We start from the raw sequence: 72,089 nt of genomic DNA, 5'->3' as shown, positions 1-72,089 counted from the left end.
ATGGGCAACATCTAGCTCTTCTGGCCTCAGGTCAATGCAGTCTCTGGTTTATGTGGCCCTTTCTGTCTTTTGGGCTCGTAATTACTTTGTGTCCTTGGTGTTCTTCATTCTCCTTTGATCCAGGTGGGCTGAGACCAATTGATGCATCTTCGATGGCTGCTTGCTAGCGTTTAAGATCCCAGATGCCTCTCTCCAAGGTAGGATGCAGAATGTTTTCTTAATAGATTTTATTATGCCAATTGACTTAGATATCCCCTGAAACCATGTTCCCCAAACCCCCACCCCTGCTGTGCTGGCCTTTGAAGCATTCAGTTTATTCCAGAAACTTCTTTGCTTTTGGTTTACTCTAGTTGTGCTGACCTAACCTGTATTGTTTGTTGTCTTTCTCATCACCAAAACCCTGGTGGTGCAGTGGCTAAGTGCTATGGCTGTTAACCAAAGGGTCAGCAGTCCGAATCCACCAGGTGCTCCTTGGAAACTCTGTGGAGCAGTTCTACCCTGTCCTATAGGGTTGCTATGAGTCGGAATCGACTTGACAGCACTGGGTTTGGTTTTTTGTTTTTTGGAAAGTAGTTCTTATCTACTATCTAATTAGTGAATATCCCTCTCCTACCCTCTTGTAACCATCAAAGAATATTTTCTTCTCTGTTTAAACTATTTCTTGAGTTCTTTACCCTCTTGTAACCATCAAAGAATATTTTCTTCTCTGTTTAAACTATTTCTTGAGTTCTTATAATAGTGGTCTTCTACAATATTTGTCCTTTTGCAACTGACTAATTTCACTCAGCCTGATGCCTTCCAGATTCCTCCACATTATGAAATGTTTCACAGGTTCATCACTGTTCTTTATTGATGCGTAGTATTCCATTGTGTGAATATACCATAATTTATTTATCCATTCACCCGTTGATGGGCACCTTGGTTGCTTCCATCTCTTTGCTATTGTAAACAGTGATGCAATGAACATGAGTGTGCATATATCTGTTTGTGTAAAGACTCTCATTTCTCTAGGATATATTCCAAGGAGTGGGATTGCTAGACCATATGGTAATTTTATTTCTAGCTTTTAAAGGATGCACCAAATCGACTTCCAAAGTGGTTGTACCATTTGACATTCCCACCAGCAGTGTAGAAGTGTTCAAATCTCTCCACAGCCTCTCCAACATTTATTATTTTGTGTTTTTTGGATTAATGCCAGCCTTGTTGGATGGAGATGGAATCTCATTTAGTTTTGATTTGCATTTCTCTAATGGCTAATGATCTCGAGCATTTCCTCATACATCTGTTAGCTACCCAAATGTCTTCTTTAGTGAAGTGCCTGTTCATATCCTTTGCCCATTTTTTAACTGGGTTATTTGTCTTTTTGTAGTTGAGTTTTTGCAGTATCATGTAGATTTTAGAGATCAGGTGCTGATTGGAAATGTCATAGCTAAAAACTTTTTCCCAGTCTGTAGGTAATCTTTTTACTCTTTTGTTGAAGTCTTTGGATGAGCATAGGTGTTTGATTTTTAGGAGCTCCCAGTTATCTAGTTTTTCTTCTGTATTGTTAGTAATGTTTTGTATACTGTTTATGCCATGTATTAGGGCTCCTAGCATTGTCCCTATTTTTTCTTCCAATATCTTTATCATTTTATATTTTATATTTAGGTCTCTGATCCATTTTGAGCTCTTTATCACAACTTTTTATCTATCCAATAAATACCAAAACTCTTTAGCACTTTTGCAAAGGAATCCATCAATTCTTGGCTAGACATTTTTTTTTTCTAGGCTTGTTGTATGCCTCCTTTTTCCCATTCTGGAATTACTAGTTTTATTTTAAGTCAAAATTATACTTTTTCCTTAAATAAAACACATTTCATATAATATCTAGCTTAAGTTACTTAGAAAGATTTTGCTTTTAAGATTGACATACTACAGAACATAAAAATCTTTGTCAGAACAAATTCACTCTAAATCCTGGAAATATTTAGACTATTAAGTTTATATAAATCCTTATTTATCATTAAATTGATTCTAATTTAATAGTGTCATCCAGAGGTAGGAAATTATTGAATTTTCATAACTCTATTTCTTGCATGCTTCATAGGATCCTTTAGAGAAGAAATTTAGAATAATTTTTATTTTTGAGGCCTCATTATGCCAATCAAAATAAGCAATCCACCCTCTTTTATTTTTAGTGCACTTTTCCATGAACTGATTTGTATCAAAGTTTCTCAGAGTAGCTATCATGAGCCCAGGTATAAGAAGCAATTTTTCTTGGAAGAGTAAAGAATTGAGATTTTAGAAAACTTTTTGAAAAACACCAGCCATGGTCTTCAAGCTGATAGAAGACGGAAACTCAGACACTACTCTCTAGACTGGAGGTGAACTCTCAGAATAAAAAGAGACAGAAAACCACATAAACTCACTGATCTGTGAAGCCAGCTCAAACACAATACCACATAACATAAACAACCCAGTTTCTTAAAATGTATGCAGAAATTCTTTGGTAAGATTGACCCAATTCAACAGAAAATAGGTTCTAGATAAAACTTATTAACTTTCCAGAGTCTCAGATGGAGGGATCTCAGGTCCTCCAACAACCCTGAGCACCAAACAAAAATTTCACAAAGAGGAAAGAAAGACAACACAAATGGTAGCCCCTTTTCCCAAAGTGGAAGGAAAAAAAGAGCAGAAGGGAACTCAGGTTCCCAAAGTGATCACTGGAATTCCAAAAATCTTCAGTTTATAGTGTTTTGGAACATGAACCCTAAACCAGTAGGGGGAATACCCAGGCTCGTTTATCAAGGATGTAAGAATAAGTTGAAACTTTGTTCTCCCAGAGTCAAATAAAATTCCTAATAAGGCTGGGAACTGCTTCCCAGTCCAGTCTGTGATGTTTGACTATCTCAGATAACTCAGGGTGAAGTCCACTTAGGAATATGGGGTTGAAAGCTATTTTAGCTCCATCTTGTTTTTCTGTTAGATTTAAGCTCAAGTGTTCAGCAAAAAGTTTTTTCAAGTGGTCCCTATAATTATCCTTTTCTTGTTTACTACCTTGAACTTTTTCCCAGTCTATTTTCCTGGGGAAAACTTTCGGAATAGAGTGAGTAATTTAACGATGGTTTTGGTTTGGCCTAATAATTCTGTATCAGGAAGATTGGGTCTTATAGTTAAAGGTCTTTCTGGATTTTTCCATTTGGTTTTGTCCGTCCACCTTTGAGCTTCCTCTTATCCTACGAACATATTTATTAATTGATACAGATTGGATAGGCCAGGTTCATAAGTTTCTACTAAAATCCTGAATTACTGGGTGACTTTTTCATGCTCTGCATGAGGATTAGGAAAGTCCTTTACAATTGTGTGAAGTTCTGCTCTATACCATGGGGCAAAGGTAACCTGGGGATGTTTATTTGCTTCTACTGAATACCTTATCTTAAAAAGCATATCAGGGACTGTAACAGAAACTGGTTTCTCTAATTTTTCTATAGTAGGTTTTGTAGGGTAGAAATGGAGTTTGGCGTGGATGTTAGTAGTGGAATAAGGGGCAGAGAGGGATACAAAGAGGAACTAGCCAACGAAGGAGCAAAGGGAACGGGGGCAGACACATGACATTGCATCTCCTTTTGTTGCCTGGTCAGTTTAGAGAAACTGTCTTGTATGGAAGGAGCCCCCCATATCTTTTGGAGTCTTCAAGTACCAATCAAACTAGGCATCCCATTTTAAGTGCCAAATTTGGGAGCCTTTCTTTTCTAATTTATTGCACAGAAAAACTAGCTTACCCAGGTCAAAAAGAGCCCCACAGTAGCCACTGATTTTCTAAACTGCCTTTAGTAAAAGCATACCAGTGATCTAAAAACAAGCAAGTATGAAGACCAAATGTTTGTTCCTATAAGCAGCCTGGGTGCCCAAAGGTGGCCCTACCAAGTCCCTGGTACTGACGTTCCCTGTTCTGCTAAAACAGTAACCAGCATGTGCTGTAAGACTTAATGTGCATTCCAAAACCTAATGGTGCACTGAGACCTGGATGTGTGCCTTAAAAAGAAAAAAAAAAAAAAAGATGGGTTCAAATTTAATAGACTAAAACCTTGATTCTCACAAAGCCAGCTAAAGTCCTATCAGGGGTTCTTGCTGTAGGGTAGGACTGGCTTTTGCTTAAACCAATGTGTGCCTTCTGCTGAGCAAGAATTTGCTTGTGGCCAGCAGGCAGCCTACCACTCTGGCCTATCTCATGACTCGGCTTATTCTGTCATGGGAGACTTTAACCACCTCGTAGGAGAACCGTTCAGTGGCAGTCAACTGCCCTATCGGCTTTTAAGGTCAACCCGTGCCCTGGGTTTTTGTGACTTATTTAACCTCGGAGAACTCTGACAGCCTCACAAAACTTAATTTGGCAATGAATTTGTCAAAACATTTAGAACATAAACTGAAAATGAAAGTAAAAGAAGAAGTTCAACAATAAGTCTTGAAGAGTGTCACACAGAGAGTGGGGCTCGGATTCGAGATGCTTTTTACCTGAGATGAATCACAGGAATCCAGGGAGATGGTATGCCCAAGAGGCTCTGCTTGGTAGCAGAAGACCAAGTCCTCAATGTCCTGGGGATCACTGAAAGCAATGCATTGTTGAAATACCACTTTGGACATCAAGAAATGCCAAACAGTAATAACGGTCCCTCCATTAAAGTAAAAGCAAAGAGATTTATTGAGAATAATACAATTCATGAATTGGGGAAACTCAGGGCAGAGAGGAAACTACCAAGTGCTCCCACCTTCCAAGGGAGAGGTGAGCCTTTTATATGGTAAAATGGGGAAGGTAAACATGTGATAGCACATGACTAAGTAAGATGGAGAGGAACAGTGAGAGACCACCAACATCATAATCTCCTTTAACCCAGTGCCATCGAGTAATCTCCTTTATCATCAGGAAATCCTTCCTGGAATGACCACATTCTCACCCCTACCTTTATTTACTAAGAGTGATTAAAACTTTGGGAAGTCGATGGCTACATTCTCAGGAATGTGGAGGCAGAGGCTTTGGTCAAGCTAAAGCCTAATTTAAAATGGAGTTTAGTTAACAGTATGGAGTTTGGTTCCAGTGGGGGTTACCTATCCTGTTCCAGCCAGGTGCCTCAATTTGGAGTATTCCTACGGACTTCCTTAACCTCTCATTAATGCACCTTTTAGCGGCTCTCCTCTCCTCCCTTTCCTGCCTCACTTCCAAACCCCCTTATCATGCTTCCTAAGATCATTTCCAAAATAAACTCTTAAGCCCAAATCCTTTTCTCAGTGTCTAAGAACTTAATCTATTTTGGGTGTTTTAAGCAATATTAAGGGGAAAAACCTATAAGCCTCATTTCATATTCAAAGGAGCTATATTTTTCCCTTTTCACACATCATAAGATTACAGAAGAGTATAAGAGTTAAGAATCCCTATTCACATATAAATAAAATGGAAGTATACATTTCCATATGTGAATAGGTGCTCCTTCGAAACTCTATGGGGCAGTTCTACTCTGTTCTATAGGGTCGCTATGAGCCGGAATCTACTCGACGGCAGTGGGTTTTGGTTTTTTATTCACATATGAGTAGAAAACTGCAGTAGAATTATCAAAGCATATGTTTCTCATCCACCAACACCTTATTGTTCTTTAGGTACAATTGTTTACTGCTCTCACAGAACTTACTTCCACACTCCCAAAGTATTGCACTTTCAGGAAACTCATGATCTTTCTTTTATGCTGTCTTGATGCTATTGTCACAGCAAGCTCTCCCCCAATCTACACTGAATTACATGACCTTCTCAGCTCCACATTCTCTCGGATACACCCCATTTTTGTTGTCGTTAGGTGCCATGGAGTCAGTTCCAACTCATAGCAACCCTATGTACAACAGAACGAAGCACAGCTGAGTTTAGTGCCTTCCTCACAATCCTTGTTATGCTTAAACCCATTGTTGCAGCCACTATGTCAATTCATCTTGTTGTGGGTCTTCCTCTTTTCTGCTGACGCTCTACTTTATCAAGCATGAAGTCCTTCTCCAGGGACTGGTCCCTCCTGATAATATGTCCAAAGTATGTGAGACGAGGTCTCCCCATCCTTGTTTTTAATGAGCATTCTGGTTGTACTTCTTCCAAGAGAGATTTGTTCATTCTTCTGGCAGTCCATGGGATATTCAATATTCTTCACCAACACCATAATTAAAAGAAAGGCATCGATTCTTCTTCAGTCTTCCTTATTCATTGTCCAGCTTTCATAAGCATATGAGATGATTGAAAATGGATCCCATTTTGTAGTCTCAATTGTAGCAAAAAGAGATTTTACACATTGATCAAAGTTTTATGCATTGATGTATGAAGGATTAGTGGTCACAAGGGTACCAATACGTGCCAGTTATTATCAATGAGGAGTTCTTGAATGGTTTTTTAGTGTCTTAATTATCTAATGCTGCTATAAGAGAAATATCACAAGTGGGTGGCTTTAACAAGCAAAAATTTATTTCCTCACAGCTCAGGAGGTTAGAAGTCCAAATTCAGAACACTGGCTCTAGGGGAGGGCTTTCTGTCTCTTTTGGCTCTGAAGGAAGGTCCTTTCCTCTTCAGCTTTTGTTTCCCCGTTCCTTGGAGATCTCCATGTGTCTTGACATCTATCTTACCTCATCTCCCACTCTGTTCCTTTGTTTAATCTCTTTTATATCTCAAAAGAGATTGACTCAAGATACACTCTACACTAATTCTGCCTCATTAACATAACAAAGACAACTCATTCCCAAATGGGATTATAACCATGGACATAGAAGTTAGGATTTATAGCACGTATTTTGGGAAGACACAATTCAACCCATAATGGCAAGGGAATGGCATCTGAATTTTATTATTCAAAGATCACTCTGGAAGCCAGAGTAAAACATGAAATAAAGGAGGATAAGAATCAGGATAATAAGCTCGGAGGACATTTGTAATAAGCCAGGTCAGTAATAATTAAGGCCTGAATTCAGACAATGGGATTGTATACCAAGAAATAGATTTGAGAGAAATCATAATACTGTATTTTCATAGCAGTAGCAGCAAACACAAATGCCTATGGGTACTGTAGACATCTGGTTACACAAGTCTTTGTTTTGTATTTGGCATGAAATGAGTCTTACAGGGTCTGGAAATCATTGAAAGTGTATATGTAATTGTGTGGACTTTTGTAGAGAGTCCATAGCTTTTCAAGTATTCAAAAGGATCCAAGACCCAAAAGAGAAAACTTTAGCCTAAGAAATGCAAAAATACCACCCTCTCAAGGCAGCCCGTAAGCCACCTGGGGGTTAATGTTGCACAGAGCTTGTTGAGAACTAAAAGTGACTGAGGCCTGGACTGTGAAGATTCAAGTCTGTGGAGAAGTCAAGGCCATCTCCTAAAGATGTTAAAGCAGAAAAAGTATTCAGCCACTGATAGGGGAGTTTGAGCTAGAGATACAGTGTAAGAGCTTTTCTCAAGCTTGTGTCAAATACCTCCGTCAGAGTTGGCTGGGGATATCAGCAGAGGATCCTGGCTTCACAGAATGGGTGTGGTGAAAGGGAGATGTTTCCAAATGTCTTAGTCATCTGGTGCTGCTATAACAGAAATACCATAAGTGAATGGCTTTAACAAAGAGAAATTTATTTTCTCACAGTCAAGTAGGCTACAAGTCCAAATTCAGCTCATCAGCTCTAGGGGAAGACTTTCTCTCTCTCTTGACTCTGAAGGAATGTCCTTGTCATCAATCTTCCCTTGGTCTGGAAGCATAACAGCACAGAAACCTCAGGTCCAAAGGATGCGCTCTGCTCCTGGCACTGCTTTCTTGGTGGTATGAGGTCCCCATGTCTCTCTGCTGGCTTCTCTCTTTTATATCTCAAAAGAGATTTGTTTAGGACACTACCTAATCTTGTAGACCTCATCAATGTAACTGCTGCAAATCCATCTTATTACATCACAGTGATAGGATTTACAAAACATAGGGAAATCACATCAGACGATAAAATGGTAGACAATTATACAATCATACAAGGGAATCACGACCTAGCCAACTGGACAGATAATTTGGGAGGACACAATTCAATCCATGACACCAAATATAGAGGGAAAGAAGGAACAGTTTTAGTTACTCAGGTGCCAAAAATGACCAGAGAAAGGGCTACTGGCCAAGGCAACCACTAGCCCACACAGTGCTTTGTGAATTTAAAAAAGCTCCCTCCTTCCTCCAAGAGAATATCCTCTTGAGATAGGGCCCACAGCTTATTGTGGGTTTACACACTGGATTCCAGCCCCACACACCCTCAGCCAGGAGCCCCTGTGCAGGGCACAACTTACACAACTATGTACAGCAGCCCTGTCTCTGGCACAGGCAGACATTCTGGTCAGCATGTCAGCCTCCCTCCTGCCACTCTAAGGATAAATACAAATTGAAAAAGGAAACAATTCTCCCTAGTACAAAAAGCATTTATTTTGGAAAACTTGCGATTATGAATTCTTTCTTTGCCCCAGGGATGTATGTAAATATTTTTAAAAACTAAATAAGCCTCTTGCCAGTTTTACAACCCAAGAGTATTTTTCTCAAGGACCTGAGAGCCATCTCTTTGAAATATAATCATGAAGGAAGAGTGTCCCTATCTACCAGTTTCTGTAAGAGGGTAGGATCCTAACTTCAGCTGGCACCTGCATCTAAGTTGCAAACTTACCTCCTGTCATAAAGATATGAGAAATTATTTTTCCTTTGGATAAAGGCAATTAACAAACACAGGGGGCTACCCCAATTACCAGGTGAATTCAGGAGGAAATGTATGAGACAGCTGGTACTGTCAAGTCCTCTTACTTGAGGACTAGTTATCGTTTATCTTGAGAACGTGTATAAAATGGATTGTATCTACTTGGCTATATAAAAAGATCAGATTTCTTTCTGTCCTTGCAACCTCTTTAGCAGATTTCCTGTGATGTACATCACTTTCTGGTTTAATGTTTATTCAGTAATACAACTGTTTTCTTTCTCTTCTATCTTCGTGGAGAGGTTTTCTGGGTTGGCAGGAGATTTTGTGTTTAATTAGGTTTCCCAACACCAATCTTCCCTAACCGCCCCCTTCCCCTCCCCCACACACCACCCCCAACCCTTTTCCCAGCTCCCCCACCATCTCTAGCCACACTGGGAATTGTAGTGATACAGAATGCTTTATATATTCCCCCACACTCTTCCCATCTCCTAGACCAAAACTGTATTCACCAATCTTCACCCTCTCGCTGGCATACTTCTTAGAGACAGAGAGCCTTAAGCCATCTTCCCAACCCCTTTCTCAAGACCATTCCAATTACATTTGTACACCTCTCTTTTTTGGATCTTCCTGATTAATCACTAGGCCTTCTGATTTACTTGGGAACTTATCTTCCCTTTTCTCATTCTATCTTCTTCTTCCCTTCACATTAGCTTTCTCTTGCCTTCTTGTTGTTCCCTTTTATGCCCCCTCAGGCTCCTGGTTGATCTTTGTTACTTGTTTTCTACATGGATTCATGAACTTAAAGCCAGACAAGTCTGGAAGTAAAACCTGGTCACCGTGAATGTCACCACTCAGGAGTTACCTGGCTCAACCTCACAGTGTTCTGCCAAAACTCCTGAATGCCCATTTCATCTAATTACTCCCAAATGGTGCTAGAGCTGGAAAAGGGCATCTGATGTGTGTCATGTCAAGGCCTTTTTGCTACCTATTAGTGTCTGCCATTTTCTTCTTAGCTGTCCTAGATTACCATGGTGCTGTTTTCTACCATTGCTAGGAGCCCTATGGCAGATACGCTGCAGGGGTCTGTAAGATATTCCCACCATTGCTCCTACCCAGGGCAAGACTCCCAATGGCCAATGTCAGTGGTGCTGATGTCTGCCCAGGGGTGCCACCTGACATGATCCCCACTTTCCAGGAACTCACATTCCAGTTCTTTCACCTTTTGTCTCTAATACTGGCACCCATGCTACTAACATCTTAGGCTTTCAACATCTCAGTGCCCTTTTCAGTATATTCCCATGCTATCCTGAAGAATTAATTAACCTGCTATCTTCAAGAGCTCAGCTGCTAACCAAAACATCGCCAGTTTGAATTCACCAGCCACTCCTTGGAAACCCTAAGGGGCAGTTCTACTCTGTTAGGTTGCTATGAGTCGGAATCTACTCGACAACAATGGGTTTGGTTTTGGTTTGGTTTGGCTTTCTTCAAGAATTAATTCACCTACTTTTCTCTTGCTATTTACTAAAATTATTAGAATGTAATCTGCCAACAGTTTGGTAAATTGTCAAATAAATTTTGGTTAACTTGGTATAATACTGAATATTTATAATTTTAATATCTTTGTCAGACTTATATAAAGAGTATATGGTATTTAGTTCTTAGTTATATAGCACTGCTGTAACAGAAATTCCATAAGTGAATGGCTTTAACAAAGAGAAAATTATTCTCTCACAGTCTAGGAGGCTAGAAGACAAAATTCAGGGTGCCGGTTCCAGGGGAAGGCTTTCTCTCTCTGTTGGTTCTGAGAGAAAGATTGTCATCAATCTTCCCGTGGTCTAGGAGCTTTTCAGCACAGGGGCCTTGGGTCCAAAGGATGCACTGTTCCCCTTGCTCTTTTTCTTGGTGGCATGAGGTCCCCCGTCTCTCTGCTCGCTTCTTTCTTTTATATCTCAAAAAAGATTGACTTAAGATAAAACCTAATCTTGTAGATTGAGTCCTGCCTCATTAACTTAACTGCCTCTAATCCTGCCTCATTAACATCATAGAGGTAGGATCTACAACACATAGGAAAATCACATTACATGACAAAATGATAGACAATCACTCAACACTGGGAATCATGGCCTAGCCAAGTTGACACACATTTTTGGGGAACACAGTTCAACCCATAACACATTCCATTGACAATTATAAAGAACTTTGTTTGATTAATTTTCATTTATTTAAGATATTTTAGAGAGAGAGCTCTGGTGAGAAATAATTTTATACCACTTGAGAGATTAATGTGTTTCCTGCTGCATTTCTTTTACCTGTTGTCCTTAATGTTTAATTTTGGGTTGTCATTTTTTAAAGCTGCCTGTGTTGTTCATTCTAAATCAGAATTCATTTGTACAAAACTAGAGTACAAGGCACAAACTATGCTCACTGTAGGATTTCCCCTAAGGCCCTTACCATCCAAGTAATAACTTGGCCACTAATTCACTTAGTCAACAACCACTCAGTGTCCACTAGCTGTCTCTCTAGGTTCAGTGCCAGCAATACAAAGATGAATGGCATAATCTCCACTTCCCAGTGACTCACAACACTGGGTCAGCAGGGTGGAGGAAGGCAGACACGCCAGCAACCTATAATAACCAGAGAGATACATGGCATAAGCCAGAAAAAGAAGTTGCCAACGAGTTAACATTTGACTCACAATAACCCTGCATGTGTCAGAGTAGAACTGTGGCTCCATAGGGTTTTTAATGGAGGAAGCAGGTCATCAAGTCTTTCTTTCAAGGTACCTTTGAATCTGCAACTTCTTGGTTAGTAGCTACACACGTTAACCATTTGCACTGCCCAGAAACTCCACATAAATAAGACAGAGGGAATACCAAATGCTATGAGAAAAAGCACATAAATTTTACCTAAGGTAACTGGGGAAGACTTCACAGAAAGGTGACATTTAGGCTGGATCTGAGGAAAAATTAGGAATTCTAAAGAAATGGAAGGAATGAGAGCTTTCAAGACAGAGGGAAAAACATTAGGAAAGGAACTCACCATAATATTTTACTTTCATGGCCAATTGATTCATCATCCAAATTAAAATCGACAGGAATGCACTCTTACATGGGCATGGTAAAAAACGAACCATATAGCCTCTGACTTCTGATATCACAGGGAGTTACCTTGGAGTATCCACGTTGTTTGATGGCTCAGAACAGATTATTATGCTGTCAGGTAAGAGTTCTTCAAAAACACCGTTCTTATAATTGAGTCCAATTTAGATAAGGTGTAATTCTACTTCCTAAACTTCCCACCTTAAAGAAATTATTTTAGCATTCAATGTCTTCTAGAAATAATAAGATACAAAACAGACACCAGTGCCAGGTAACAGGTTCCAATGCTGAGACACACTGGCACTTCTGCTAATAGGAACGGAAGAGGATCTTTGTATTTCTTTCTGTGTGAAAGGAAAATCAAATGGAGTGGCTGACTAACAAGTCATTTGACCTAAATGAGAACTAAATGAGTTCGTTTTTGTGGTGTCAATCTGTAGCAGATTGATTCATTTGGCTTTTATGCAGAGCTCCAAAAGAACAATGCCAATTATTTCCACAAATAGAAAGGAACAATCCAACTATCTGAACCTTTAGCATACTTATCCATTTACCATCAAAAGACTTTTATTTCTTCCTTCCTTTTTCCCTCTCACCTTCCCTCCTTCCTTCTTTGCTTCAAAGAAGAAGAAAAGGGCTTTGGAAGTAAAAAAGGCAAAACTCTAATATAAGTTAAAATTCTTCCTAGGCCTTTGCTACCATTGATATTACAAGTGGTATTACCCAAAAATAGTACTTAGCATTTATTGATTTCTTTTTATTGCCAAGCCACACGCTAAGAGCTTTACAAGTTTATCTCATTTCATCCTCATAACAACCCTTTGAGATAGGTATTCTCACTCTCCTTGTGTTACAAATAAGAAAGGGGAGACTTAATGAGATTAGTGCCACCATTAGGAGGAGTATGACAGGAAGGAGTCAAAACCAAGTCCCTCCAACATCATAACCCATGTTCCTAACTGCTATATTAGTACTTTTTAACTTTAATGTGCATAGAAACTACTTAAATATCTTGTGTAGTCCAGATTCTCATTCTGGAAGTCTGAGTAGGAGCCTGAATTTCTGCGTTTCTAATCAGCTCCAGGTGATGCTGATGATGCTGGCCAGCAGACCACTTTCTGAGTAATAAGGCTAGGCTTTTTTTTTTTTTTTTTTTATGGGCATGGTGATCTATTCTTGCAGGAAATTGAGAGTCCCAGGTTTCTGAATTGTAAAAACAAAATGAATGGTGAAATTTCCTGCTCAATTTAAAATATCCAGAGAGTTGCCATTCCCACCTAAAATTAAATTTAAAAAGCTCAATGAATTAAACTTCTTTTAGTAGCCAAAATCCTTTTTCAGAAGATATTTAATATATAATTTTCATGTTCTTCTTAATTCAATCAAGTATACCAGACCAAATGGGCAACTCCTGCCCAAAGGCAAGAGGAAAAGGCAAGAAGGGAGAGAAAAACTGGACAAATGGATGTGGGGAAACTGAGGTGGAAACAAGGAGAGTGCTGACACATTGTAAAGTTGCAAACAACATCACAAAACAATTTGTGTATGAATTTTTGAATGAGAAATTAATTTGCACTATAAACTTTCAGCTGAAGTACAATAAAATTAAAAAACAAACAAATAATAAAAACAAATCTGGACCTAGATAAAAAAAAAAAGATTATTCAGAAAGAAGAGGGGGAGGAGTCTATTGCAATAGGGAGAATGCTCTGAGTACAATAAGGTTAGCAAGCATCTCAAGAGTTAGGCAAAAGTATTTTACTTTTATAGAGACGAAAGAAAAGAGTGATGTAAGTAAATCAGACTTTTATTCTGAGGTCAGCCTATTGTCCAAGAAGAGACCTTAAGGAGTTTTTTTCTAACATAATAATAATTAAAGGTCTCTCTCCTATTTTCCATCCTTTTTGTCAGTCAGCAAGGCAAACCTTAAACGGTCCTTACACAGAAATAAGTTGGCAAACGAATGTTCTTCCCATGGATCCCTCCTCAGCACCATCATCTTCCAAGCTACTCCCTCAAGTTTTTAGGCTGAACATTTTAGTCTTTCCTCAACTTAACTTTGTCAGCCCTAGTGGCGCAGTGGTTAAAAGCTTGGCTAGTAACCAAAAGGCTGGCAGTTCAAATCCACCAGGTGCTCCTTGGAAACCCTATGGTGCAGTTCTACTCTGTCCTATAGGGTCGCTATGAGTTGGAATTGACTCGACGGCAATGGGTCTTATTTCCTGCTACTCAGTCTACTCTTTTTATTATACCCAATCCTGAAACACCCCTTTCAGTCCTTATTTTAATTCATTAGGGACAAAGTTCTATGCAATTATTAACATGCCTTTTTTAGTATATTAGGATCATATTTTTGTGATAAAACATTTCTAGAGCCAAAGTCATAAAACATGAAATATTTGCTCAGTCACAGACTTTATGAAGCCATCACAACTGGATCTCTGAGCACTTTCTAAGCACGGAGTGAGCAGAACTGTGACCTCAGGAAGACTTGGTGATTTATTTTCATTCCACTTAGATCAATAAATAAAGGGACTCATTTTGTAATGATTTTTCCTAGAGGTTGATAAGGTTTCAAATGGTTCTTCTGAGCCCTGGCTCCTCTGGCCTCCCCACGATCTCTCCATTCCTCAGTCAATAAAGGCTCTCAGACCTTTTCAGGTAAAGCATACTCTGGTCTTTTTTTTTTATTATAGCATTGCTGAAAAACTAAGAGGAAAAGGCCAGAAGAGCTAGAGGTCATTTCGAGAACTAAATAATTCAAGATCTATAACCTAGGTTACTAGTTTTCAAACAGAGAGTTGGAAATTATGGTGACACATGAAGATCTGTGGAAACCGGAATTGGAGCACAAAATTCTGAGTACAAGGTTTGCCAACCATGTGTTCTCTTCCTCAGCAGAACTGGTTTTCAACTCCACAAGAAATCACTCTTTACTAGGAACATTTTTTGTAACAAGAGATATATACTGTTCAGCTTAATCACCCAATGTATTTGGCAGACTTTTTTCCAAAATCAAGCACACCCTCAAAGCAAGAAGATAAACTGACTCTGAGAAATATTCTAAAGAATGTGCCACTGTATATTTATGTTTTTAATGTCTTTTTAGTTATCCCTGGACTCTGGACTAAATGAGTTGACCCAATTGGGTTTTGCCCCATTAAGGTTGTAAATACATGCTTAACCAACTTGGATTTTTTTGTAATGAACATTACAGTAAAGTGAATATCACTTGTCGGTGAAAGGATTTTCATTTGTAAGTTAATTAAATCAAAACATCTCTCCTAGTTCTGCTATTGTAATAATTCTGCCCTTTCAATGTCTTTCTGAAATTTATATCATTCTAAATAGGTAATGAAGTGAATAGAGTTTTACCATCCCTATGGAAAGGACTTAAGAAACAAATTTGTGAGGAAAGTTAATCCAGATAGAAAGGTTCCAAGACAGCAAATATATGGTTATATGTATACGTAATTGATATTCAGCCATTGTGTTTTTGGTTTTGCTTGTTTGTTACAACAGTCTGTTAGAGATGTTGACTTAGGTGGCACTTCTTTGCACCACTGGGCCCTTAACCTTGCCGTTGAGGCAGTTTCATTTTTGCCTAAAATGTTGGTGAAATGTTACCTGACAACATTATTTTGGTATGTGGTACTATTTTCTTAATTTAAAAAAGTCATTATTTTTTCCAGAAATTAAATGTGTCCAAAACTATTTAAAATATAGAGACTTTAAGCTTATGAAACTGAATATTATGATGTGCATTAAAGCCAACTAACTTTTACATAAGTCACATTTGCAAAAGAACAGGCAAAATACTTCACAAACCTGGAAATAGCAAAGATGCATAAAAGCTATGTGGGATGGATTTTTAATTCAAAGGCATCAATTACAGACAGCCTATTCATGTGTCCTCCATGGTGCTGAAACTCAGTGAATCTGGAATAAATTTATCCAAAATTATGGCATTATATAATGTCAGACCCAGCCTAGAAATACAGTCCAAATCTCTTTTTCTGAAAGCAGAAGTGGATATGTGGTTTATCCAAAGTCACAACTTAGGGCAGAGTACTTTTAGAAGCCCATCACCAGACTTCTTGGCCAGAGATTTTTTACCGCCTTTTTGTTTTTTTTTTTTAGAAGGGTGAAAAAAAATCGTACCCTTTTAACATATAAAACACAGATATACATAAAGTACAGAAGCAGATAAATAGTATATATATGGTTTTAAAATTTATGGGGGGGTGGCAATCAGAAAAAAAAAATTTTTAAGGGTTCCTTAGGGAAGCAATACTAAAAAAAGGGAGGGGGTGGGGAACACTGATTTAGGAAATTTAACAAGTGATAAATTAAGTAATAAATGCTTTGCTAAGTCAAGAGGACCATGGGAGCACAAAAAGGGACACCTAACCCAGGCTTTGGCGGACAGGAAAGACTACTCAGCATGCAACAGATAAGCTGAGGTGAAAATGGAAAGTAAGGGCCAGAAAAGAGATAACTAGGCATTCCAGAGAGATGGAACATTCTATGCAAATTCTAAGGTTGAGAAAGAAAGCATGCCACTTTAGTAGAATTACAAGAGGTTCAGTAACTCAACCAGGAAGTTCAAGTTTGAAAGGGGAAGGAGTGAGATGAGGCTTCTACTCTGACCCATTTCCAAAGTTAACCAAAGAGCTGCCACTTCAGTGTGAGAGCCAAAGTAATAGAAGGCTCTGCAGCAAGTTAAGACTGTGGGGCAAGCTGTTCTTCCAGTTGGGCCTTATCACTCAGTAGATCCAATAATACACAAAATGTGCGTGGCAAAAGGGGGTAATGTATGGAACCGCTGGCAAGCACGAGGAGCACATAGCACAGACTTCTAAGGTTTTGAAGCAAACACACACCCTCTTCTGTAGATAACTGTCCTCTTTTTAAGAAAAAGCTTTTGGCTTCCTACAAGACACTGAGAGAGACTAAATGCCTAACCATGAGACACCAAGTGACAATGCAAACTGAGCTGCCTATAAAAAACTGGGTGTTATCTGACCCACCAAACCATAATGTGGGTGTATAGTGGCGAAGAGTAGGCTCTCCTTGTCCTGACTCCCTCTGTGTGCCTGCTTGCTTACCAGCCTAAGGCCACCTGCAAACCAGAGATTGTTTCCTGTGAATCTCCAGACAAGAAGAGTGCACCCTGTGGCCCCATACCCTCAGCCTGCCTGCACTCCGCACTGTTGTTTCCCAAGGCCCTCTCAACATGCACACTGCATAGCCTAGGCTGTGATGTTCATCCAGCGAGCAGGATCTCAACACCAGACTCCCTCAGCAAGCTTGTCTGCCAGCTTCAGCCCACCTGCCAGAAGGTTGCTTCCTGTGTGTGAGGCAAATACAGACTAGCTCTAGCTGGCGCAGCCCTAGAAACTTCTCTGTACAATGGGGTGCAACCACTCCCTCTTCAGTGAAGTCTGAATCCCAGCTTTGGGAGGGTACTTTTTTCCAAGTTTGTTCTTGTTTTGGTACTCTCCTTCTACCCTAGGGTATACTTTGCAATTCTCTTACATCTTTATAGGTAAACCAAAAAAAAAAAAAAAACATGCTGGAGAGTCAATTCCAATTCATAGTGACCTCATAGCCTTATAGGGACCCTATAGGACAGAGTAGGACTGCCCCACAAGGTTTCCAAGGCTGTAATCTTTATGGAAGAAGACTGCCACATCTTTCTTCCATGGAGCAGCTGGTGGGTTCGAACCGCCAACCTTTTGATTGGTAGCTGAGCACTAAACCACTGAGCCTCCGGGATCCTTTCTTTATGGTTACAACCCTATTATATTTCATACTTTTTTATATTAAACTTTCCATGTTCAAATTAATGGTGATTTCTGTCTCCTGAATGGGTTCAAATACATTATTTTTAGCTATTATTATTATTTTATTCACCATTCAACAAATATTTTTTGAGTCCCTACTGAGTTGCTGTCTCTGTTCTAAGTAGTGGTAAAAAAAAAAAAAAAAAAAAAAAAATTCCTGCCCTCATGGGACTGTGTTCTCTATAAGACTGAGATTGAGGCAACAGTTACATAAATGATATGAGATGTCTCTTTGACTCTAGAAAACCAAAAAACCAAACCCACTGCCATCGGGTTGATTCTGACTCATGGCGACTCTATAGGACAGAGTAGAACTTCCCTATAGAGTTTCCAAGGAGTGCCTGGCAGACTCAAACTGCCGACCTCTTGGTTAGCAGCTGTAGCACTTAACCACTACGCCACCAGGGTTTCCTGGCTGTAGAAGGCAGAAGGTATTTTTCACATGTTTCATAAAACTAAGTTCTGGGAGCACTCACACTTCCTCCCTGCTTTAAACAAGTTGGTTTAAAATATCAATCTAAATTTCCTTCATTCAAATGTTTTTACCATAATCTTTTTGTTTAATCATATTTTAAATTCAAATTACTTTTGAGTGAGCTTGTCCTACAAGTTTATTATGATATACATTTTAAATTTTAAAATTCTACTATTCTTGTATCCTGGGTTGGTTCTGTCTTCAGTCATCTACATGTGAGTGACAGCATTAGTAGATATGAAATTATCACCTGGATAGCTATTCTCTTAAAGTTGCTTGTTGTTGCTGTTGTTATTAGGTGCCATCAAGTCAGTTCCAAACTCATAGCAACCCTACGTATAAAACACTGTCTGGTCCTGCGCCATCCTCACAATTATTGATACTTTTGAACCCATTGTTGCAGCCACTGTGTCAATCCATCTCATTAAGGGTCTTCCTCTTCTTCATTGACCCTCTACTTTACTAAGCATGAAGTCCTTCTCTAGGGACTGATCCCTCCTAATAACATGTCAAAAGTATGTGAGATGAAGTCTCACCATCCTCACTTCTAAGGAGCATTCTTGCTGTACTTCTTCCAAGACAGATTTGTTTGTTCTGGCAGTCCATTGTATATTCAATATATTTTGCCAACACCATAATTCAAATGCATCAATTCTTCTTCAGTCTTCCTTAATCATTGTCTGGCTTTTGCATGCTTACCAAAAACCAAACTCACTGCCATCAAGTTGATTATGACTCCTAGCGACCCTACAGGGCAGAATAGGACTGTCCCACAGGGTTTCCAAGGCTGTAAATCTTTACAGAATCAGACTGCCACATCTTTCTTCCACAGAGCAGCTGGTGGTTTGAACCACCAACCTCTCAGTTAGCAGCCTAATGCTTAACCACTGCGCCACCAGGGATCCTCTTCACATGCTTAGGAACAATTATTCTTAAAGTTGCTTAGCAACAATTATTCAGCATTCAGTTCCTATCAGCTTTTACACTGAGATGTTTTGAAAACCTGAAAAGGGCGTACTATTTCAGGTATACAGCATTGTACTCTATCATTTCTTTGCTAAAGCAGCACAAAATAATCTTACAATTTGTACAAAAATAATACTCATATTCCTTAAAGCTCTTAATAATTGCCAACTGAGCCCAGCACTTCTGCATGTTTCTGAATGTCAGACTTAGAGATATCCAAAACACAAAACTAGTTGGAATAGGTGAATTTTTGTTTCAAATTCAAATCTTGAGAGCAAGATGCATTTCTTGATCAAATAAATTGTGAATATGAAAATATGAAAAATGTGGTTAGACTAGATAAACTTATGGGCCTCTTCAAATCCTTCAGATTCAATAATTTTGCATGCATCTAATTGACATTATATTCTGTAGCCTGTCCTGTATCAGGCCCATTACCAAAAGAATAAATTAGAGACCAAACGGAAAATGCAAACAATCCTCACTGCAAAACAAATTTTATTTGAAGCACATCAACAGAAAATGGTGCCAATTGCTGGAAAGTAAAAAGCTTTATAAAAAAACAAGTACAAACCCAGAAATAACCACTATCCTTATTTTCTCCCTCAAACAGGCTATGTTCTTACATTACATATTGAATAAGTTCATGAAACGCTATGAATAAATTAAAATTGGAGACAGTTGATTTATGCTAAGAGAGTCATTGTTGTTAGGTGCCACTGAGTTGATTTCAACTCATAGTGACTCTATGTACAACAGAACAATATGTTGCCTGGTCCTGCACCATTCTCACATTTGTTACTATGTTTGGGCCCATTTTTGCAGCCACTATGTCAATCCATTTCATCGAGGGTCTTCCTCTGTCTCTGACCTCTACTTTACCAAGCATGATGTCCTTCTTCAGGAACTGGTCCCAAAGCAAGCAAGACAAAGTCTTGCCATCCTCGCTTCTAAGGAGCATTCTGGTTGTACTTCTTCCAAGACAGATTTATACATTCTTCTGGCAGTCCATGATATATTCAATATTCTTCACCAACACCATAATTCAAATGCATCAATTTGTCTTCAGTCTTCCTTACTCATTGCCCATATGTATGCCCAACTTTCGCATACATATGAGGCAACTGAAAATACCATGGCTCACATCAAATGCACCTTAGACCTCAAAGTGACATCTTTGCTCTTCAACACTTTAAAGATTTGCCCAGTGCAATACACTGTTTGATTTCTTGACTGCTGCTTCTATGGTTGTTGATTGTGGACCTAAGTAAAATGAAGTCCTTGACAACTTCAATATTTTCTCTGTTTATCATGATGTTGTTTATTGGTCCAGCTGTGAGAATTTTAGTTTTCTATATGTTGAGGTGTAATTGGTACTGAAGGCTGCAGCCTTTGATCTTCATCAGTAAGTACTTCAAGTTCTCTTAGCTTTCAGCGAGTAAGGTTGTGTCATCTGTATATCGCAGGGTATTAATGATTCTTCCTCCAACCTTGATGCTGCACCACCCTTCATATAGTCCAGCTTCTCGGATTATTTGCTTAACATATACATTGAATAAGTATGGTGAAAGGATAAAACTCTGATGCACACCTTTCCTGATTTTAAACCATGCAGTATCCCCCCGTTCTGTTAGAACTGACTGCCTCTTGGTCTATGTATAGGTTGACATGAGCACAATTAAGTGCTTGGGAATTCCAATTTTTCACAGTGTTACCCATAATTTGTTATGATCCACACAGTCGAATGCCTTTCCTAGACAACAAAACACAGGTAAACGTTTTTCTGGTATTCTCTGCTTTCAACCATACCCATCTGACATCAGCACTGATATCCCTCTTTCCACATCCTATTTTGAATCTATTTTACTTGAGCACGATATTAAGATATTGTCTGATAATTTCCACACTCAGTTGTATCACCTTGCTTTGAAATAGACATAAATCTGGATCTCTTCAAGCAGATTGGCTAGGTAGCTGTCTTCCAAATTTCTTGGCATAGATAAGTAAGCACTTCCAGTGTTGCATCTTTTTGTTGAAAAGTCTCAATTGGTATTTCATCAATTCCTGAAGCTTTGTTTTCCATCAATGCCTTCAGTGCAGTTTGGACTTCTTCCTTCAGGACTATCGATTATTGATCATATGCTACCTCCTGAAATTATGCTAAATGAAAGGAAACCTGTGGTTGATGCTTACTTGAAATAAAACAATTATTTTCTTAGTTTCTTTAATTCATTCAAGGTTTATTACTGTGATTTTTTTTTTTCCTTTTAATAAGGCAGTAGGACTCAATCCCAGAAGCTCATCAGAATTTCTTAGCTTTTAAGAACTATAGAAGCCCAGGCCTATTTCAATTTGTGAATTGCTTGTTCCAGTTTTTGGCCCATTTTCCTATTAGGTTGTACATTTTTCACATTAATGTATAGGAATTCTTTAGATGTTCTACATATGATTCTTTTTGCCATTATATGTGTTGCAACTATCTTGTTACACTCTGAGGCTTGCATTTTCACCCTTTACTACTTTTGAGGAAAAGTAATATAGTAATGTAGTCAGAATTGTTCTTTTTTCTCCTTTACGGTTACAGCTTGTCTTATTCAAGAAGTTTTCTCCTAACCAATATTTTGAAAATATTCTTTACCTAACTTTCTAAAAGTGTTATAGTTTTGTCTTTCACATATAGATCTTTAAGAAACCTAGAACTAATTCTATGGGCCAAAGAGGTTTTTTTTTTTTTTTTTTTCTATAAAAATACTCAACCACTTATTGAAAAGCCGTCGATTCCCCACCATAGTGCAGTACCACCATTGTCATAAACCAAGGGTCCATATAATAAACTGCTAAACTGTCTTAATAACTATGTCTTGATATCAGGTGGAGTAAGTCCTACCACATTGTTCATCTTAAAGAGTGCCTTGGCTATTTCTGGACATTTGCATTTCTGAATAATTTTTTAAATAAACTTGTCAACTAAAAATAAAAACCTCTGGAATTTTTGTGGAGATTGCATTGAAATTACAGACCATCTGGGGACACTTAACATCTTTACAATATTAAGTCTTCCAAACCTGGGGTATGGAATAAAACTTTACTTAAGGTCTTCTTTAGTGTCTTTAAGAAAAATTTTATAATTTTGTCAAGAGAGTTCTAACATCTTTTGTTAAGGTGTCCAAGTACTTAATATTTGTTGATGCTACTTTATTGGTACTTTTATAAATTTTCGTGTTCTGTTTGTTGCTAGGATATAGAAATGCAATTTATTTTTGTATATCAATTTTTGTATCTAGCTAACTTGTTAAATTCTCTTATTCTAATAATTTGTAGATTCTTTTTAAATTTCCTAAATATACAATCATATTATCTGAGAATAAGTGTTTTGTTTTTTGTTTTTGTTTTTTAAAGTGGTGACAGACATCCTTGGCTTTTTCCCAATCTCAAAAATGGAAGCTTTTAATGGTTCATCATTATGCTTGCTAGAGATGATTGGTAGAAATCCTGTAATTAGATTGATGAAGTGTCCTTTAAACCTAGTTTGTTAAGAACATTTTTATCATGAATGGATTTTGAGTGTTTAACAAAGGCTTCTTCTATATCTAATAAGATGATCATTCTCCTTTAATTTGATAATATGGTGGATCATAACAATTGATTTTATAATGTAAAAACAACTTTGGATTCCTAATATAAACCTGAACAGATCATGTTGCTGGATTTGTCTTGAATATTTGGCAGAATTCACCAAAGAAGTTGTTTAGGCCTGGAATTTTCTTTCTGAGAATATTTTAAACTATTGACTCAATTACGGTAATGGCTATAAAACCATTCTCTTGTCTATTTTTGGTAAGCAACGTTTTTCGAGAAATATATCCATTTCTTCTACATGTTACAAATTACTGGCTTTAATTTGTTCACAATACCTTAGCCATTTTATATCACAAACAGTTATGTCCTCTTTTTCTTTCCTGTATCGGTTATTCGTGCTTGTTGCTCTTATTTGTGCCTTTCTGTTTTTCCCTGAGTAACCCTGCCAGAGGGTGATCACTGTTATGGCTCTTTTTCAAAGAATAAACTTCTGATTTTTCATTACTTTCTGCTCTAATCTTTATTTCCTTCCTTCCATTTGTGGATTTTATTTCTGAGGTGTTTATTCTCTTAGGAAAATTGTGACCTAACATCCTCCGAAGAGGATTTGTTTACATCTGTCAGAAACTGATTCTTGGGCCATTTTACACTAAATTCATAGCTTAAGTTTTGTTGGTTTTACCACCCAAGTGAAATTGAATTTGCGCTAGCCTGCTATGGAGTCCTGGTGGCACCGTGGTTAAGAACTCAGCTGCTAACCAAAATGTCAGCAGTTTGAATCCACCAGCTGCTCTGTGGAAACCCTAGGGGGCAATTTTACTCTGTCCTATAGGTTCAGTATGAGTCAGAATCAACTCAATGGCAATGGGCTTGGTTTGGAGGCTGTAATCTACCATCAGTGCCTACCTAAATTCAGAAGGGGGAATGAGAATCAGCATCAGCACAAAGCTGATTCCTATGAGGTAGAGGTCAAACACACCTCCACTCTCCAACCTTTTCACCTTTTCTGATTCTAACTATTCTCCCCACAGCACTCTCTACTTCTCTGCTGGGTTAAATAATTTGTTGCAACGGCCACACAGAACTCACAGAGCATACTCATGATTACATAACAGGCTACAACTTGAGATCAAGGTCGACTTGCAGATGACAGGATACAATTCATCAATCAGGACAGCTTCCAACCAAGACAGTTCACAGCTGCTTCTCAGCCATTCCCACAGGCAGGCCTTTTGCTTGGGCCTATAGCCACCTGGCCTACTCCCACTGGACCTCATGTCAGCCTGGTCTTTGCCCTGCTCAGGCAAGTGTTACAGCTCTTTTAGCCTTGCCAACAAATGCCCAGAGGCACCCTACTCTGCCAGCAAAGCCTTCTGCCCAAAGGTGCTCAGCTCTCTTGCTCCATGGGTCAGCAAGCCCACCACAGCCATCTCACACTGGTGTCCTGCTTACCACTGCCTCATACCGACTCTAGTGTTATATAGCTCTGGCTCCTTGGTCTAGAAGGCTCTCGGTGTAGAGACCCCAGGTCCAAAGGATACACTCTGCTCCAAACTCTTCTTGATGTTAGTCAGGTCTCCCCGAACCTCTGTGGGACTGGCCCTTTTATAAGCCTACTTCTCCCACCAAGATCATGAACTGACCAAACCCCTCAGTAGGCCACAGTCATCTAATTTGCATGGTAATCAACCAATCCCCAGAAATGTTTTATGCACCCTATTTACATAGTAATAAATCCCTTTGCAAGATTGTGGCCTAGCAAATCATCTTGACAGAATTACAAACCCAGGGCCAGAAGGCCACTTATAAGAGAAACCCATTGCACTGAACCTGCAAATTTTCACTAGTAGTGGAGGATGACTTCTAGCCTGCCTTTACCCTGAGGGTATAGTCCTTAGGGTCCTGGCTTTATGGAAAAAGTGCCTCTGATGACTTTCCACTTCGGGTAAGCCCTATGCTTTGTCTTCTGCCTACTGTGGTCCAAAGGGTCATCAAAACTAAAGCTGAAATTCACTCCTAGGGCAAAAGAGCTTCAACCTTTACTTACCTCAGTTCCCAGTTTCACTTAGATCTTGGCCTTAAAATTACCTGATCTTTTGGAATATTGCCAGCTCCTTAATGCTTCTCAAAAATGTTTTCATATTCTATCCATAATTTTTAGTTTTCAGTGGGAAAACTACTCAGATTAACATATTCTGTCACATCACTGAAAAAGGAAAAATAACATCTTTGTGTAAATGCTACATATTTCATAGTATCCTTTTCTTGTTCATCAGTATCAGTAAAGTTCCCCATATCATTAAAAATTCTCTGTAAACCTAAATTTAAATTGTTTAATTGTACATGTTATTACAACTCATTTAACTTTTCTAATGTTTGAGGCATTTTTGCAATTCCCAATTTTTCACTGCCTTAAATAACATTTCTAATAACATGTTTATATGAAAAATTTTGTCCACATTTCTGATTTTTTTTTCCTTATAGAATCTGCAAATGGGATATTAGGTTCAAAAGGTAAGATCACTCTTAAAGTTCTTAGTACATATTGCCAATTTATTCCCCAAAAGCTGTTTCAGATTCCCCTTATTCACCACCACCAGTGGTAAAATATCAGTTGTGCCATCTCTCACTAGTATTGAGTATAGTCTCAACACCTCCTCCATCTCAAATTTCAAGCAGGGAAATGAAGTGATCCGATTTGAGTATCAGTAAAGCTATACAGGTAGCAGCACGGAGAATAATACATTAAGGAGAAGTTTGGAGATAAAGTCACATAGAGATTACTACACAGAAAAAAAAATGCTAAGCCTAAAATATCACACTGTTAAGTGGCAAAAAGGGAATAAATTTGAGATGAGTAAGGCAGTAACGTGTGTCAGCTCTGGCTGTATGACAAACCACCCCAAAACTTAACGGTTAGAACTATAATTTATTTAGCTTGTGATTGGTGATGGCAATTTGGGTTGGGTTCAGCTGTGCAGTTCTTCTGATCTCAGCTGGGCTCACTCGTGCATCTGTGGCTGGCTGAGAGCTGGCTGGTCTAGGATAGCTTCAGCTGGAGTGGTTCACCTCTGTTTCACATCATCTCTCATCCCCTGGCAGGCCAGCCTGAGCTTGTTCACACTGCAGCTGAGCAGGTTTCTAATAAAGTTAAGTGGAAGTATGCAGGGCTCTGAAGCCTAGACCCTAAGTGTACATAATGCCACTTCTGCCCTTCTTTTGAGAAAATCAAGTCACAAGGCCAGCCAAGATTTGAGGAATTAGAAAACAGGTGAAATTCTTGATGGGAAGTTTCAAAGTTACATTGCAAATGGTACGGGTACTGGAAGCAGTGGAGAGCTATAGCCATTTTTCCATCTACCACATGGAGTTGTCAAAATTGCTGAATAATGACTAGGAAACCCCTAGAGAGATGGTGAAATATAGGCTGAGTTATAAAATTCTGAATTGAGTTGAGTATATATTAATACCATTTATTCACTAAGAAGGCTTAGAAAAGTAAGTTTGATTTTAAATTCAATTGGAAATGTCTACTTAAATTTCTAATACAGATCTGAAGTTTAGAAATTAAAAGATTTAGAGTGGTATTACCGATTTAAGAGTATAGCTGACATTTGAAGCAATGGGTGTGTGAAGTGAAAGTGCTTAGGATAGAATCGCAGAGAACACCATTGTTTTTAAAAAGGATGGAAGAAAATTATAACCTAAAAGACTTGTAATTTTTAGGTGCCATTGAGTAGATTCTGACTCATAGCAACCCTATGTACAACAAAACACTGCCTGGTCCTGCACTATCTTCACAATTGTTATCCTTGAGCCCGTTGTTGCCGCCACTGCATCAATCCATCTCATTGAGGGGCTTCCTTTTTTTTGCTGACCCTCTACTATACCAAGCAGAAGTCCCTTCTCCAGGGACTGATCTCTCCTGATAACACGTCCAAAGTATGTGAGACGTAGTTTCACCATCCTTGCTTCTAAGGAGTATTCTAGCTCCTGCAGGGTAATGCTATTCAGCTATATGCATCCCCTCCCTAATGGAGCCAGCTTTGCTCTTCCCTGAAGCATGCTGGGGATGAATTCGGGATGGACTCGGGCTAAGGTACAAGGCTAGAGGGGCATGGCGGGGCCAGTGGCCAAGGCCAAAGAATGCCTTAGTAACAAGAAAGAAAACATCTGGGCCTGGACGTGAAGTCCCTGGGAACACTGACTGCCCAAGGACGTGGAAGGAAACAATGAACCTTGGTCCCAACTGGAATGGTATATAAGCTTGGGTCCCTTGCTAGGTGGTTGCAGAAAATACTCCAGCCAGCCGCCACTGGAGAAAACAGCTGCTTGCCCATGTCAGTAAGTTTCCCTGAACATATGAATCTGGAAAGGGCTATGTGACTGTTCTTCGGATTATCTGCAGGACGCACAGTGAGGGTCTTTCCCTGCTGGGGCTGTCCCCTGACACTCCTTATGTGATGTCTAACAAATATGGCTGTGATTTCTTCAAAATTGTTAAATATCCTACAGCAACCCTATGAATTCTCTGTGGCACTTTAGAGTATCTCAGCCCTACCCCGTATTCCTCGTTTATTTTTTCCCGTAATACTTATACCTAATTTTATGTACTTTGTCTCCTTCCTTCAGCATGTGAGTTCCACGAGGGTACACTTTCTTTGATCACTGCTGTGGCCTCAATCTCCAGAATGACACTTGGCATATGGAAGATTCTCAGTAGGTATTTATTGAAAGGATGACTAGGTACAATAGGATTAAGACTTGAATTGTTAAAATAAGAGATAGTGACAAAAGCATGGGATATTTTAATTCATAATTTCAGATGTGGAATGAATAGTTATAAATAAAGTGATGGTTTAAATATAGCCATGATTATAGGTTAAAAGGTGCTCTGGTGGTACAGTGGTTAAGCACTCGGCTACCGACAGAAAGGTCAGCTGTTCAAACCCTCCAGCCGCTCTGCAAGAGAAAGGTATGGCAGTCTGCTTTTGTAAAGATTTACAGCCTTGGACACCCTATGGGGCAGTTCCACTGAGTTGGAATTGACCCAGCAGTTGATTTGGTTTGGGGTTTTGTAGGTGGTTAAATGAGTTTAAGTGAATAATGTCAAAGAATCATTTGCCTACTGGATAAGTCAACCATATGGATACTGAGGTCACCAAAATGATGACTAACTTGAGATGAGAAGTGTGAGCCAGGTACCAAAGAACAGAAAGAATAGGAAAGTATAACCAAAAAAGAAAAACGACAAAGGAAAGAGAGATCTTAAGTGAGGGTGGCCTAGTGATAGTTTGAAAGGGACAAAAGGGGGTGCTATACCACACTGAATTTGTAAAAGAATCCACAACTCCCACTTCCACGGGATACAGTGTCCTCACAGTTGTTAGGTTTCTGTTAGGCAAGAAGATGAAAAAGATAGTACTGTAAAGAGTCTGATAGTATAAAGTATTTGTTCATAATGAAACAGGGTTTCTGAATACACAACTAGATTTTAAACTTTTTGAGGACAGGGGCTTTATCTTATTCACTGCTGTATCCCGGGAGACTGTTATAATACAAAGACTATTATTAATTGACAGGCTGCCTGTCTTTCAGTGAGAAAACGACCAACCGCTCAACTGACAGACTGACTTAAAGAGGGATGAAAGAAAGAATTAAGGGGCCTGGAGGCATACACGAAGAGAAAGCCCATGAGACGAAACCAGAAAGAGAAAACACGAATCCTTTTTTAAAGAGCTGACATAATGCAACTGCAACTGAAAAATGATCATTTCCATAACTAAACAGCCATAAATATCCGGAACTAAAGACACAAATCATTTTAGCTCATTATATTTTTTAAAAATTCACAATGTATGTTTTATGATGTGAATGGGTTTACCGTTTGATTTTTTTAGTTTATAAATCAACTTAAGTATCGACTTCAGTATAAGAAAATTCTACAGAAGTGTTTTTATCTGCCCAACCATTAGGCAATAGATGAGATTCTCAGGGCAGCTACAAATTATTTAAGGCGTCAATTGTTATGAACAAGCACTGTAGAAATATACTACACTTGTATAATCTATTACACAAATGATAGTATAATACTAAATCGTAAAGCTCTCTTTATCTTTCATTGTGAATAAACATGATCCAGGGAGGAGGGACTTTCAAAAGAATAATCATGTATGTGGTATTAGAGCAGAAATGATGTAACGCGCAGAATGACAATGCAGAATGACACATAACCCTGCTGGAACCCCACATCTATCATTATCAAGCTATGCTTATCTGATGAAGCTACACAAGTCATAAGCTAATGCCTGAACAAGGACGGCACTACAAGCAAATTTACATATAAACACTTTTCAGCAAAATTCTGGAAGTTTATCCATTTTGGAGCCATTCTTTCTGGTTTAGTGCAAAAATCAAATCCCATCCAGAAAGTACTATTATCCTAATAATGTAAAGTTTTGTCTACGAGTGATCTTGTCCATATATTGCAGAAAGCATTCACAACATCCCAAAAGAATATTTCAACTAACAGCAGATATTCTCAAAAGCTAAAAGCTGAAAAAAAAATTTTTTTTTAATTCACTGAGAGCTAAATAAGGGGGCCTGATCTTTAAAATCCTTGTTACGCTTTATTATATAGACTAAAATTTTGGTTTTGTGGACTCAGTAATACTAAATTGCCTATTGGGTTTAGTGGCTTCTTGCATCAGCTCCTGCAACTGTCCAATTTGTTCATCTCGAAAGTCATTAAGTTTTTCTTCTGGGAGGGCAGTTCCAAAACATGCTTGTTCAGGTGAATTTTGTCTGTTTTCATTAGCTTGTTGCCACAGCACTGCTGCATATACCTAGTAAAAAAAAGAAAGAAAAATTGGGGCTGTAGATAAAAAATTCAAATAAGATCTGTTTTTATTTATTCAATGTTGAAGGGCTTGAAGAACTCTAATTCCAAGTCACTTATTTTTCTCCATCCCTGATGATTCTGCATTTGGTAAAGAGGATATAAACAATATAGCTGCATCTTTACTATTTAGTGATAATTACAAATATATCTTATTTTTAGCACTTTAGGAGTTTTAAAAGACTTTTAGCAAAGTTTTTAACCTGGAGATCCTGGTGATGGGCCCACAGATGGGTTTCAGGAGAATGTATAAAGGACCCCAAATCACATGCAAAACTGTATGTACACAAGCATGGACATATGTCTGGGGCCATGGCTTTTATCTATTTTCAAAGGAGACTGTAAGTCTTATAGGCTTAAAAGTGGGTCTCAGAATTAAGTTCATTACTCTGTCTTCAATTAAAAATCTAATTTACATCACACCAGAGAGAAAGAAACTTTTTAAAACCGTTAAACTTTCAAAATTTAACCACCACTTCTGCCAAGGAAAAGCTCTTTTTCATGCTGTAATTTTTCTCTCATTCGGTCAGCATCTTCAGCAAAATATTCCAACTATTATTGTCTGCATAAGTGTCAACTTTTTAAACAGACTCTCTCTAAAATTAACCAGGCAGGAAGTACCAATCTATTTCAGTTCATCTACTGGAAGATTATATGCAAACTCTGGGTAAGTGAATGGCTTGGTTAACTCTGAATGATCTTGCTACTCAATCTGGTTTATCTAAATTGCTTATAATTGCTGGATTACCAGTGTCACCAAAGAGAAGCTTCCATTTTAATTTCAGACATTCCAACCCTTTTACTTCTAATGAAAATATTTTCTTCGTATTTTATAGAAATTCTTTTAATAACAAAACAAAAACATTACACACACCTTAAGCTAACTTTACTTCTAGGTATATGTCCCAGAACAGGTTTTATCAACGCTGGTACTACTGACATTTTAGATAATTCGTATAATTCTTTATTGGAGGTAGGAGTGGAGTAGGGGTTTGTACTTGCACTGTAGGATGTTTGGCAGCATCCTGGCCTCTTCATGCTAAATGTGGGTAGCACCCCCCATCCCAGTCTTGACAATGCAAAATATTTATAAACATTGTCAAATGACCTCTAGAAGGCAAACTCACCCCTATTTGAGAACCACTGCCCTATAGAGAAACTTTCAAATATGTGTACAAGGAGCATACTCAAGGATGTTTATTGTTGCACTGCTTTTTAAAGCAAAAAATTAGAAACAATCTAATTATGCTTCAATAAGAGAAAGGACAAATACACTGTGGTTTAGGATTATACAGAACTAACAGCAAATGAACTAAATGTCTCTGTGTCCACATGGATGAATCTCCAAAACAGAATCAAAAAAGCAGGTTTAAAAAAGTTATGCAGAGAGTTAAGCTTCCATTAATGGTGAAGTAGCTTTTATCAGACCAACCCTCTTGCAGATAACATTATAAACTCTGGACAAAGTGTGATAAAAATAACAATCCAAAGGCACGTGAGGACAAACAAAGTCAGGAAGAAATTAAAGGAGTTGACACTTTGAAGAAGAGAACAGAAGAGGACACTGGGTGATACTCCTATTTTTACAACTTCTGTCTGAGGAAGATCCCAGTTGGTGCTGAAAGAGTCTCTGCAATGTATCATTCATAGTGTCTGGGGAAAAAAAATCCAAAATTATGAGAAACATGAAGAAACAGAAAATTGTAACCCACAGCCAAGAGAAAAGGCAATCGATGGAGACCAATCCTGAGATGATTCAGACATTAGAATTAGCAAAAAAGCATTTTAAAGCAGCTATTTTTTTTATTATAAAGGAATCGACTCGACAGCAGTGGGTTGGTTTATTATAAATAAGCTCAAATATGTAAAGGCAAATACGGTCATAGCGAATGAAAAGATGAGAAATCTCAGCAGAGAATAAGAAACTACAAGACTCAGGTAAAAACTTTAGAACTCAAAAAATGCAGTATCTGAATTAAAAAAAAAAACAAAACAAAACTCATTGAGTAGGCTTAGTAGTAGATCAGAGATAAAGAAAGAAAATGTGAACTTGAAAATAAGTTAACAAAAATTAGGCAATCTGAAAAAAGACAAAAACTATTAACAAATGAATAAAATCTCAATGATCTACAGGACAATATCAAAAGAGCTAACATATGTCTAATTGGAATTCCAGAAGAGAATTGAATAAAAAAAAATACCTGAAAAACAAACATCTGAAAAATAAACATACAGATTCGAGAAGTTCAGCAAGCTCCAAGCAGGATAAATACAAAATAAAACCACATTTAGGCACATTACAGTCAAATTGCTAAAAGAAACAATAAACCAAAAATTTTGAAAAAGTTTATGAATACTATAACCATTTTTATAGATTTTAAAAACAGAAAATCATACATATTATTTATGAATACACACATATATACAAAATACATAAAAGCAACCATGGAAATAACAGACATCAAGGACACTCCGGATAGGGATTACCTCTGAGGAGGAAGAATGGGAAAAGGCTGGGATAGAGCTTCAGTTGCACCGGTAATACGTCACTTATTTTTAAAAGCAATAAAGCAAACACCACAAAATATCAACATTTGTTAAAGCTTGATGGTGGGTACATAACTGTCATTTTCTTCTTTCCTGTATTTTGAAAACTTTCATAATTTTAAAAAGTCTTATAGTTTTAAATATGTATGATCTCAGAGAGCATTTCTCTTTAGGGTATAATTTATGAAACGAAGACAACAAACTAATGCCTATCTTAAATAACTCATGTTTCTTGGGGAAACTAGAAATACATTTCACATATAGTGTGATGCATTATCAATGAACACTTTAGGTAAAAAGACTGTCACAAAAAGGAAACAAAAAAAAACCCTCCCCTACCACTACCATCTGTTGTCTACTAGTCTTTGCTCTTGCACTTTCAACTGGCAAGAAGAATGGCAAATATACAGACATATGTGTGTGTGTGTGTATATATATATAAACTTCAGGACAGTAACTTGGGGATGCCCAAATACAGGAAAAAACAGCAATAAAATATGCATTTTTCTGACGAGGTCACTCTTCCAAGAAATCTACTTAGAGGAAGGGGACAAGGAGACTCAGAGTAGAAAAATACAGCACATGAGCTCCAGCATCCTTTGGTTTCAGGCTCTGATCAGGCTGGCATCTACGAACAAAGTTAGCCCAGAATTTTCCTAAAGTCAGAAGACGCTCATAATTGATCTCTTGAACCAAAGAGGCTGCACAGTGCTTCCTCCACAAATCAAGCAACTGCTTCACACCATATATAAAAATTAACTCAAAATTAATCAACAACCTAACTATAAGAGCCAGAGTCATAAAACTCTTAGAAGAAAACATAGGGATAATTCCCTTAATGGGATAAATTGAGCTTCATGAAATTAAAACAAAACTTTTCTGCATCAAAGGACATTACCTAAAAAGTGAAAAGACAACCTACAGAATGGGAAAAAATATTTGGAAATCACATATGTGATAACAGCTTAATATCCACAATATGAAAGAACACCTATAACTCAACAAAAAGGCAAACAACCTAATTAAAAAATGCACAAAGGACTTGAATAGACATTTTCCCAAAGAAGATATGCAAATAGCCAATAAGCACATGAAAAGATTCTCAGTGTCATTAGTAATTAACCCCATTGCTGTCCAGTCAATTCCGACTCATAAAAATCAAAACCAAAATGGCGTATCATTTCACACACGACTCGACAGCACTGGGATTTTTTTTTTTTTAGGATTTTTTAGGATGACTATTATAAAAAAAAAAAAAAAAATGTTGGCAACAATGTGAAGAAACTGAAATTCTCATACATTGCTGGGAGGAATGTAAAAAGGTGCAGCCACTATGGAGAACAGTTTGGCAGTTAGAGAATTACCATATCATCCAGCAATTCTACTCCTGGGTATACGCCCCTGTCATGGATTGAATTATGTCTTCCCCAGAATGTGTGTATCAACTTGGTTAGGTCATGATTCCCAGTATTCTGTGGTTGTCCTCTATTTTGTGATTGTAATTTTATGTTCAAAAGGATTAGGGTGGGATTGTAACACCACCCTTACTCAGGTCACCTCCCTGATCCAATGTGGAGGAAGTTTCCCTGGGCTGTGTCCTGCACCACCTTTTATCTCTCAAGAAGATAAAAAGGAAAAGGAAGCAAGCAGAGAGTTGGGGACATCATACCACCAAAAAAGCAGCACCAGGAACAGAGCATACCCTTTGGACACGGGGTCCTTGCGTCCGAGAAACTCCTCAACCCCGGGAAGATTGAGGACAAGGACCTTCCTCCAGAGCCAACAAAGAGAGAAAGCCTCCCCCTGGAGCTGATGCCCTGAATTTGGACATGTAACCTACCAGACTGTAAGAAAATAAATTTCTCTTTGTTAAAGCCATCCACTTGTGTCATTTCTATTATGGCAGCACTAGATGTCTAAAACAGCCCCCAAAGAATTTAAAGTAGGGACTCAAACAGATATTTGTATACCAATATTTACTGTTACATTATTCACAACAGCCAAAAGGTGGAAACCACCCAAATGCCCATCAACTGATGAGTAGATAAACAAAATGTGGCATATACCTACCCAAAACCCACTGCCCTCAGGTCAATTCTGACTCAGAGACACCCTACAGGACACAGTAGAACTGCCCCCATAGGGGTTACAAGGCTGTAAATCTTTACAGAAGCAGAGTGCCACATCTTTCTCCTGTGGAGCTGCTGGTGGTTTCGAACTGTCAACCTTTCAGTTAGCAGCCAAGTGCTTTAACCACTGTGCTACCAGGGCTCCTGGTATATACATGTAATAGAATATTATTCAGCCATAAAAACGAATGAAGTTCGAATACATGCTATGACATGGATGAGCCTTGAAAACATTATGCTAAATGAAGTAAGTCAGATACAAAAGGACAAATATTATATGATCCCATTTGTATGAAATATCTAGAAAAGACAAACACACAGAGACAGAAGTAGATCAGTGGTTACCATAGGCTGGCAGGAGGAAGGAATGGTTAGTTATTACTTAATGAGTACACAGCTTGTTTGGGATGATGCAAAAGTTTTGGAAATAAATAATAGTGATGGTTGCATAGCACTGTGTGAATGACGACACTGGATTGGACACTTGAAAATGGTTGAAATGGTAAATTTCATGTTGGCTGTATTTTAAACAAACAAACAAAAAAGGTGCTGTCAAGTTAACTCCAACTCATGATAATCACATGTGTGTCAGAGCAGAACTGTGCTCCATCGGGTTTTCAATGGCTGATTTTTTTCAAAAGTAGATCATTAGGACTTTCTTCGGTGGCCCTTGTGGATAGATTTGAATTTCCAACATTTCAGTTAGCAGGTGAGTGTGTTAACTGTTTTCACCACCCAGAAACTCCATGTATATTTTAACACAATAGAGAGAAAAAGAGAGAGAACTAAGAAACTAAAAACCGATTGGATATTTGATGATATTAAGAATTGCTTGTAATTTTTTTGGTATTACGGTCATGACTGGAAAAAAAGTCTCTTTTACAGACACTAAAACATTTGTAAATAAAATTATACATTTGTGATTTGTTTTAAAATAATTGAGGTAGGAGGAGAAGAAGGAACCCTGATGGTGCAGTTAAGTGTTTGGTAGCTAATCAAAAGGCCGGCGACTGAAACACACCAGCCACTCCGAGGGAGATGTGGCAGTCAGATTCCATAAAGATTACAGCCTTGGACTCCCTAAGGACCAGTTCCGCTCTGTTCTACAGCGTCACTATGAGTTGCAATCAACTTGACAGCAACAAGTTTGGTCTGGTTTTGGAAGGGGAGAAGTAGGTGGAGGTACAAATGAAACAAGATTGGCCAGGAGTTGATAAATGTTGACACTGATGATGGGTACATGAGGGTTCATTGTATTCTCTCTACATTTGTATGCCTGAAATTTTTTTCATAACTAAAAAAAAATACACACACACCCCTTGTAACTTAAAAAAAATTAGAAGCAATTTTAAACAAACACAATTAACCATTTTTTTGCGGGGGGGTGTTAAATATCATTCAACTAAAACTATTTCAATCGCTTCTAAATTTCAACTATGGGTTTTAAATTTAAAGCTTCCCAGGTACTAGAAAGCTACCTTGGCCTAGTCTAACCACAAGCCTGTAACTCTAGAGGGAGAATCCTTCTCATACTGCTTGAACTTATCAAACTGAAAATCATATAGTTCTCAATTCTTTTTGTTTCAATGCATCAGGGAATACCAAGCATCTTCATTGCTAAATTTAAATTAACTTTTGCAAATCAGCAAAGGAAAAAAAAAGCTGTATTCAGATTCATCTGTCTGTGCTTTGCCATCTCAGCTTCTAAATACTCTTCAATTTTTTTTTTTCTTATAGATCAGGGTTCAATGAAAACTAGTTTAGTATGAGGGTGTCTTTTCACAATCTTGAGATTTTTGTATTCCAATGAGGTCACTATGATTACCTGAGTAAGAAATTTTTATCCCTCATAAAAAAAAAAAAAAAAAATAGTGCTTAATTAATCTTGTTTGATTCTCATTCTCTCCTGCTCCCAATTAGCTGTTTTTCTAGGCTTCCCCTTCCTCTCTAGTAAGTATTCCTTAGAGAACACACTAAGGGTCTTTAATGAAGAAAACCTAGACTTAGCAGCAGTTTTTCTTCTTCCTGTTTCTGGAAATATATCTTAAAGACTCCGGAATTACAATAATGTCTTAAGCCACACACATTTTTAAAAATCTAAACATAATTTACGGAAGTGGTCTCAGAGCAATTTCCTCACCAAAAGAATAGGATTTCCCAGAACTGTCACTTCAGCACACTGTTGGTGGACTTTAATTCACTTTGTGTACCATTAAATTAGCATTTGTATTCATAATGTTAATCACTGGATTTGTGCTACTTGCCCTGAGGGCTGGAAACAAAATGGAATAAAATTCCTCTACAAATGTAATGTAAAAATTGAGACTGATTGTTGTGAATAAATCTGGGTCAAAATTTTTAAGATGCCAATAGGAAGAATGTGCAATGAAGAAAACAGAATGGGATTTGAACATAGGATGCTGGGAGAGTCATAGAGAGCTAAGAATCAAGAAAATAAATCTATGGATTTCAGAGTTGAGACTCTTAAGTGTGAATAACAGAAATAATAGGGCAGAAAAGCTACTGGACCCACTCATATCTTAAAGAAATACTCAGGCATACAGAAAGAGGTATAAGGATTGGTTAAAGTAACTGATACTTCTATACTACAGAATACAGTGCAACAGTTAAAAAAAAATAAAGTCAAACATCATATACTGACATAAAAAATTCTTCCAAAAAAGTGAAAAAAGTAACTCGTAGAAAATTATGTAAATATCATGACATTTGTTTAGGCTTTAAGATATGTATAAATTTATATATGTAATAGAATATTTACATATTTAGACATGTAAATAGAAATGATGCCCACAAAATTTGGGCATATAATATTTCACATTTTGTTCTAAACACCTTTCAGCTTTGTACTGTTGTGATCTTTTATAATGAATATTACCTAATTAATGGCCGGAAGAAAAGTTATAGGAGAAATTTTGGAATCGGAGATGTTATAGCTGTTTTTTTATGACTGTCCTCACAATAGAGACCAAATTAATTTGCCTATTAAAATGAATTAAATTTGCCATAAAGATTAACAAAAGAAAACTCAAGTCCTCATTATTTTGTTTAATAACATATCTACTATTTACCCTTCTTTGTTCTTTAGAACAAAAACTAAGAAGCTCAAATATACAGAGGGAAACATTTTTATTGTAAGAAATCACAACATGAAAATCTAAACTCTCATACTATATTAAAAAGGATAATTAGTTGTTTAAAGAATATTCATAATTAGAAAAAATTTCTCATATGCCCCCTTTAACAGTTACACCAAATAGTTTAAAACACTTTATGAACATACCTTTTTTAAAGTTCTCATCAACTAACCATATAAAGAGTTCAATTCAAGAAAATACCTAGCTATATATATGTCCCATTAAAACCTGAAATTTATTTTATTTTATATTTTAACTACAACGAGTTCCCTTGGTAGCGTAAAAAATTTCAGATTAAATCATAAAAATGTAACAATTTTTTCACCTACTGTAATAAGAGTCAGTCTGAAGAAGCCTTTCTTATGAATTACATAAATCATATTATAAATTCCCTACAAAGATAGTCACATATTTTGATGCCCTGCTCACAATTTCCTAGAAAGCTAAAATGACAATAAATTTTCAGAGCTTTAACAAATTACATTATTTTTACTCCTTCAATATAAATTCCTAAAGAGAAGAACAACTACTAGGTCTAAAAGGAAATTGTTGCCTTTCTCCCCAAATTATTCAATTATTCTAAGATTCTATTTAGCAACATTGAACCAACAGATTTAAGTTTCGAGCTTTTAAACTTTCCCCAGAGAACTGACATCTCTGAATTATCTTTCCCCAAAGAACTGATTAAAAATGCTTTGCCTCTGCAAGGGGCAAGAACAAAAATACCCCTCAACATGAAAACTGAAAGTTACCTGAATCACAATAACTAAATTTAAAAACACTTTGGGGATTTAAAGCAGAGTTGTCCAAATCATTAATATGGAACATTTTATATTATAGAAAAAAGGTATCTATGTTGACAATATGATAATAAATTTGGTTTCTTGGCTCTCTTTGACCAGACTTTATAATTTTCAAGCCACTCGTGATAAATTGTCCATTTTTATAGCATAAAATGTCATCAAATAATAACCCATACTATTTCTTAGCTCCCGAAAACTTAAAATTCATCACATTAACAGGAGGATACAAATAAGAATAGAAAGTAACACTAGTGTCACGTTACCAATAGGTATACTTCTCAGGTGACATATATTAAACCATAATAATTTATTCTACTTATTTGCATGCTAGAAATTTTACGTCCTTTTCTGTACTTTATGTACCCTTTTCTGTACTTTCAACCAGATGCTCACAAATCTATTTTGCTTCATTTCAGGTAATATGAATACACTAAAGGCATTTTGTGTGTTTATTTTTTATTTACCATATGAATATCTGATATGTGACTTAAGACTTAGGAATTAAAATTGATTGCCTCTGGGAAGCAAAAATACAGGAAGAAGGAGTGAAGGGTTAGGGCAATGATGTTTTTATTATAAATGCTTGGAACTACCTGGCTTTTGAAACTTTGTAAACTTAAAATTTGGAAAACATAAAAAGAATGTTTGATGTTTATGTCTTTCTGGCAGGTAGAGCAGGAGTTCCTGAACTAGATCTAATTTTTCCATGGCTCTATTCCCTAATGACTCTTACATTTCCAAACTGCTTTTATTTTTTAAAGTGAAGCCTTCCTTCTGGTTTTCCTGTTGCCTTCGTATCTCCGTCTTACATCTCTACGACAAAAAAGAGTCAGCAACAGCATCATCTGGGAATTTGTTAGAAATGCAAAATATTCATTCTTTTTAAATATAATAACTTCTCAAACACCATTAGCAGCCTATCTTTAAAAGGCTCTTACATACAGTTTAAAACTATAAAATTTCCTGTGTACAATTTAAAAATTATCACTTTCTCTAACAAACAATTCTTAATTACCATAGTAATGAAAAGACAGGTCACACAGTGTTAAATTTAGTATACAATCTATTCAGCTGAACTGGGCTGTAGGATCTATTCCAAAGTTTTCAGATCTGCTTTACCCACTGCTGTCGAGTCGATTCCAACTCATAGCGACCTGCTAATCTACAGTTTTAAAAAAGTGGAGAACAGAACCACTGCAGTTACTATAAAAATCTTAGTCACCATAGGCTGCAAGAATGAAACAGTGACTGAGTAGGCCGGATTTACCTGCCATTCTGAGACAGAGTCTGTCCTACTGAGTAAAAGAGTATTCTACCTGCAGGATGCATTAATCCTCATTTTCTCATTCTCTAGTTTTGTAAACTCATATTAAAGAGAGTATGAAAACGTAGTGACCTGTTAACAAGCCCAGGTTCCAAGGCATGTGTATAATCTCCAGTGCACATAGATAAGTTTTTATACTAATCCTCATGCAATAATAGGACAAGAATATTTTAAAGAATACATATCCACAAAACTGAATATTCAACTCTAAATAGAATTTCCTTAAAATTTCTAAACTTCAATAGTAAATATAAAAATGGTTAACATTACCTAAATCAATACACTAAGGGAAATAAAGGCTTTTGGTGTTTCTACTTTCAATAACATATTCTATAGTGTGCCATCCTCCTATTCCAATTTAAAAGAATCTTATTACTTCAACAAGATACACTTAGGAAGCAATTAAAGCTTCCATGATTATATTCTTCCTTTTTCAGTCTAATTATGGATTGATTTTCAAAAGAGAAACAACATTCAAGTCACTAGAGAGAAATTATTTTGAAATTCTCAAGAGGAAAAAATTCAGTCTATATTACATTTATAAAATATACTACTTTTGAAATTTAATGTTTAACATTTCCAGATAATCTGGTATCTCACCCTGAAAATTGGCAAGTACATTGGAATTTTTGATATATTTAATAATATATATATATAATTTATATTTACCTTATAAATATAAAGCAATACATTTATATTAAAACATACATGTTGTTTTACTGTAATTAAGGCTGGCAAAAGCACATTCTCACACTGATGGCAGGCTATAAATTGGTACAATATTTTGTAAGAGAATTTGCAGTATGAATCAAAAGCCTTACCATATCAATTCACCTCTAAAAGATTTATAAAACAGAAAAAGCCACAGGGTTAAAAGCAAAAACTACAACAGCCTAATTGTTCGGAAATATGTTAAAACATAGAAAGTTCACAGGAAATACTATGAAATATTAGAAAACATACATAGACAAATATTTAACGATATGAAAAACATCTACATGCTATAATGTTAAAGGGAAAAAATGAGATATAAGCAATACTTCAGAAGGATCCCAGTTGCAGACCGTGGCTATCTGTGTATACAAATAACATAAGGCATACATGAAAATGTTAACAAGTTGCCTCTCTAAATTTTCTTTTCTACCACATTTTCCATATTCTCAGTCATAAGCATGTATTCATTTAAATTAAAAAAAACCACACATACACATTGACTAAGTATTTATAAATGAGGTAATTACAATTAAGTGAAAGTATAAATCATAAATTTTATGCTTCATCCTGATAACATATAAAGTAAAAATAGACTCAACGGGAAAGTACACAGGTGCTATACACACTGACCACAGTTTTGAGGCTGTATAACTATTGCCTTTTAAAGCAGCATTATTGTATAACACTATTTCCAAGACATGAAAAACCTTCAGAACAGTAAGATAAATTTCATTTAAGACTTGCAAAAATGTTTTATATACCAAGAATGTATCTATCTTATAATTACAGAAATTTCAACTTCAAATCATAAAAGTAAGCCACCTTCTCAGATAGTACTAAACCTGCAAGAATTTTCAAGTGTATTCAACCAGTATTTAAGTAAACGCACTCATATATGTTCAGTCTGCATTTCTGCTGTATTTCTTTTTGTTTTAGATTAAAATTATTTCTAAAAGTTTCTTCAAATTCTAGAAATTATAGCAGAGGCAAATGTTTAGTACTCACAAAAGTTTCTTTTTCCTCTTGAGAAAACAGCTAAACTGTATTTCCCAGTGTCCCCTGCAGTCAGATTGGGCCCATGTGACCCAGCTCTGCTAATAAAAACTGAGTGGAAGTGATATACATCACTTGCAGCCCTGATCATAAGATCGCTAGTGCAATCTCCCCATACTCTTTCTTCCCCTTTTGAGGCCACCTTGTTGGCCACATGCTTAAAGCAGTGAAGGAGTTTAGGTTTCAGCATCAATGTTTAGAGGAGATTCCTCCAGGAGAACTACCTGAACAGGAACATCTACACTACTCTTTCCAAGAATAAGATGTAAATTTTCATTGTATTAAGCCACTAAGACTTTGGGTTGTTATAGAGGCTGGCATTAGTTCCATGATTAATACATACCTGGAATCTAAGGAACCTAGAAGATATGCATGCTTTTGCAATAGAACTTGTTCTTCCATAGCAAATAATGATGAACTTGTCTGCCTTAGTTATCTCGTGCTTCTATAACAGAGATACCACAAGTGGGTGGCTCTAACAAACGGAAATTTATTCTCTCACAGTCTAAGAGGCTAGAGGTCCAAATTCAGGGTGCCAGCTCCAGGGGAAGGCTTTCTCTCTCTGTTGGCTCTGGAGGAAGGTCCTGGCATTGATGTTACCTGAGTTGTAGGAGTTTTTCAGCACAGGGACCCCGGGTACAAAGGATATGCTCCACTCTCGGCTCCTTTTTTTGGTGATAGGAAATCCCTTTCCTCTCTGCTCGCTTCTTTTATATCTCCAAAGGAACTGACTCAAAATACAACCTAATCCTGGAGATTGTGCCCTGCTTCATTAACATAACTGCCTCTGATCCTGCCTCATTAACATCATAGAGGTTAGGATTTATAACACATAGGATAACTGCATCAGATCACAAAATGGAGGACAATCACACAATACTGGGAATCATGGCCTAGCCAAGTTGACACACATTTTGGGAGGACACAATTCAATCTATAACATTGTCTAAAGAAAAATGAGTGACTTTTCTTTATGCTATGTTCTCTATACTTGCTCTCAGCAAGTATATTTTCTTTATATTGCTGAAATACTAAGAAAAACATAAAAATAGCCTCAGGCTGTTTATGTGTGCACACATGCACGTGTGTGTATGTGTGTTTTTAACAAATTATTTTGAGTAGCATATGCTGGCCACCCCCCACCAAGTCTTAAATTCATAATACAAATCACTAGGTAAATGGGATTACATATACTCAAATTTAACTTTCCTAGACTGTATTTTATGAGTTTCGCCTGAGTCAAAGAACACTAGCATTCACACTGGTAACAGTAACTCTGAAAAAATAATTATGGACCAGTTTCAAACTAAAAATGAAGAGCAACATCGTCAACATAAATCTATTCAAATCATATTCAAATCCATGAGATTATTCTTCTGAATGATAATGCCTCAGATGAGAAATATACGATAAAAGAATAGCTCTGAATAATAAAAAGAGTCATTTGAAATAATGGGAGGGAAAAGTAACACACGGAAAAGCATGCCATAGCTAACAGTTTAAAGTTGAACTGGAATAGCCAAAGCCCTAAACCCCCTAAACCTGAACTTCGAATGCATATTTTTAAACAAATAAATTAACAATAGCTTCACAAAATGCTCCAAAACATATATAGCAAAAAATAACCTGGATTTAGGAAGCTGTATCACAAAAAATGTCAAATAGGTATAAAATATTAACTTCCTTGAGCATGTTGCCATATGCTATCCTAAAAACTATCATGTATTTCTTCACCTTACCAAATGAAAACCAAACCCATTGCTGTCAAGTCGATTCCAACTCATAGTGACCCCACAGGACAGAGCAGAACTGCCCCAAACGGCTTCCAAGGAAGAGCTGGTGAATTTGAACGCCGGACTTTTTGGTTAGGAGCCGAGAGCACTTAACAACTATGCCACCGGGGCTCCTCTTCACCTTACAGTAGCATCAAAATGCACTTACAGCATTGGGCAATTGACTTCTCTTATTGAGAGATTTGGCATTTAGTATTATTTAATTAATGTGGATTCAATTGTCTATTATAGATAACACATAAATGTTAAGATAAGTAAATGTAAAACTGTTGTTAGTGCCGTCGAGTCAGTTATGTACATGTTTTCCTTAAAAACATTATAGATACCAATGTAATCCCCCAAAAAAGTACATCATTGACCACTACATATACAAAAAGTAGTAATATTTGGAAGTATTGCTTTATAAAAAATCTATTAACTGAAATCTCTTAACAACAGGAATCTCTCAAGAATTCCTGAAGATATTTGTCTAACTTTATAACAATTTTGAAAAAGCTGTGTTGTTGTTTGGTGCCATCAAGTCAGTTCCCCGACTCAGAGCAACCCTATACGTAACAGAACGAAACACTGCCCAGCCCTGCACCAGCCTCACAATCACTGCTGTTTGAGCCCATTGTTGCAGCCACTGTGTCAATCCATCTTGCTGAGGGTTTTCCTCTTTTTCACTGATCCTCTACCAAGCATGATGTCCTTCTTCAGGGACTGGTCGCTGCTGATAACATGTCCAAAGTATGTGAGACGAAGTCTTGTCGTCCTCACGTCCAAGGTGCACTCTGGCTGTATTCTTCCAAGACAGACTTAACTTGTTTTTCTGACAGTCTATGGTACGTATATTCAAATATTCTTTGCCAACACCTTAATTCAAAAGCATCAATTCTTCTTCTTTAGTCATTGCCCAGCCTTTGCGAGTATATGAGGTGACTGAAAACACTATAGATTGGGTCAGGAACACCTTAGTGCTCAAAGTAACATCTTTGCTTTTTAACACTTTAAAGAGGTCTTTTACAGCAGATTTACCCAACATAATGCATCTTTTGATTTCTTGACTGTTGCTGGCCGTTGATTGTGGATCCAAGTAAAGTGAAATCCTCGACAACTTCAATTTTTCCTCTGTTTATCATGATGTTGCTTATTGGTTCAGTTGTGAGAATTTTTGTTTTTTTTTTTATGTTGAGGTGTAATTAATACTGAAAGCTGTAGTCTTTGATCTTTGAAAAAGTTACAAGAATCAAATCTTTAGAAGTTGAATTATTTTAAATGAATGACAGAATAAAAGGGTTTATTCCTAAATTTTTTAAATTAAAAATACCCTTAGAAATAAAATAATTAGCTCTAATTAATCTAAGTTTAAGTTAATATTCTATACACTAGGTTTCCTTACAGTCATCCTGGTCCATATTATCTTCTAATTTTTTTTTTTGTTTTTTAGTATTATGCCTCATCTATCTTCTCATTTCAAAGAATTACTCATAAACTTGGAGAAACTAAGTGTTTGTAAGATGAAAAAAACAAAGATAAAAAAAGGTAAAAGAGTGAAAGCACTCAAATTCCATATTCCTAAAAAAAAAAAAAAAGAATATAAATGTCAGCCTTCTAGAAGTGTTCTTCCAGTTAACCTACCATCTAAAAGACAGGTAATCTAACACTGGCTGGGACTTCCACAAAAATATCCAGATTCTACCTAGAATTTAGAAGTCAGTATATGCTCAGCCTCGTTTGTTAGAAAACAGAAGGGGATTATCATAACAAGAATACTGTGCGGGAAGAAATAAATTAAGGAATAATTTATAAATAAATTATTTACAAATTTATAAATAAATTAAGGAAGGCTGGAAAGCTCTCAAAAGTCAGTAGGAAAAAAAAATCCAATTAGAAAATGGGCAAGAGACACAAACAGACATTTCACCAAAGACATACATATCATAAATAAGCACATGAAAAAATGTTCACCATCATTAGCCATTAGGGAAATGCAAATTAAAACTACAACGAGATATCACTACATACCTATCCGAATTACTAAAAAATAGTGACAATAACAAATGTTAGATCAATCATACATGCAGGCTGAAATGTAAAATGGTACAGCCACTCTGAAATATAGTGTGGCAGTTCCTTTCAAAAGGACTTAACATGCTGTTAAAATTGTTCTTGGGTGCCACTGAGTCGATTCTGACTCGTGGCAACCCCATGTGACAGCGTAGAACTGTCCCATAGGGTTTTCTTGGGGTAATCTTTATGGAAATAGATTGCCAGGTTTTTCTTCAATGGAGCCTCCAGGGCTCCTTTGGACTTATCATACAGCCCAGTAATTTTACTCTTGGGCATTTACCCCAGAAAAATGAAGGCTTATTTTCATATAAGAACTTGTATATAACTGTTCACAGCAGCTTATTCATAAAAGCCCAAAACTGGAAATTTACCAAACGTCCTTCAATGGATGGATGATTAAACTGCCACAGCCATACCATGGAACACTACTGAGCAATAAAAATTAACAAACTGTTGATACACAAAACAATGTGGATGAACCTCAAGGGAGTTATGCTCAGTAAGAATGCAAAGCTCAAAAGGTTACACACTATATAATTCCATTTATATAAGTTTCCTGAAATAACAAAATTATAGAGCTGGAGAACAGAACAGTGGCTGCCAGGGGTTATGGAAAGGTTATAAATTATTAATTAGCATAATAATATTCTGTTTTGCTCTGCTCCAACAAATTGTAATTGCCATTTATCATAAAATTTGTGACACTTTCTTCCAGTCTTTTTTTTTTTTTTTTTTTTACCATTTTGGTCATTTGTTGTTGTTGTATGCCACCAAGTCAATTCTGACTCACACAAATCTTATAAGACAGAATAGAACTGTACCACAGGGTCTCCAAGGCTGTAATCTTTATGGAAGCAGACTGCCACACCTTTCTGCCAAGGAGCAGCTGGTGGGTTCAAATTGCCGACCTTTTGGTTAGCAGCCAAGCGCTTAACCACTACACCACCAGGACTCCTTGTTTGGGTCATAGTACTAACTTTTTTATTTTAAAAGGGCCCTTTGCCAGCTGGCACAATGTTAAGCTTTGTCAGCAGAAGGCACAGGACAGGCACTGCAGGAGGAAAGACTTTCTCCAGCACCTGGCTCCTATAGCACTCACACCCTCCCCAGTGCCTGGCAGCCAGCAGCTTCACTATTCACTCCCTCTCAGATGGTTTTGTTGCGGAGTGCCTACAGTGAGACACTTCCCTAGATATAGCTTTTCTGACAAGTTCCAGATGGCACATTTCTTATAAGTTCTGCCAGCATGAGACCAAAAAATTCTCTGCCATCCAGTGAGCCAGCTGTGCTCTCTCCAACAAGGTCTGGGTCTCACCTGTAGAGGTGTCTTCTTTGTGCATTCCATTTTGAGGGTAGTGGCTTCTCCTTTCATCTGTTTTTCTTACATTTAGAGTTTCCTGACTTCTTCCTTGACAATCTCTTACTACTCTAATCCTATACTATATAAATAATTCTTTAAGTTAAAATTCTCTATTCCAATTACTTTGTGGTTTCCTTCTCTTCATTGTACTTAGTTATGTAAAAAGTACTTTAATAATAATAAAGTGGACATTATATTAAGAAATATTTTATGCAAACAGGATTTGATAAGAAGTTTCCTCTCAAAAGTCAGGAAAAAAAAAACAATGATACTGGTACAACAACAGATACATAGGCCAGTGGAACGGAATTGAGAATACAGATGTAATCCACATATGAGCAGATGATATATGACAAAGGCCCCAAAGCCAGTTAAATGGGGAAAACACAGTCTCTTTAACAAATGGTGCTGAAATAACTGGATATCCATCCGCAAAAAAATGAAACAAGACCCATACCTCATACCATGCATAAAAACCAACTCCAAATGCATCAAAGACCTAAATATAAAATCTAAAATGATAAAGATCATGGAAGAAAAAATAGGGACAACGCTAGAAGCCCTAATACATGGCATAAACAGTATACAAAACATTACTAGAACTGTACAAACAGCAAAAGAGAAATTAGATAACTGGGAGCTCCTAAAAGCCAAACACCTATGCTCATCCAAAGACTTCACCAAAAGAGTAAAAAGATTACCTACAGACTGGGAAAAAGTTTTAGCTATGGCATTTCTGATCAGCGTCTGATCTCTAAAATCTACATGTCACTGCAAAAACTCAACAACAAAAAGACAAATAACTGAATTTAAAAAATGGACAAAGGATATGAACAGGCACTTCACTAAAGAAGACATTCAGGTAGCTAACAGATAAAAAAAAAAAAAAACAGATACATGAAGAAATTCTCACGATCATTAGCCATTAGAGAAATGCAAATCAAAACTACAATGAGATCCGATCTCACTCCAACAAGGCTGGCATTAATCCAAAAAACACAAAATAATAAATGTTGGAGAGGTTGTGGAGAGACTGGAACACTTATACACTGCTGGTGGGAATGTAAAATGGTACAAGCACTTTGGAAATCGATTTGACACTTCCTTAAAAAGCCAGAAATAGAACCACCATACGATCCAGCAATCCCACTCCTTGGAATATATCCTAGAGAAGTAACTGCCATCACACAAACAGATATATACACACTCATGTTCACTGCAGCACTGTTTACAATAGCAAAAAGATGGATGAAACCAAGGTGCCCATCAATGGATGAATGGATAAATAAATTATGGTATATTCACACAACGGAATGCTATGCATCTTAAAGAACAATGATGAATCTGTGAAACATCTCATAACATGGAGGAACCTGGAAGGTATGATGCAAAAGGACAAATATTGTATGAGACCACTATTATAAGAACTCAAGAAAGTTTACACAGAGAAGAAAATATTCTTTGATGGTTATGGGGGGGGAGGGAGGGACGGAGGGAGGGAGGAAGAGGGGGATTCACTAATTAGATAGTAGACAACAACTAATTTAGGTGAAGGGAAGGACAATACACAATACAGGAGAGGTCAGCACAACTGGACTAAACCAAAAGCAAAGAAGTTTCCTGAATAAACCAAATGCTTCAAAAGCCAGCGTAGAAGGGACGGGAGTTTTGGGACCATGGTTTCAGGGGACATCTAGGTCAACTGGCATAATAAAATCTATTAAGAAAACATTCTGCATCGCATTTTGGAGAGTGGCATCTGGGGTCTTAAAACACTAGCAAGTGGCCATTTAAGATGCATCAATTGGTCTTAACCCACATGGAGCAAAGGAGAATGACGAACACCAAAGACACAAGGTAAGTATGAGCCCAAGAGTCAGAATGGGCCACATAAATCAGAGACTACATCAGCCTGAGACCAAAAGAACTAGATGGTGCCCCGGTACAACGGATGACTGCCATGACAGGGAACACAACAGAGAATCCCTGAAGAAGCAGGAAAGCAGTGGGACACATACCTCAAATTTCATAAAAAGACCAGACTTAATGTTCTGACTGGGACTAGAAGGACCCCAGAGGTCATGGTCCCCAGACCTTCTATTAGTCCAAAACAGGAACCATTCCCAAAGCCAACTCTTCAGGCAGGGATTGAACTGGACTATAAGACAGAAAATGATACTGGTGAGGGGTGAGCTTCTTGGATCAAGCAGACACATGAGACTATGTGTGTAGCTCCTGTCTGGAGGGGAGATATGAAGACCGAGGGGGACAGAAGCTGGCTGAATGGACAGAGAAATACAGGATGGAGAAAAGGAGTGTGCTGTCTCATTAGGGGGAGAGCAACTAGGAGTAAACAGCAAGGTGTATATAAGGTTTTGTTTGAGAGATTGACTTATTTGTAAACTTTCACTTAAAGAACAATAAAATTTTTTTTTTTAAATCAATGAAATTAGTTACCAGAAATCAGCATTACATGTCCAACAAAAAAAATGTTTAAATAACATTTAATAGGGTCTGAGCTTTTAACTTTGGCCAGCTATGAAACAGCTTGAATTCCTCCACATGTACACACACACAAAGAGAACCATTTTCAGATGCAGGGATGGTATTTCAGTTATGGAAATTTTGTTAAAAAATTATGATGAAAACGCTAAAAAAGATATTTCACAAAAAGTGAAAGATCTTCAAAATAAGTCACCAAGCAATTGCCCATACAATACCTTTCTAACAATACACATTTTTCAACATATTACTCTGAACTTCCATTTTCAAATCTTTAAATATTTACGAGGCGTATAGCCATTCATGACACTCAACAAATATTAGTGCCCTGCATCAGAGCTATAGTTTTTTTATCTCTTCCTCTATACCTTGAAGTTTCTTTGGGCCCAAAACCATATATTAAACAAAGCCTGGAACTGGTAAGTGTACAATAAACATTTGCTAAAGGACACATCATTAATTTCATTAAGATTATTTCGTTCTTTTTTTTTTTTTAATATGTGGTAGCTATAACCATTACAACACACCAGTATAATGCAGCCGCAAGGATGACAAGATGACAGAAACTCCCTCCCTGTAATCTCCCTGTCCATAAACAACTAACTCAAAATGAACACTGATACAAATTACCACAATTAGAGACTGATCATCTGCAACCATAAAACCAGTTGCTGTCAAGTCTCTTGTCCCATTCCTTTCCTGAGACAATGTAACTAACAGGTTCCTTCCAAAGACAGCATACAAGGCCTGGATGACAAACCAACTGCACTCAGACACTTGTCTAGAGTAGAAAAGTCAAATATATATTTGACTCTACTGTCCCTACCAGCTACTTAGCCTACCAACTAGCTGTGGTCTGGTCTGTGCCTCACCTATAAAATGTATGATGCTGCCATTCAGCAGGCTCAGAAGAAAACATGGAAAATGATAGGTTAGGTGCATGTGAAGTATCTAAGAGAAATAGAGGCTGAGCCACAGAATATACAGAGAGTTTGCAAAGGTTACAAAGGTTTTGTCATTTAATGTATGGTATAAATATATATATTAGCATGTAGTTTTAGTTCAGTAATACTTTTATTTGGTAATAAATTCATTTGATACCAACAAGCTAAAAGAAAAAGTGCATACTGAATGAAAAATTAAGCATGTCAAAAAGCTTGACAATAAACATGTAACATGGAAACTACTGCAGTATCACTGGCCACATGAAAACCAGAAGACGTAAGTCTACTGATGAAACATCAGGGTTTGCTTTAAAAGTCATTTTGATTTTTTTTTTTAGTAAGTCTGCACCTGGAGACACTTTAACATGTATAGCTACAGAACATACATTACATCGAGAAGCATGATTTTTCTCACTTAGATCAAATGACTAATAGCCTAAATTAAAGTCACTCATTTTTATTCTAGATTATCTTATGCACATAAAAAATTGATAGCTGTTAAACTATTAGCAAAAGAACCATTTTGCAAAAAGTTAAACGTCAGTTTTATAGCAGTGGTATCAATGCTTCCAACAGAAAATCTGTTAAATTAATTCCCAAATAACTCTATTTCTTCATCCAATTTATGGACTCAAAGTAAAGTTATTCACTCTCTTTAAGGTAAAATATCTGATATTATTGTGACTGTTACTGTAAATCCAGCTTTATAAAAAAAGTTCACTACTGAATATAAAATTGCTTTTTATGTGATAATACAAATTTTGGTGGGACAGAGCGTCAAAGTAAAAAAGCAATGTTCTTATTAAATTTAGAGACCTTTAAAGAAGAAATGTACTTGGAATTCATTGTAATACATACATAATTCATAACTGTGCCCAAAAAGACTTCGGGGGGGGGAGGCATTTGCCTTACAAAGATATATGTCAAAGAAAGCTACTCTAAATGGAGATAAAAAGATACTATCTATTAAAATATTTGCACTTACATATTTATACATTTTAATATAAACATAGTAATTTGACAATCTCCACTGAACAGATTGTGCTCTGAGCTTCCTTCATATCTCAAAACCTACAGAAAGATGATTTTGTTCAATTGAAAGTGTCAACAATTCAAATTTGTTAGTCATAAAATACAACTTGGAAAAAAGATTGCAAAAACTATATTCTTCAAGAAAAAAATCAGTGACACAGTATTACTAACAGCTAAAAAAAAAAAAAGTACATGAATATATCCCAAGAGTAATTATCATTTATGTTCTTTTTATACTGCTCACACAGTCAATACGAAGGAGTCTTTTTGCCTTCAAGTACATAGATACATGTTTTTTATTTTTTGAAACCTTATTTCTGAAAAGTTTTCATAAAGAACTATTTGATAGTTCTATTGATATAACTCGATTTATAAAAGTCAATGAATGCACAATTCAAATATATATGTGTGTTTCTGTAAATGTATATGGTTTTAATTAATTTTACTGTTTCACTCCCAAAAGTGTCCCAGTTTTGACAACAAATTATATGGTCAAACTAATAATAGAAAAGATAAAACATCTGCACACTGAAAAGGGTCAGAATATTACTGGCCAAATGTCATGTATTATCGTTCCCCCCTCCCCGCCCCCACACACAACACACACACATTTTTTAAATGGATAATCTATCATCCAGTGTTTAAAAAAAAAAAAAAATTGGCTGGATTTTTCACAGAATTTCCAAGTATTTATTTTGATTTTTCTCAGGCCATCATTCATGAAATTCATAATTTCACAATTTTATAGTTAATTTACTGTATAAAGCTGTTGTTGTATGCCATTAAGTCGATTCCAACTCATAGCAACCCAATAGGACAGAGAAGAACTGCCCCATAGGGTTTCTGAGGCTGAAATCTTTACAGGAGCAGACCTCTAGGTCTTTTCTCCCACAGAGCTCTGACAGGTTCGAACTACCGACCTTTTGGTTAGCAGCCAACCGCTTAACGATCGCGCCACCAGGGCTCCTTGTATAAAGCTATATATTCTTCAAAATTTTACTTAAAAAAATCATTTTGTTTAATGACAGCCACAAACATTAATTCAAACAATTATGTGTCTGATGGCTATCTACCTTGTAAGGTCATGAACGTCAGAAAACAAAGATTATATCTGTTTTTTTTTTTTTTTTTCTTTACCACTGTGAAACATCAGTCTCTAAGGCTGATTCTTAAACATGGTGGGCATTTTATAAATATTTAGGGAATAAAAAAATCAAAACCAAACCCGTTACTGTGGAGTCAATTCTGACTCATTTCAACCCTATAAGACAGAATAGGTCTGCTCCATAGAGTTTTCAAGGAGCAACTGGTGGATTTGAACTACCGACCTTTTGGTTAGCAGCTGAGCTCTTAACCACCACACCACTAGGGCTCCGCTGAATGAATAAAAAAAAAAACACGTTTCTTAAATTGACAGGGAAATTTTCAGAGAGACCTGACAGTGATTGAGAAAAGAGAAAGGAATCAGAATACAAAACAGCCATTCAAATTCTAGGCAAGTTAACACAAAAGAATTTTTGTTGAATTATTTCCTTAACTTCTAAAATAAATTTTAACATATTGGGTTTCATATGTTTATCTATAAATAGTAAACAACTGCACTCGATTTCTCCTAACTTGACTTACAAAAAAAAAAAAAAACAGACATTCACAAAAATGATTATTTAAAACATTATTCAGGAGAAATCCATGCAGTCTTCAAAAATGGATTAAAATTATGCATAGGAAACAAAAAAAATTCCACTTTAAATTAGTGAATACATTTTAAAATACTTAAAATGGCAATAACATATCTATATCTGACAATACAAACATGAAAATTATTAATGAGAATATTAAGACAACTACAATTACAGACAAAATTGAAATGTTTCTGAATTTCACGAAGTCCAGCTATAAGGATCTTCTGCCATCATGTGGAAATTTTTGAAATTACACTTGCACAAAAAAAATCACTAACTAATGGATTCAGTTACTCCAGTATCTCCCAACATTTAAAAGGATGAATCCAGTTGTAAAAAAGGCAAGTATTCTTAGAAGAACTTAGTGAAAGAGACCATGCACATTTGCTCCCAGTGTGACTCTCTTTTCCCTGAGAGAAGATGGTGTTCATTTGTACGTAAGGAAATTACACGGCAGACACTCAACTTCTACTTTGTTTCCAAGATTCTTAGCCGTTATGGCTATCCTAGGTCTCTTTTAGTTCATGATCTTAAATTCCTTAAATATTCTCTTCTTACCTCTCCATTATCTTAGGCACTTAAAGCACTATGTTATACAGAAAAAGCAACAAGGACATTAAGCTATCCTTAGCTTCTCCTAAATAATTAGGAACCACAAATGCTTAATAAAATTTGTATAAAGACCAAAAGCTGATTAAGAGCCACACAGCAAAAGAACAGTTAAAAACTCAACCAGCTATACATACAGTCATATATCTAGTGACTTAACAGTGTATCTAGGTAAAGACATGAAGTGCTTAAAATAAGCCTAATACACTGTGAAATATAACACTGAATTCTCATATATAAATGGTATTTAAGAATTCCCATAATTAAGTGAAAGCATTTGCTTAACCTATTAATAATTATAAAGACTACAACTCACACATCTGATTGGTTAACTTTTTCCCCAGCTGTGGGTGGACATTAGCATGTTTGGTCTTTGTCTGGAACAAAAATCACTTTAAAAAAAAAAACAAACAAATATTGTAAGTAAAATACTGTCCCAGAATCTTTAAAGTACACAAAGATAGGTAAAACTTAGTTTTTAAAAAAGGTAAAACGAGAAAAGAACTTTTTAAACTTTGCATAACTTCACACTAGCCCTATTACTATTTAAGAAAATAGTTTAAAAATATACTGTTGTTTAATCTTAACATAAGAACTCTTAATTTAGGGTGTAGAGCACATTTTGATATCATCTACTTGAAAAGAACGAAGCTTAAATAATCTAGTATGTCTTACTAATAAGCAAAAGTGTCAAATCTAAATTTATTCTTCACCTCAAACAGAAAATAAATTTTCTTTTTAGACATCTGTATCAATATTTGTAGACATATCCTATTTAAAACAAATTTGATGTATACAAATTCAGGTTTACACAAAGAAATTATGGACTGATATTCACTTTACAAAAGGATTCAAAAAGAATGACGTTAAACAGTAAGTTTGCCTATGCATTGGTTTCCTAGGGCTACTGTAAAAAAAATTACTACAAACCTGGTGGCTTAGAACAACAGAAAATTATTCTCTCATGGTTCTGGAGGCCAGAAGTCTCACAGAAGAGTCAGCAGGGTTGGTTCCTTCTTGGAAGCTCAGAGGGAGAATTCTAGCTCCTGGTGGTTGCCCACAATCTTCAGTATTCCTTGGCCTGTGGCAGCATAACTACAATTTCTGCTTCTGTTGTCACGTGGCCTTCTCCCTGTGTGTCTGTCTTCACATAGCATTCTCCTCTCTGTTTGTCCAAATTTCTCTCTTGTAAGGGCAGCAGTCCTTAGATTAGGACTCATCCTAAACCAGTATAAACTCATCTTGATTATATCTACAAAGACTCTATTTCCAAATAAGGTCACATTCCGGGTGGGCATGAATTTTGAGGGAACGCTACTTAGCCCAGTATGTTCCGTATACTTAGAATATAGTCAAATTTCGGGAAAAAAATCAATATATAAACAACTTTCCAGAAATATGCTCGTAGTATTAAATTAGCTATAAGAGTATCAAGCTTCAAAACTCTTTTTATCACAGTCTTTGTCTCAATAGCCTGAAAAATCTAGCAAGTGAAATTAATGGATTATAAAGCTGAAAATGACATAGAAATGTTTATTAAAATAATTCCTAAATATATACTTTTATAACTACCCATATAATCATAAACCTACCAATTTCTTCTTTAAAAATACATTCCGAGACTAGTAAACGATAGAGTCAATATGACTAAAGGCAACCCCAAGAAGCCAGTGGGCAAAGGGTTGTCTTTGCCTTCTCTGTGCAGGACAGCCAGGAAGTGCAAAAGAAGAAAAATCCAGAGATCTCCATCAACACTGCAGTTTTCAAAGAAGTGCTCTGAGAAGCAGAAGAAAACGTCTGGAAAAAAGAAATCCAAATCTGAGGATCTAGAAATGAAGCGTTTTGGACCAGCTAAGGGAGGCAAGAAGAAAGAGTCTATTCCCCCAAGAGGCCACTACTGGTGGCTTCTTCCCGCTCTGTTGAGGGTTCCTCCTGAAGATCAAATTCACAAACAATGTCATTCATCTCCACTGAAGAACAAAAGGCTACATGAGAATGTGAAGTGATCTCAGTGAGGGCAAAAGGCAGCCTTATGATATAAGGCAATGAAGTGGAAGGAGAAGTATGAAAAGCAGTAACCAACTGAGGAAAAGTTGATGGTGCAGCGGAGACAACCAAAGTTGCCTGAGAAAAGGAGGGGGAGGAAAGTGGGTACCTTGGAAGGGGGTATAATGAAGAAATAAAACTATGTATCTTGCTCCATGTGAATTTTACAAAGTAGGGACATCACCATAATGCACCTCTCCTTTGAGAAGTTGTTCTGCCCTCATTAGGCTTAATTATAAAATTAGAGTAATATCATATTACAGTTTCTAAAAGTGCTATAGAAATTTTAAGTAATTTACATGAACTGGCCAACACTATGAAACTGTATTAAAATTGTATATATTTCCAAACATTTTAAAAATAAAAAATTCTTCTCATTCTGTGCATCTGAAAATGTTCAAGAAATTTTTTAAAAGTGGTGCTAACTACGGTTATTGGTTTGAAATCCTGAGTTATCCCTAGTTTGTTGTGCAGTGCCTGAGGTCTTAAAAGTTTATGAGGGGCCATCCAAGGTACAACACGTGAGCACCAAAGGAAGAGGGAGGGTCAGAAATCAGTGGGGAAACAGAATATGTGTCCAATCACCTCTATGAATAACTGCCTCCTTTGCCGTGAGACTGATGAACTGGACGGTGCCCCGCTACCGTTACTGAACATTTAGATCAAGACTTCTGTAGAAGAATCCTGATCAAAAGGGGGTAAAATGTGACAGCATTTAAAATTCTCATGGAATTCATACTTTCTAGAGCCACTGAGGCTGGAAGACCCCCAAAACTATTACCCTGAGCAAATCTTTAAATCTTGAATCAAAACTATCCCCTGAAGTCATCTTTGAACCAAATAAGAGTCTAGACTAGTTAGAAAAGAATGTCTGCAGCATTAAGCATTATGCTCTTTTAAAGAATTATCTGTATGTGATCAAACTGACAGCAGCAACTCAAAACGTTAGATGAGAAGCTTCGGGGGGCAGTGAGTTTGTATTTATGATGGTGAAACAGTCTGGAAAAGGTTGTCAAGAAAGGTGGCACGACTTGAAGAATGTAACCAATATTGCTGAATTGTACATGAAGACATTGATGAAGTAGGGTATGTTTCATTTACGTATCTTTTTAAGAAAGAAATCCTGAGTTATCAATTGTACATATCCTTGGCCCAAATGGTTAAGTACTTGACTACTAGCCTAAAGGCTGGCAGTTTGAACCCACCCAGAGGTGCCTGGGAAGACAGGCCTGGTGATCTGCTTCCAAAAGGTCACAGCCTCTAAAACCCTATGGAGCAGTTCTACTCTGTACACATAGGGTTGCTATGAGTTGGAATCATAGCAACTAACAACGATATAGCTTATAAAATGAACAAACAGCATAGACGAATTCTTGAGGCCCACAGTTGAAAGTGTAATGCTGTGAACATGATGCCTTTTGGAAGGATATGCTTCAGGATATGTGCTGTGAAGCTAGACCTACTGATGCTGCAACAGGCATCCATTTTGCTCAGGTGGTTGTTGTTGTAGGTGTTTTGTATAGACGCATTTGTGATGACATATGCTGCTATTCTTAGCTTTTGGAAAGTTGGGAGGTCAGCTGGTATGAGAAGTATATGGACTATTTTAATTAAGTGGGGTAATTTTTTTAACAAACTGTAAACCTCTTCATTACCCAAGTGAAGAGCCACTGCCTCAAAGTTCAGAAATCTTTGGTACTTAAACACAATTGGCAATATTCTGTTTGTTTCTTTCTTTCTTTTTTGTTATGTTTATAATGATGAAATGGTTTTTGAAGGAAAATAAACTCTGTGATTTTTTTTTAACTCTATTCAAATAAAGCCTATATATTTCAGTGGTTTAGAGCTTAGAAATAAAAACGCAATTATTTTAGAAATGCTTCAAGTTATAGTAATTAAAGAATACAGAAAAACAAAAACTTGTAAATAAGATAAATGTGATCCCACCTCAGGGACTATGCTAATTAAATCAACACACAATGGGAGAACCTGAAATCTCTCAGGCCCAGAAGAATAAATTAGGTAGCTTAACTTTAAAAAGCTTAATCTATTAACACATTTATAATAAATTTACTTAATACAGTTATTTAAATGATATTATTATGCCTCAACAGAAAAAAAGATGGTTAACATAAAAATACAGAATTTGCCAATATGTGTTCAGCACCATCTGGTGGAGGGGGGGAAAGAGCAGTGAAGCTATGTTGTTGTTAGGTGCCTTCAAGTTGATTCCAACTCATAGCGACCCCATGTGACAGAGTCAAACTGCCCCATAGGGTTTTCTAGGTTGTAATCTTTATAGGAGCAGATCATCAGGTCTTTTCTTTCCCCTACGGAGCCATGGAGCCATGGGCTGGGTTCAAACGTTTCAGTTAGTAGGCCAGCACTTAACCGCTGCACCATCGGGGCTCCTTAGTAAAGTTGTAGGACTCATCAAACAGATTACTAAAGGGATATTTTCTACTGTAGACACAGTGAGGCCTGGTAAAAAAAAAAAAAGGGGGGGGGTCTCATGTCTACCCACTTCACATTATTTTAATTCCATGTTTACTAGGCAATATTCTAAACACTAGTTTATTTTCCCAGATAGCTTAATAGAGGTTCCCAAGGCCTTTTTTGCAATTCTTAAGTCAAAGATGTTCTGAAAAACAAAAGCTCTTCCAGAACTCATCTGGTACCAAATACTCACCTAAAAGAATATGAAGACTTTATCAACTCCACTTAATGTGAATAAGCAAATGTTTTACTGCAGAAATATTATCCTATTTGATAATAGGGTACCACCCCAGATTCCACTGGAATGTTTCTTAAAATTCAGTGCATATTCTTTATTACCTTTCTAAAAGTCTAAACAGTTATGAATTTTGAGACATAGCTGAAAGATGGTTCCCTGGAAGTGGATGTAAATATTCTGACCCCTGGAAAAGGAGCCCCTCTTCACCAACTCCACGTCTCCCAACCTCAGAAACTGGCATTCTGGTTTACACTTCAGTATTACATAAATTTAGTTAGTGTGAGTCTCTAGTCAAGAATCTCAGCATTTCTGAGTTATGATGTTAAAGTCCAACTCCAGAGCTACAAGATCAATTGCCAGACATTACGATCACAACGCTAGGATGCACAAACCTATAACCTAGATTCTCTTCCACTCCTGGAGGCCACCTTTCAGCCAAATAATAGACTAGCCTATAAAATAAATAGCACCCAAGAGGAATATGCTCCTTAGAACAACCAACTGTATGAGACCAAATAGTCAACATCTGCCCAAAAGCAAAGATGAGAAGGCAGAGAAAGGCAGGGAAACCAGATAAATGGAAACGGGGAACCCAGGGTGGAAATCGGGAGAGTAACAACACATTGCGAGGACTGCAACCAATGTCACAGAATGATTTGTGTATGAATTATTGAATGTAAACTGTCAGCTAAAGCACAATAAAATGTTCAAAAAAAGTTTGTTTTTTAAAAACATTAATTTTCAAAATCTTAAATAGCCTTTCATGAAGTAAGAGCACAAGGTTTTTATCCTGTCTAGCTATGTGATTCCAAACAAGTCATTTTAGCCTCTAGTTTCTTCATCTATAAAAAGACTGAGGGTTTTCAGTTCAAGGTGGCAGACTAGAGAAATCACAGAAGCTTATATCCTCTCGCATCCCAAGCCCTAATATTAAACTGCTATAAAGGATTTTTTTTTTTTTTTTTTTTTTTGAGAAATACAACACAGTGACTAAAGGATATAAAGGGACCCATCAGCAGCCTGGAGATATCAACAAATTTCTGAAGATGAAAAGCATGTAAGAGTGTAACCAATGAAGCAGGGTGAACAGAAGAAGCCAGTTTAGAATACACAGACAGGCAAATACGGCTGAAGAGACAGCCAAACTGCCGGAACCAAGGGAACTCAAATGAACTCAAATACCGGTGGGTAAGGAAAGCAGGGGTGTGAATTGAATACAGGGGCGATTAATTGAAACTCTGTCACCCTAAAAGTAATTTTCTGACCAACCAGCCCATCTGTATACAGAGCTCTCAATCAGTTTCTTACTGCCTTATTTAAATATGGGCCAATAATCAAAATTCACAAGACATTTGAAACATGAAAAGAAAAATGTCCTCAGAGAATAGATAAATTAGGGAACAAAAAAGAATATACTGCTCTTTATTATAAGCCCTCCTTTACTAATTAATTTTTTTAACCATGTGCACCACTTTATATACTACCCAGAAACCCTGGTGGCATAGTGGTTAAGAGCTATCGCTGCTAACTAAAAGGTCAGCAGTTGGAATCCACTAAGCACTCCTTGGAAACTCTATGGTGCAGTTCTACTCTGTTGTATAGAGTCACTATGAGTCAGAATCGACTTGACAGCAATGGGTTTGGTTTTGGTTTTTTGGGTACATTATTTTGTTTAAAAAGAGTTTAAGTGCATCAACTAGGGAAAAGAAAAAAAAAAAACTCTGAAAAAAAATTAAAGAGTTAATGAAGCAGTCTGAGACTCCCTTTCAGTCAATTCTAATATTCCCTATGTAAAATTTCACATGTACTTATTGTTCTTATAAAAGCAACCATAAAGTACATTTACTTTCATAAGATAGTAAATAAAATAAATTATACATATACAATCCTTTATCTTCTTAAATTTCATGCAAAAACTTACTTCACAGTTTTAAGATTGAATATTATGAATACACACACACATATATTCACATACAGATGTTCTCAAACCATGACGAGAGCATATTATCATCCTATTACCATTATTTTAATTAACTTAAATAAAAGGAACATACTTCTATGTTCAGGTGGCATACTACTAAAAGTCAAAAAATAATATATGCAATATTAACCAAATTTCAAAATCTAAGACACGATTAGTTACTTTATAACATAAGCAAACATTGCTACAGAACATCTCATGATGACAATAAAAGTTAGATATTCCTAAATAGTAACAATATCTTTAAAGTTTCACTAAGAAGGCAAAGCTTCAGACATGGAAAGAACTGACCATTTCATGTTGCAAGGATACACTGTTACATATCTTCTCCTTCACCCCTTTTTATATTAGTTAAGAGCCAAAATTTGGCTACAATTTTTCAAAAGGTAAGGCCTGATGCAGAAAACATGTATCTGTGACACGTTAAAAAAAAAAAAAATCAATAAGGCCTGATGCAGAAAACATGTATCTGTGACACATTACCTTTCAATAAACCATACAGTCAATAAACTGGAGCCCTGGTGTCCCAGGGGTTACGAGCTCTGCTGCTAACCAAAAGGTTGGCAATTTGAATCCACCAGCTGCTCCTTGGAAACCCTATGGGGCAGTTCTACTTTGTCCCACAGGGTCACTGTGAGTTGGAATCAACTCGACCGCAACGAATTTTTTTTAATTCAATAAACCACCACAAAAATGTTACATTCAGTAACATGCAGAATAAACAGTACAACCGAGAGGTAACCAAATGACCCACTCATACTTGGTAGATGAATCCCCCACATACACATATAATTCATCTGCTGAACAGAGAGGTAATTCATTCCTTTTCTTCCACAAGCTGAAGTACAAACTACAAATCAGGGTGTTCAAAAGCAACAAAATGCAGTCCCCAAATTAAGTAAGAGAGGCATGCAATTATAAAAACCAGCAAAATACCGATCCAACCCTAATTATACTAAGTTAAGGAAACTCTAAATATAGGTAACGTGCAACTTAATCATATATTTTTATCTGATTATCTATTTCAAGGTCAGAAATAAGAAAAAGATATCCCATGTGAATTACAAATGGATGGCTTCATGAAATCTGAAGCATTACCTCTTTTCTAAAACAAATAAAACAAAAAGCAAATGTTACAGTACGATACCTAGCCTATCACACAAGTCTAAAGAATTAAACATAATCAAGACAGAAAAAAGTATGTTCTTTTGCAGAAATAGCTAGGAACAATTAAAGAAAAAAAGAGTCATTGAGTACTATCTTTATTCTCTTAACTTCTAAATGTTAGTGTTCTATCTTTGACCACCTTGCCCTATGATATACCTAACCTGGGCAATTTCGTCCACACCTTTGGACCACCACCTGTTGTTGCTGCTGTTAGGTGCCATCAAATCATTTCTGACTCATAGCAAATCTATGTACAACAGATGGAAAACTGCCCGGTCCTGCACCATCTTCACAATCACTGCCATGTTTGAGCTCATTGTTGCAGTCACTGTGTCAATCCATCCCGCTAGGGTTTTCCTCTTTTTCACTGATCCTCTACTTTACCAAGCATGATGCCCTTCTCCAGGGACTGGTCCCTCCTAGTAACACATTCAAAGTACGTGAGACAAAGTCTCGCCATCCTTGCTTTTAAGGAGCATTCTGGCTGTACTTCTTCCAAATCATATTTTTTCATTCTTCTGGCAGTCCATGGCATTCTTTGCCAACATCATAATTCAAAGGCATCAATTTTACTTCAGTCTTCCTTATTCATTGTTCAGCTTTCGCATGCATATGAGGCAATTGAAAATACCATGGCTTGGGTCAGGCGCATCTTAGTCCTCAAAGTGACATCCACTAAAGTGACCACCACCGACAGATGACGAATTCTAAATCTCTATCTCTAGCCACAATCTATCTCCTGAGTGTCAGAACAAGACATGCCTCAGCATATCTCTACTTGATGGTCCCATCAGAATTTTTAAATTAAAATATACCAAACTGAACTAATTCCCCACCTGTTCCTCCTACATACCCTATTCTGCTTAGTGGTACCATGTTCTAAAACCTGGGAGTCATACATCCTACTTACACTCCTCCCTCACTAATCCTGTATCAATCACCAAGTCAAGTCCATCCTCTCTTAGAAAGGACATCTCATAAATCTATACTATCCTTTCTCCATTCTTAATTCCTGTGTTTTGGTTCAGGCACATACATATTTGAGATTACTACGGCAATCTTCAGACTGTTCTCCTTACCTTTAGTCTGTCTCTTTCTTCAGTCTTTCCACTATATTGCTGCTAAAGTGATATTTCCAGAATACAATTTAGGTCATTTCCACCATTGCTGAAAATCTTTCAATGATTCAAAATACAAAGTCAAAATCATTAGCACAACATCCCGTCTCTCGCCTACCTCCTTAACTATATCTCTTCCCAATCTCCCATGTATGACACAAAATTCCAAACCCATCACTGCACTTCTTGAAAAATGTGATACAGGCAGTCCCTGGATTACAAATGAGTTTCATTCCTAAACCTTAAGTCGAATTTGTACATAAGCGGGAACAGTTATGTACGGTTCATATCTAATGTCAGTTAGTCAAACATTTGTCTTAGTATATACAGTATAACTTTCTATGCATAAAAATCATTAAAGAAACAGTTCCAGACACACTACATCTTTAACATAATACTATCATAATAATAATGTTTTGATGTCCCAAAGTAGCGCTCATTTGTTATTATGAACCATTGTTAAGTTTTTAACAGGTTTTACGGGGGATGGTGAAACGCTGGTGGCGTACTGGTTAAGTGCTATGGCTGCTAACCAAAGGATCAGCAGTTTGAATCCACCAGGTGCTCCTTGGAAACTCTATGGGGCAGTTCTACTCTGTCCTATAGGGTCGCTATGAGTTGGAATCGACTCGACGGCACTGGGTTTGGTTTTTGTTTTTACAGGGGATGGTTCATAACTATGAGTTGTAAGTAAGCAGAAGTTCTTAACCCAAGGACTGCTTATACTATTTCTTACTTGATACTCTATACATGTTATTATCTCTTCCTAGAAAGTTCTTTTGTAAACATGGTTAACTTTGACTTGTTCTTGAAGACTCAGCTCAGCCATTCTACATGGCCTTCAACTTCCCCCATTCCTTCCTTGCCCCAAAGCACTTAATAGATACCTTTTTGTACTACAATTATCTATTCTACTCTTCTAAACTTTGTGCACTGTGAAAGTAAAATACATTTATTATTCATTTTTGTCCCCTACAATGCCTGGCACATTGGCTAGCAATCAGTAAGTGACTAATAACTATCTGTAGCATGTTTAAGCCTTTTTACTTTTGTCCAGAAACAGAATTTCACTTATAAAAATCCCCCCAACAGACACAGAACAAAGCATCTACTTAAGAAAAACAGTTGGAAGCAGGCAAGGAGGCAACTGACGCAAAGAAAGCAGAAAGCAGGCACAGGAAAAGAGAAAAAAAGTGTGAAGAGACAAGAGTCTTTTCAAAGCAGCTCCTGAGAGCACACTGTTTTTTATCCTTTGTCTCACATCCTCACACCAGCACCATTTATTTGCTATCTAACCATCAACACTTCTCCTCAGGCTTTCCAGAAAATAAGTGATAAGAAGTTCATCTTTCCACAACTGGGTAGTTACAGAGAAAATGGAAAGCATTACCTAAATCAGCTGTTCTAAATGAGCATAGTTAGAATTTTTTAACATGCCATCCGAGCTGACTTGACGACACCTAACAACAACATAATAAATAAGATTCCTGATCTACCCAGGCCATATTCCATTTCTAATAGTTGTCTACTGGTAGATTAGGAGGTTCCAGTCCATATTTTACCAACTAGTTATTGAACAATCTCCCTAACAGATTTGTTACCCGACTGGGGTCAGTGCCCTGGAGCAATTGAACCAATGAAAAGTACTTCAAGTCAGAAAGAAAGTTTCTTAGAAGGTGACACCAACGGGAAGTCCAGCAGCAACACTGGCTGTCTTTATGGAGTCATGAAAAGCAATTTCTACATCAGAGTTTATATATCATTTTCGCAAGGATTATATAATGTCTTCAAACACATAGCCCACAGACAATCGAATGAGTATACATTACAAAAAACTATTAAACTAAAGATATGCATGCTGGCCATCTGCACTCTAACCTTTATATCTGTAACAGGTGAAAAAAAAAAACTTACATAAAAATCTCCTGACAAGTGGAACTGGCCTGCTAAGTTTACTCTGACCTAGATAAGGAAGAAGAAAGAAAGTTGCAAACCAAAAGCTGCTCTCTTGCAGGCTGAAGGCTATCTCCCAAGAGAACAAAGAAGAGGAGGGAAACCAACGCTCCAAGAGCCGAGAAGGCCCTGCACCCCTTTGGAAAGAGACCAGTGCAGCTGGTGTAATAAAAAAGGGCATTGAAAGTGAGAGTGTACAAAATATCAAGCAAAAAAAAAAAAAAAAAGGATAGGTTACTTACAGTATCGTTATGGTGTTAGTCACGTCAAGCTCTCAAATGCCCATTTTGTAAGGAGAAAATAATGTTGAGAGCTATTAGGACCACAGATTTCTAGCATCTCTTCCTGAACTAATATTTTTTCTTTTATGATAAAGAACTATATAAATTCACTCCTTACTCTGTAAATATGTATTTATATTTTTATCCTTAAGATAAAAATGAAATACCTTCCTTCCACCTTCCCCTAAATATCAGGAGAAACCTAGCAGATACTGCCTTAACCAAGTGATCATGGTTAACATTACCAGTTCAAACAAGTCATGTCGTTATTGTGAACTCCCTGACACAACAGCTGAGAAGTGCACATCAGCCCTGCAGTAGCGGCAATAATTCATCATATCAACCTAACAGCGAGAAAACATCAAACTAACTAAAATTGAGGGACATTCACAAAATAACTGACCAGTACTTTTCAAAAGTGTCAAGGTCGTGAAAGAAAAGGAGAAACTGAGGAACCATCACAGACTAGAGAGGACTAACGAGACATGATGCCTAAATACAGTGTGGGATTCTCAAAGAAAATAAAGACATCAATGGAACAGCTGGTAAAATGTGCATCGAGTCTGTAGTTTTTCGTATTTTAGCAATGTTAATTTCTTAATTTTGATAATCGCATCATGATTATGTAAGATGTTAACATATGGGCAAGCTGGGTGTAGGATATATGGGACTCTGTACTATCATTTGAACTCTTCTGTAAGTCTAAAATTATTTCAAAATAAAGAGTTGGAAAAAAAAGAAGCTAAATTCCTGATACTAGGTTGATCAACACATTTTTGATATAACCAGTTCTTTTTTTATGCCCTCTCCTCTCCATCAACACTACAAAAAAAAAAAAAAACCCAAGCCCTATAGCTACATAGCTGGACGTAGCTCTTAACCGCTGTGCCACCAGGACCTCCAACATATTACCAATTTATTCTGGGTTCTTATTCTTCCCTTCTTTCTTAAAATGTATCCAAGTCCTTATACTTTAGGATTCCTCAAAGTACCTTATTTCATTCCAAGACAGAGCTAGACTCTCCCTGTCCTGCCACAAACTGGCCTGGCTTAACAGGTGTCACCTAACAACCCTTAATATCTTATAGCTTCATTGTAATTAACAATTTACAAAGTGCTTTTAAACACATTTACATACATTAATTTTGAAGTGCACACTGTAAATACTGTTATCATTATTTTATAGACAAGAAAATAAAACTCAAAATATTAAGTGAAGTGACATTTAATAAATGCCAGAGTCTGGATCTGAATGCTGTTCTTCTGGCTCCAAGACCAAGGGACCATATGAAAACCAAGTGGTCTGAATTTAATAAAAATCCAACTCCCCTGGCTCCAGGCAAGCTAATACATCTAACATACCAACTTGAAGAAAGTTCTACATTTCACCATTGCCCTAAATGTCTTTCTTCCATGCTTTAGTGATTCTACCATAAAGAATTCTGGAATTTAGTGAAAAAGTCCTGTGTTCACCCTAACCGTAACATTTATGGGGTTTTGTTGTTGTTTAAAACAGACTTTAGTCATCTCTTCAGCCATGAACTTTTTAGGCTAAAGAATTATTTACCTCTATTCTCATATCAAAGCTGCTTTATGCCTTCAAATATTTGAGAAGCTGCTCTAATCTCCAATTCTATTCATTTGATTATTTGCCGTCAGAACTACTGGCAATCCTGCAGGGCTCCCAGCCCCACGAAATGCTCTGAATATCTTTTTCCTTCATTCATTCAAAAAAAAATTTTTTTTTAAGGATAAATATTTAGTGTATGTGTCTGCTTAAGATTTAGTGCAATAGTGCAGAGCGATATAACAAGAAAACTTGACCTGAGAATCCGGAGAAACCAACCTTCGCCTGACTTAATTCTGACCAGTACTTCTCAACTTCGCTGCAAGTAGTTTGCCACAGTCTTTAATTTTTTAGTTATTTGATTTCTGTACTGATAAAGTCAGAAAATTACAAAAACCCAAGAAAGAGCGCTGAGACTAAAAAAAAACTAAGGATAATAAATTATGGAAATAAGTCTCTAACTCTGAAAACCAAGAGCTATTAATATCACTTCCCCAGCCCCCGCAAAAACACACTGCCGTCGAGTGGATTCTATAGGACAAAGTAGAAATGCCCCAAAGGGTTTCTAAGGAGCGGCTGGTGGGTTCGAACTGCCGACCTTTTTGGTTAGCAGCCACCAGGGCTCCACTGCAGGGGGCAAAAAGCTGCTAGTGTGACGACTTCGAGCACTCTTCAGTGACTTACTCCATTTTGTGACCTCCCATCCCTACCCTCCGGCGCCTCCTATCGGCAGGAACTTAAAAAGTTGGACTGAATTGGAGACGCTGACGTTCCGAGATCTGCTCCAGTGAGCAACCCACTGGAGAAGTCTGGGGGCTTAAGATGTAACTTTGGGAAGTGCAGTTTCAACAGCTTTACGCTGTTTAATTCAGGCGGAGCAGGCTGCGGCTCCGTATGAGCCTACGTGGGGCCCTGGAAGACAAGCCCGAACAGGAGATCTCTGACAGGGACAAACCAGGCCACCACTGAGGGACCCCCAAGTTGTAGGTCGAAGACAAGGGGGCGTCACTTGCCTCCCACTCCTGCAAGAAGCGCTGAGCCTCGTCAGAACCAACGGTCTTATGTCTCTTAAATTCGTCCTTCACGTACTGGTCCCCCAGGGATTTGAGGTCAGGGGGCAGAACCCGGTGCAACAGCAATATGCGCCGATACAGGGCCCTGACACGAGAGACGTGCCGGGCAGGCATAGCACTGTGAGTGAACCACCGACTGCGCCTGCGCAAAGAGGCCGCGCGCTCCTCCTGTGTGCGGGCCCCGCCCCCACTTAGAAGCGTAGCATTGGAGAACTGGAAAGCGGGCGGAAGAGGGCGCGCGACCTCCATCCGGTTTGGTCCGCTCTAAAATCAAGCCTTCCGGAAACTTGAGCTGCCGCGGCGCGCAGGCGCACCTTTCTAAAAGGGCATGGCGTTGAGAGTGCTTTCTTCACTCGGCCCTCATTGCTGTTTCAGTGGGAAAGAGACCGCAAATCTGAGACCTGGTGTGCGGATTGTCACTTCTTAGCATCACCCATCATCTTTTCCATTTATCTCTGTCCCTTTCCTCCTGGTAAGAGCTGAGAAAGCCTTCGTCAAAATCAGCTCCTCCAGGAAGACTTCCTGGGTTTTCGTTAGTTACTGTAGAGCCCGTTCGTAGAGTTTTCAAGCTGTGACCTTTCAGAAGCAGATCGCAAGGCCTTTCTTCTGAGGAGCCTGTGGGTGGGTTAGAACCGCGAACTTTTTTGGTCAGTAGTGGAGCACTTAACTGTTTATGTTAATAGAGAGTGCCAAGTGCCTCCTATACCTGCTGGTAATGAAGGGGCAAGAGTGGACATTTGTTCGGTTCTCGCACAGACTTCACACTTTTTTTTTCTGTGCAAAGACTTTTGAAAGGTAATGATGACACACATCCAGCTACCGAAGGCAGGGACTTAGTCGTTTTTGTATCCTCTGCGGGGCCCACCACAGTGCCTTGCAAATAGTAAGCACTCCAATATTTATTAACTTGAATGGAATTTTTCCTTTTGCTTAAATTTAGGAAAAATATTTGCTTAAAAGAACACAACATTTCTTAAAAATTGATTTAATTTGGTATTGTGAAAAACCACATTAATGGCAAGGATCGAATGGCAGTGTAGTTATTTTATTTCGGGAAATATTTTTCTAACCATATTTCATCTGTTAATATCCCTGTAAATTAAAAATTAATTTCTTGTTCCAGTTTACTTTTTTCTGGTTTCCTTTGGGGTTAAAATACATGTATAATAAATACTTCTGTCAGAGCCAAAGCGCTTATAAAAATGGGGTGGGGGAAGTCTGTCAATGAATTAATAAAAAAATAATAATGAAAGAATTAATTCAGCGAAAAAGGAGCAGCAAGGGATGAGATCATTGGACAATCAATGCTTAGAAATGGCAGATGATAGGTGAGAAAGCAAGACATATTGGTACGGTTAGGCCTTGTGGAGAGGAATTAGGCGATAACAGAATAATTGTAAAAAAAAATATAGACGACCTTTATTTTTTACCATGGGCTGGGCAGTGATCTATGTTTTGAGGACAAAACTTTTTCTGTTTCCCTGACCTTACAATTTAGGCTGACCAGTATTTCTTTTGTGGGCAAAATTGCCATGAACTGAAAATAAGAACTAAATTATATTCCTGGCTACTAGTCCAGATCAGTATGCTTTATGCAGGCCTTTCGTTTATTCTTCTTTCATGTCTTTCTTTGTCCTGTGTGCTGTTTAGTAAGTTACTCAACCACTCTGCCTGAATTTTCAAATGTGTCAAATGAGCTAGGTTAGGTAATTCTCTGTACATTGCAGATGATAGTCTAGTCCTGACTTCTCCCAGATTTCCTCTAACATTTTTTGTAAAAGTGAAAGAGCACACATATTCACTCTGAAGTAATTGCTTTGCAAAGGTTTTTGTTTAAGAAAAAAAGGAAAACTCCTCAAAACTGTATGTCAAAAAAATATCACTAAGCTCTTCAGAGTACAAAATATAAAAACCACAGTATACCCATAGTAAATACCAACACAGCAATTGCGTACTTGGTGTGGTGCCATGCCCTCCTGCACAGAGAGAGGGGGAAGAGACAACTAAAGAAGCTTTTTGACAAGCAGATAGAGAATCTTGGGGTCAAAAGCAATAAAGAGAAGTTAATGAAGAAGGGAAAAGAAACTTAAAGCAAAGATAGGAGAAAGTACATGCCTGCATGGAGTCTGCTGAATTGCTACTTTGTGTTGTACTTGAATCCACAATCAATGCCCATGGAAGCAGCAGTAATCAAAGAACATATTGTATTAGGCAAAAGACCTCCTTAAAGTATAAAAAGCAAAGATGTCACTCTGAGGACCAAGGTGCACCTGACTCAAACCATGGTATTTCCAATCGCCTCATCTGCATGCGAAAGCTGGACAATGAATGAGAAAGACCAAAGAAGAGTTGATGCTTTTGAATCATGGTGTTGGTTAAGAATATTGAATATATCACGCACTGCCAGAAAAACAAATCTGTGTTGTAAGAAGTACAGCCAGAGTGCTCATCTGAAGCAAGGATGGCGAGACATCATGCTTGGTAAAGTAGAGGGTCAGCAAAAAAGACGAAGACCCTCAAGGAGATGGCTTGACACAGTGGCTGCAACAATAGGCTAAAACATAGCAATGATTGTGAGAATGACCCAGGACTGGACGGTGTTTCGTTCTATTGTACACGGGGTTGCTGTGAGTCGGAACCAACTCAATGGCACCTAACAACAGCAACAAATTGTACCATTGTCTTTATATTCCCCATGGCTATCCAGTTAATTCTCATGGCAGCCCCATGTGCTACAGAGTAGTACTTCCCCATAGGGTTTTCTTGGCCATAATCTTTGTGGAAGCAGATTGCTAGGCCCTTCTTCTGAGGTGCCCCTGCGGGGGGAGGGTTCCAACCACGGAGAAAAACCATTGCACCACCCAGGGACCTAGACGTTATATTAAAATGTTGAACATAAGTTTTACTTACAAATAATTTTAAAAAGATTTTCCTCGGCAGCAGAAGTGAGAAAGAGTTGGGGAGGGGAGAGGCTGGTGGGAGAGACTTAGGAACTACTTTATGTCATTAGGTATGGAAACAGATAACATTCCTGTAGGCTTGAATTTTGTTGCACAAGTAGCTCAATTTTGAATAAATAGCTACTGAAATTCCAAAGTCTAAATCACTGAGAATAATAAAAAGTAAAGGCCTGGGGCAAGATACATCTTTGACCCAAACAAATTTCACAAGTTTGGAGGCCTGAAGTGATGAACAAGCCTGACCCTAACCCTTTTAGCTACCTACAGCCCCAGAAATGGTTCCTCATTTCCCACCTTCCTTGAAGTCCCAAAGTTAGATTTATCACTGAGTGGAGGTGAAGAATGTGAGGAAGGAATTCTGCAAGCATTTTTACTTAGTGTCTCAAACTTTCTTAATTATCGTAATGGTAAGAATAAAAGATAATCTTGAAAACCAAAAATTTCAACCTTAACATACGGATCAAGGAATGAGACTAAGCAGAGGAAAGCCAGTCAATTCACAGAGTCTATTCTCTGAAAGTTAGTGTGGAAAACATATTAGTGTTTATTTAGTATTTTCCTGAATTTCTGAAACAAGTTAAATTTCTAGAAATGTCAAGGAAAGACTAAATGGGTATGCATTTGGAGAGATAGGTCAAACTATAAGGAATGTTTTAAAATGTTTATAATTGTTGATTAATGAGGATGGAAAATCAAGAGTCTAGATAAATTGGTACATTGAAAATACTAATGATGTACTAATAGGTAGGTCTAAGGAGAAAAACCAAAGATCATTGCCACAGGAGCTAGAAAACATTAGACAAATTCAACACTCAATTCTGATTTTAAAAATAATAAAATAGGACTTAATAGATTCCTCAGCATAAAAGCCAGTATCTTAGTTAATGGAAAAATATCTGTCAAAGTAGGCAAGCTTTTGTGTAAACACAGAATGGAAATAGGAATACACATAAGATTTACTTAGTTATACAAAAAAAATTCTGGAAGAATAAACCTAAAAGAGATTTTTTGAAAAAGTTACCTATGGGAGTAAGTAAGAGTTGGGGATAAGGTGGAAAGGACAGGGATGGTAGTAAGATGTTTCTGAGTGTGCATTTTTTGGCAAAAGCATTGACTTTTGGGCAGTGAAAATGTCTTATACAGTGAAAAATTAAATCAAAAAGAATAAAAGATTAAAAAAAACCAAACCCCCTGCCGCCGAGTCGATTCCAACTTAACCACTACGCCACCAGGGTTTCCATATTATTATCAAAAAGCAACCAAAAGAACTATTTCTGGCTATTGCTTTGGTCACATATTGTAGATTTTATTCTAAATAGTTTGTCATTTACATGTTATTTTCTCTTTACCTGAAATTTACTTACATGGTTAAAAAAACAGGGTTTTGGCTTTCGCAATTGTTGTTTCATTTTACTGCATTATAGTCAGTGAATTATCAACTTGTAGGGGAGGGGGGACTTCTTCAGATTGCCTTTGTGGCCTAGTACACAACTTTTGTGAAGGGTCCCAGTATGCTTTAGAGAGTACGTTGTCTCTATTTTACATGCACAGAGTTCTTTATATTCATTTTTTAGATCAAGCTTAATTCTATTATGTAAATTCTCTATATTTTGTTTTGTTTTGTTTGCTCTTTCAGTTTCAGAACATAGAGCATTGGAATGTCCCAGTGTGATTGTGGATTTGTTGGTTTCTCCAGGTACTTGTATCTGGTTTTGTTTTGTGTACTTTGAAACTGTATTATTAGACACACAAAGATTTATGATAATTATATCTTTTTGTACCTCTTAGCAACATTGAGATAGTTCTCCTCAGGGGACACTAAAGGATTGGGAACAACACGAAACCATATGCCTGCTACATATCCTCAGGCGCTCATTTGAGAAGATATTATAGATGAGTGGGTTAAAGCTGAACTTTAAAAGATGGACACAATGTGGACAAG

The 72,089-nt window shown here is 37.1% G+C and overlaps 1 protein-coding gene across 1 annotated transcript; it reads right to left on the bottom strand.

Moving 5' to 3' along the window:
* Positions 1-21,897: 21,897 nt before the first annotated feature.
* SDHAF3 (succinate dehydrogenase complex assembly factor 3) lies at positions 21,898-67,421 on the bottom strand. Its single transcript, XM_003407117.4, has 2 exons — positions 67,128-67,421; positions 21,898-29,515 (listed from the first exon to the last, which is right to left on the bottom strand). Exons 1-2 carry the CDS (start codon positions 67,299-67,301, stop codon positions 29,312-29,314), a joined length of 378 nt encoding a protein of 125 aa, XP_003407165.3. The 5' UTR covers positions 67,302-67,421; the 3' UTR covers positions 21,898-29,311.
* Positions 67,422-72,089: the final 4,668 nt, after the last annotated feature.

Source organism: Loxodonta africana, chromosome 8, assembly GCF_030014295.1.
Source record: "Loxodonta africana isolate mLoxAfr1 chromosome 8, mLoxAfr1.hap2, whole genome shotgun sequence".
In the NCBI taxonomy this organism is placed as follows: Eukaryota; Metazoa; Chordata; class Mammalia; order Proboscidea; family Elephantidae; genus Loxodonta; species Loxodonta africana.
This window is presented reverse-complemented; position numbering and strand designations above follow the sequence as displayed.

Excerpts from the sequence above, each read along its gene's own strand:
- SDHAF3 (XM_003407117.4), bottom strand. The coding sequence starts at position 67,301 with ATGCCTGCCCGGCACGTCTCTCGTGTCAGGGCCCTGTATCGGCGCATA. Across the intron at positions 29,516-67,127 it reads GCTTCTTGCAGGAGTGGGAG|GTATATGCAGCAGTGCTGTG; the intron begins GCAAGTGACGCC and ends TTTTTTTACTAG.